The following is a 72,089-nucleotide window of genomic DNA, read 5'->3' on the forward strand; positions in this document are numbered from 1 at the left end:
TTTATTTTTCCCATTGGAGTCAGTGGTGGGCCGGGCTGGCAAGAGCAGGGAGAGGAGTAGTTTGCACTCCTTAAGTGGATCTGACTGCTTGACCCGCCCTCTTGGGCGAGCCAAACAGTCCTACGCATTTTGCATCTTCCTCACCAGGCTGCATTACACACCCTGGCGAGGAACATGCAAAGCTTCCCAGTCCCTGTTTGAGCGCTGAACCATGGTGCTTAGATCAATCAAAAGGCTGCATTGCGGCATTGTGATTGGCTCAGGAAAGCCTGGGTGCCCAGGTGCTTCCTGCTACCAGCCGGAACTGGAGACCAAAAGAAGTAAGAGGACGGAGGAGAGGTGGCGGCCAGCACAGGTAAGTCTTTACTTTTCCTTTGCTTTCCTCTCAACCCCCCAACCCCAGACCAGTAGGAGCCGCTGTGAAAGAACTCTCCTACCCCAGCTCCAACACCAATGACATTCCACCATCACAAGGCCTGTGCGACTCCCTAGCCACCTTCTTTCAGCGCAAGATCACCGACATCCACGACAGCTTCAACTGCGACACCCCCGCACCCATCACCGAGATCACCACCCCCGCGACCTCCACCCACACCAGCCCCCTGACCGCCTGGTCCAACGTCAGCGACGAAGAAACCATCAAAACCATGAACTCCATCCAGTCCGGATCCCCATCCGACCCGTGCCCTCACCACGTCTTCAACCTAGCCAGCACAACCATCGCACCCCACCTCCAGAAAACAATCAACATCTCCTTCGAGACAGCATCATTCCCGGAAAGCTGGAAGCATGCCGAGATCAACACCCTCCTGAAGAAACCCAAGGCGGACCCCAAGGACCTCAAGAACTTCCGGCCCATCTCTCTACTCCCTTTCCCGGCAAAAGTGACAGAGAAGATTGTCAACAAACAGCTACCCTGATACCTCGAAGACAACAACATCCTGGACCCTTCCCAATCCGGCTTCCGCAGCAACCAAAGCACCGAGACAGCCCTCATCGCCGCCACAGACGACATCAGGATCCTGATGGACAAAGGAGAAACAGCCACCCTCATCCTCCTAGAGCTGTCAGCACGCCTCCTTGACACCGGAATTCAAGAGAAGGTCCTTGCCTGGACCACATCCTTCCTCTCCGGCAGAACCCAGAGAGTCTGCCTCCCACCCTTCCGTTCTAAAACCATCGAGATCATCTGCGGCGACCCACAGGGATCCTCCCTTAGCCCGACGCTGTTCAACATCTACATGGCACCTCTCGCCCACGTCGCACGACAGCACAACCTCAACATCATCTCCTACGCCGACGACACCCAGCTGATCATATCCCTCACCGAAGACCCCCGCACCGCCAAAGCCAACCTCCACAGAGGAATGAAGGCCGTCGCCGACTGGATGAAGGACAGCAGACTGAAGCTGAACTCGGACAAAACAGAGGTCCTCATCCTCGGACCCACCCCATCAGCCTGGGACGACTCCTGGTGGCCCACATCGCTAGGCACAGCCCCGGAACCCACCTACCACGCATGCAACCTAGGGTTCATCCTCGACTCCACCCTCTCCATGACCAAGCAAGTCTACGCCGTCTACGCGTCCTGCTTCAACACCCTCCGAATGCTCCGCAGGATCTTCAAATGGATCCCTCTCGACACGAGGAAAACCGTCACCCAGGCCCTCATCACCAACAGACTCGATTACGGAAACGCCCTCTACTCAGGATCAACAACCAAGCTCCTGAGACGACTACAACGAATCCAGAACGCCTCGGAACGACTGATCCTCAACGTCCCCCGACGCAGCCACATCACACCCCACCTGATAGGCCTGCACTGGCTCCCGGTCAAAAAGAGAAACACCTTCAAACTCCTCATCCACGCACACAAAGTGCTACACAACACGGACCAACATACCTCAACAACCGACTCAGTTTCCACACCCCCTCCCGCAACCTCCACTCTGCCTCCCTCGCCACAGTTCCTCTCATCCGCAAAACCACCGCCGATGGCAGATCCTTCTACCACTTTGCAGCCAAGACTTGGAACGCTCTCCCAACCGGCCTACGACAGACCCAGGACCTGCTGGCCTTCAGAAGACTTCCCAAGACCTGGCTCTTCGATCAGTGACAGAGGCCCCCCCCCCCCAGCGCCTTGAGACCCTCACGGGTATGTAGCGCGCTTTACAAATGCTTGATTGATTGAAGCTTGATTGATTGACTGGATGACATCAAACATAGAAGAAGGTATTGCCTCTTCCCGGGAGTGCCTAGATTAGAATTCAACTCTGAGATTTAGGTCTGTCGAGGTACCTCTGTCACTAGAAACAGTTGTGCATAGTCTAGTGTAGGTTTCTTCAAAGAGTAGCTTGTGAGTTACCAAAAAGTAGGTCTCCTGAGTGCTGCCCAAGTACTAAATTAGAAGCTTTTACTTGGTTGACTTAATAGATGTATATCAGAATTGAAAACAGAGTATTCGAGATAAAAATGGGCGTATTTGCAGAACTCAGAAGATGATGTCAGAAGAAAAGAAGGTTGAATTACCAAAATATATTTAAAGCTTATATTTGAGTGATAAATCATGAAGCATTGAAGAGAAGTTCCTAATAATATCTTGGTGCCAGTGGCATTGAAGCTATGATTGTTATGTTGCCCTAATGTAATCTTGTTTGATGTGGTCACTATTACATCACAAATAATATTATTAGCTCAGGATGATTTTCAATCAACGTAAGTGGCTCTTGTTAAAGAAAAGGTTGGCGACACCCGGCCTAGTGTCATCATAGGAAGAGTCCCTGGCCTGCAAATGACACAAGTTTCACTGCAATCTTTAAGGGGCAAAGCTTTCTCCTTGACTCAGGGTCCTGAAAGCCATAGAGCTACTGGCAACAAAGACTGCACAAACCCTCGGGCTATTGAAAGGACACACACCTCTTTAACAAACATGTGCTTTTTTTGTTTATAATGGTCACGTGACCAATGGAATAAAAAATATTACCATAAAATCGAGGGGAGACAGCGAATGCTACAGTAACCGGTCCCTCGAAGGCCACTGCGGAGGCAATGTTGGATTCTTCGGGCAGGACGTAAAATTTGGATATATTCATTTTTATAGCATCTTTCTCTTGGTAGGCGCACATCTCAGCCTGCAGGAAGAAATAGAAACAACCTTAGGCGAGCGACCACCATTTTATTTTCTATCGCGGACAGTGAAAGTTAATCACATGAAAAAGTGCTAATGTGCTAATGTGTTAAGAGGTGATTTCCGGTCCAGTCCACAGTTTATTCTATTGCTCACTGCAAACCTCGGTTCCATTATTCTGCTGAGCGAGACAGCTGTTGTGTCCTGCGTGACACATTCTAGTTGATCACAGGAAGTGATCACACACTTTACACCCACCCACCACTGTGTCACGAGTCAAGTGACACAGTCAATAAAAGGAGCCGAGCGCACATGCTCGAGGATCACTAACTCACGAACATCACGGTGTCTGTGTCGCAGTCATTATTACCATGTGGGCCTAGGGCCCCCCAACACAACAATGGCGACGAGGGGTGGTGGCTGAGCCCAGCCTGCCACAGCCATTTTCGTCATGGGTGAAGGGGGAGAGAACAGCAGGGCGACATCGTGCCCCCTCCCCCAAGATCGGCGCCAGCCTGCCGAGTGGCCGGCGGGGCGTGTGCCTTGCCCCGGGCCCAGAGGTCCACATCGAGGTGACCGGGAGCTCACCCCGCACCTAGACCCCCAGCGCAGGAGGAGAAGCGGACCGGGCAGAGCCCACCTGCACCGGCCGCAACTGTGCCCCATGCAGACCGACCGGAGCCCACCCGAGTCGGCCGCAGAAGCAGGGACCCCCACCGGAGCGGAGTGCTGGCCGGGCGGAGCCCACCCGCCACGGCCGCAGCTGGAGAAGGCCCGTCGGCCGGAGGTGAGCCCGGGGTGCTGTGGATGGCCTCGGGGGGGGGGTCGTGCATGCCTGAAGCGCACCCCCCCTTATGAGAGACTGACGCGGTGCCCACCCGCATGGCCATGGTACCTTGCCGCGTGCGATGCGGCGGAAAGTAACTATACAATACAGCAAGGCCAGCGGACCCCACCCGCGGCCTGCCTGCAGCACCGTCGTCTGTCCCCCACCGCACTGCGTTTATGCTCTGAGGCTGCGGCGGCGGGTTGAAAGAACTGTAAAAGAAAGCTGCCGGGCCCCAAAGGAGTGAAGCGATCGCCAGCGGAGCCCACCCACAGTCCAAAGTGCCCGACCAAGCAGCACCGCACAACGGTATATGGCCCCCAGCCCCCCAGTCCCCCCTGCCCACGTGCGAAGGGACTGAGGCTGCCGCGGACAGGGAGCGGGAAAAGGGAATAGAAATGCGGCCAAAAAAAGAAATAGCCGGCGGGTGCCAACCCCGCACGGCTACACATGTGGCCCCAGCCCCCCTGCCTGTGCGATGATTATGTGAAGCTACCGCAGGCAGGGAGGAAGAAGAAAAGCACAGTATGGCTGCCGGCACAAGAGACATGCCCCCACCCCCTGGCCCCGGTAGGAGAAATGGGAAATCTACAAACGGCCAGCACCTTCAAAATTAAAAGAAATAAAAAGAACTGCAAATGCAGCAATGCAAGCTGCTAGCCACGGACACGGATAAAATCCTCCCTCCATCTGCAACTCCCTCGAGGTGTTTTGTGCCCTACTGCCACCATGCTAAAAAAAAAAAAATTGAGACTTACCTGAATCAGCAGTGGCTCCAGCACCCCTCCCCTCCGGCATGTCCACGAAGCAGGTCCTGCAAACTGGGGCAGAAATAGAAAATTCCACGAAGGAAAGAAAGTCACCAAGGAGAGGAGGCTGCTGCTGAAAGAAGACCAACAGCCTACGCTGCCATCTAGTGGACACTGGGGAGCATTGCACCAAAAGAAGCCACAAGAAGCAAACAAGCACAAGACAAGCCAAGGGAACGCCTACAGAGGGACAACAAGCCTGCAGCGACACGGACGGAGACAGAGACCCATCATCACAGGTGAGGTGACGCCTGGGCGCCACAGGTGCTCACCGCAATCGCAGTGAAGAGAACAGCAACAGAAGACACAGCAGTGGGGAGTCAAGACCGTCTACCGCAAGCAGCAAGATTCAAAGGCAACCGACGGAAGCGCACCAGTGTACCCCGGAGGCGGATGGTACATGACAGCACCTAAGAATAAGGAAACCACACCTCAAGTACTAGAAGAAGTACGCAGCAAGTACCCGAGTACGCGAAGAAGCAGAAGTGCAGCACGCATGTGGAGTAAAGCGATGATGCCAGAGAAGCTAAAGAAGAGCAAGGAACAAAGCGACACTGAAGATGTACCACGACGGTACGAAGTGAAGCCCAAACTTGCAACTGCCATGCACAATGATGTGCAATGTAAGAGTGACGCAAGAGCACCACGCCAAGAAGCTAAAGAGCCTCACCGGCAGTCCGCACGAGAAGTGCACCCACGGGAGAAGGTCCATGGAGCGGTGAAGTAACCCTCCGGAAACAGCAGAGCACACGAAGAGGGCAGAAGAAACTGTGCCAACGCAATGGCACTGCAGCAGAACAAATGGCGCTCCCATTGATCGCGGATAGCGAGAAGACTCACGAAGAGGAAGCTGTCCACCCCATCTGGTAGCAAAGAAGATCGCCCAAGAAGAAAAGGATGATCCGACAAGCCAGAGGGGCGCCCAAACAAAAGCCGATCACTCAGATGGTCGCCTGAGATGGAAAAAGAAGAAAACCGACCTGCCAACAGGTCACCGGAATGCTGACCCACCGTAAAGGCGAAGCGAAGGTATTCTGCAGAAAGTCAGGATGAAGATGTCATGTCAGAAGGTCCGATGTGAAGATCAAGAAGAGGTCCGGGGATGGGACCACGAAGACATCTGATGACACCGACCTGAAGAAAAGAAGTAAAACGGAGGCAAGAGAAAAGATCGTAACGACCGGTCCAGTGACAGAAGAGTAGAGAGAAGACAGTGTCCTAAAGCCAGGACAAGACCAGAGGGAAACAGGCGGAGTGCACGCTGCTTGAAGAAGCCTGGTCAGGAAGACAAAGACAGAAAGGTGACAGCACCGTGTCGTGAAAAGGAAAATGAAGAAAGAAGACATGTGGCATAACGCCAAGAACAACATCTGGAAAAGGTGAGGAGAGATGTGATAAGTCTACACACTTACAAGAAGAAGAGGTAACACACCACAACATCGTGTCCAGTGACCCACACGTCCAGGAGAACACTGATAGCACCAAGAACAGAACAGGCACCTATTCACAAGACCCCGACGACCCATGGACGGTAGGAGAGCACAGGCCGGACCATTGGCAACACCCACCTTTGGGATCTAGCGGAAACCTGGATGCAAAGGGAGCTCAGATGGCCTGAATAAGGAGAACTGACCAATCCACACCAGCCCGTGGAGATCCAAGGGGCAAAGGCCTCAGGGACACCGGTGGCAGAGGGTCCCGACACGAGAGATGGATCCATCGCCGTCTCACCTGCACGTCCCAGGGAGAAGAGGAACTTGCGCGCAAAGGCAGGAGTCAACAACTACTCTTCAGGTGGAGCTACGGACTTTGTGAGGTAGTACCCTCATCGTCTCCTACATTCACACGCAGACTGTGGAGTTGGAGCAACGCTGTGGAAGAATACCCGGCCCAGTGGAAACCTGATGAAAAGGGCCTCCGGGACATCTCGTGGCAGGAGAACACCAGAGAGAGGGGCGTCCTAGTGAGAAGAATGTCCTTCAAACACTCCATCCTTTGTAATGTAAAGCCAAGCTGCCTACAGTGAAGAAACCGAAGGACCAGTAGAAGACAACATCCTTCAAGTCTAACATCTGGTCATCCTGTTTGGCGTCACCCTCAAAAGCAAGATCTCAGTGGACTCAACCAACACACTTCCACAGCGCAAGTGCAGAAGAGCACGCCCACCGAGAACCAGGACGTCGAGCCAAGAAGAATTAATATTTCAGCAGCAATGTCCACCGTCGTCATCAAGCAAGCAGCTGAAGAGACTCAATGTAAATTTGTAATTATTATATATTCATGTCTTTCCTCCCACATGTTCGGACTTTTGTCTTTCCTTAATTTTTATCAAATTTTGGGAGGAATGTTGTGTCCTGCATGACACATTCTAGTTCATCACAGGAAGTGATCACACACTTTGCACCCACCCACCACTGTGTCACGAGTCACGTGACACAGTCAATAAAAGGAGCTGAGCGCACGTGCTCTAGGCTCACTAACCCACGAACACCACGGTGTCTGTGTCGCAGTCATTATTACCATGTGGGCCTAGGGCCCCCCAACACAACAACAGCCTGGAAAATCCTGTGTTATTTAGCGCAGCACCCACATGAATGAAATATTATTTTGTTCCCTCTTTTCCAAATGTATACTTATTATATAAAGGTCACAATAATATGTGAGATTGGGCTTTTGTTCGAAAATTGGAAATTTCCCAATGATTTTAATATTGCATACTCAGCTTTTTCGCAATTTTTGCACGCAGGTGTACTTGTGCCTCCCTTTTCCTTGACACTGTAGCTTCACCCACAGAGGGGAGCCACATAAGTTATGCTTTCACATGTAAACACTTCCAGATTAGCATCCTTTGTGCCAAGAGTTGACCTAAGATAATTCCCAGGTATGCACAGTGCCACAACATAGGTTTTCAATTAGAAGACATCCAGAGCAAATTGTGATTGGCTGTTCTAAGTAAATGAATCCTCCAACGCAAAATCAGAACTGATGCAGGAGAACAAGTAATTCGGGCACTTAGGTCTGAGTTTGAAAGTTGATGCACCAATGTAAGTCATTCCAAATTCAACTTACCTTCATCAGACATAATTATGACTGGTTTCAACAGGGGGAGAACTTTCAAAGCACGCCTATAGAAGGAGACCATCCTATGGGGCTACAAGCCATGGGCACTCTCTGGCCAGCTCAGTCGGGGAACAGCCTTTACAACGCGGGCATTACCACTCGCTGCCATTACTACGCTGATTTTACAACGCAAGTCGTTTCAACGACTTGCGCTGGAGGGCGCTGTTGGACAAGGAATAGTTGAATTTTCTATTCCAACACCTTCCCTACTGTAACGTGGGCTGGAGTTGGAATAGAAAATTAAACTATTACACTATCCAGCGCTTACAGCGCAAGTCGTTGTAACGACTTGCGTTGTAAAAACAGCGTTGTAATGGCACGCGTGGTAATAGCCCGCGTTGTACTATCATACAACCGCTCAGTTTTAGGGACAAGCCCTATTAGGAGCCCTTTGACAAGACTATGGGTCTGAATTTGAGTTTGGAGGATGAATTACGAATTACAAATGTGACAGATATCCTGTCTGCCTTATTTCAATTGCATTACATGTCATGGCACTTGCAACAAGGCAGAAGGGATATCTGACACATTTGTGATGGAGCATCCAACCGCCAAACTCTAAAACAGGCCTATGTCATTCATACAAATCCTTTGACTCAAGATACTAAACTGTGAGCCGGCTTTGCTTCAGAGAGCCTTTGTACACCTCTGTCTCTAGGTGCGCTCCCTGCTTGGATACAGTACATTAAAGCCTTGACTCACTTCTTTTGCTGTTCGGTTTGTGACATCGTAATAAGTGGCCTCAGTCCAGAAAATTCAATTAGTTTCCTTCCTTGAGCAAGGAAGTAGCAGATCACAATCACCCCACGTGGCCATACTTCATTACTGCTAGCCGCAGGGTCACCTGCACCTCTAGCACAGACTCATTCTCCACCTGAGCTGTGAGCTATGTGGATGTCATCCCCAGAAGGACATTAGAAGGGGATGGCATCTCAACAAACATCAGCCTGCCCTTTAAAGCTATCCGGCACAAAGGCTTAGATACACAAAGCAACCCATTTGAGATTCTCTATTTCTATTTAGGTGGATGGAAAAACGTGGACAATTTGCAGTGTTATCCCACAACTCAGAGGGGTGACAATGGGATCCTGTTTCTCCCACAGCTATGCGTGTTTACACGTTGGCTGGTGGGAGGAACAACATCAAGTATGGGTAGATGAGAAGATATATATTTTCGTTATATCGATGATATCTTTATTCTCTGGCAGGGCGATGAGGTTGAGGCTTCCATGTTTGTGCAAGAAATTAACAACAACAACCTCAATCTTAACTTTACGTCTCATGTAAACAAAAAAGAAATTGAATTTCTGGATGTTAAAGTATATATCAAGAAAGAATGCCCTGATAGAAACTACTTTGTTCAGGAAACCCACAGCGGGCAATACGACTCTACATGCCACTAGTTTACACCCCAAGCACACAATAAATAGCATCCCGTATGGGAAAGCACTGAGAATATGTAGCACCACTAGTGACTTTGATTTGTGTGTCTATGACATGAAGAATAGACTGAAAAAGAGAGGCTACTCGGATAGCATTTTGAATCCGGCAATAGCTAAAGCCAACTTGCAAACAAGAGAGAGTCTGCTACTTCCAACTTGTTCTGATGTTGAAGCTTCTGAAAACAGTGGGGATAGTGATAATCCCTCTGGTAATCTTCAATGTCCTAGACTAGTTACCACGTTCAGCAAAGAGGAGAACAAGATTAGAACTATCATTAAAAAAACTGGCCCATAATCTTAACGGATACAGTGATTGGGTCAAGACTGCCTAGTTCCCCTCCTATCACTTGCAGAAGGGCTCAAAGTATGGGATCACTTTTAGATAAATCTAGTCCCGAAGTGAATCTGAACTCTATGTGGTTACAGCCTGCACGTGGTATTTATAAATGGCCCATAATCTTAACGGATACAGTGATTGGGTCAAGACTGCCTAGTTCCCCTCCTATCATTTGCAGAAGGGCTCAAAGTATGGGATCACTTTTAGATAAATCTAGTCCCGAAGTGAATCTGAACTCTATGTGGTTACAGCCTTCACGTGGTTTTTATAAATGTTCTACGTGCAGAGCTTGTAAATTTGGAGAAAATAAAACTCATTATCAAACTCCATTCAGCCCTCAGGAAATTGCTATAGCTGGCAACTTTAACTGCAAGACTGATCATGCTGTGTATGCCTTGACATGCACCTGTGGCTTGAATTACATTGGTAGTACCAAGCTACAGGTGCATGTCAGGATCCTACAACATATTAGGGCAATTTTCCACAGCGATCAAGCATATCCAGTAGCACGCCATTTTAAGAGATTTCACAACAACAATTTAGCATGTTTAAAATACTATGTGGTAGGGGCTATTCCGAAATCACGCAGAGGTGGAAAAAGAGAACGAAGACTAAGGCAACTTGAAACCACCATGATTTTGGAGTTTGATAGTAAATGGCCCAACGGGTTGAACAATACAGAAGATATGTACACTTTCTTATGAACATCATTTCCCCGTTTTTAATTCCATAAGTGATCACAGATTAGGGTGCCTAGTATTTTATATTGTCGTGATCTCTATTCTCTTTGTCCATTCTGGTATTTCTGTATTAGTGTATTTTTGTACATTTGAATTTTTTGTACCTTTTGCAATTTTGTATTTGTATTTCTATACTCTATTTATTAGCAACTTTTCACACAGCATTTTTGCACTATTATTAGAATGAGGAAATAATCTTTTGCAGTCGCTGTATTTCATTGTTCGTGTACCAGATTTATTGGTGTTTTCCAGTTACTGATATTTTGAAAGGCTCTCGTCTAAACAGCTAGATTATTATCAATTTTTTCTTCTCTGTATTCAGTAAAGTAGTGGAATATGAGTAACTTTTTTGATAACATAAAGAATCAACTATTTCCTACGTTTTCCCCACTATTGTTTACTGTCTCTTTTCTATTGTATATATTACAGTTCTTTGCACTTTTTAACTGTGATGATGATACTGTGGAATTTATTGATTTTTTTTAACATTTAGTCAGTTGTTATATCTGATGCTAATGTTATTTATGGACATATACAATATTTATCATACAGTTAGCTCTTTATAGCACTTTTTGCTCAACTCTTCCTAAAAATCCGCACTGCACACGCACAATTTAAGTTCCAAACACCTCCCCCAGTGGGCGTGGCGCTACTGCAGCCTTCTGGTGTTCATAGTCCGTGTACTCAGTATTACCAAATAAGTGCGCTTTTACATTCTTTAAGTTCGTGCAGATAATCTTCCCCATGTGGGTTGGTGCCTGCTTCTCATGTTGTGGCTGCCCTGCTTTGTAGATAACCAACTGCACCCGTGCTGACTCCAGCCCTGAAATGGAGCAAGCACACCTTCCTCCCGATGTTCCCAGCTTGTTGCTAAGCCGGGGTCGGGCCCGCAAACCAGCAGTGGACCTCTCCTCAACGGCCGTGCCAGCCGTTTAAAATTCAGTACATTTCAGGAAGCACAAAGTGAGGAAGCCACCGGAAGCCTTCTGAGAGGCTGCAATCCTTTACTGGAGGAGGTGTTTGGAACTTAAATTGTACGTGTGTAGCGCAGATTTTTTACTTCTATTTGCTGCCACTGATGAAAGGACATTTCGTCCTGAAACGCGTCTGGCTGAAGTATGAGATGCCGGTTCTTATGGGGTGACTGCTGGCAAGATTATCAAACAAATAAAGGATTGCACCCTCTCAGAAGGCTTCCGGTGGCTTCCTCGCTTTGTGCTTCCTGAAATTGACTGAATATATATATATATATATATTCACTTTACAAAACCTTTGAAATTCACTGAAAAAACCGTAGGTTTGACACATGTTATAGTTAGCTGGACATTTCACTCATATAAAACCATTGAAATTCCCCTGTTATAGTTAGTTCAGCTAACTATAACTCGCGCGCCCGCAATGCACTGCTGATGACGTCACATATTACATCACTCATGACATGGTCAGTGATATCACTCATGACATCACTGATGACATCTCAAATGACATCACTGATGACATCACTGATGAAATCATCCAGTGAATAGGTGTTTTTCTGAAAATTAAATATGTTTTATATATGTATATCTGAAGGTTGATGGAAGAAGAAATGGGTATATAAGTGTATAAATGGCTGCTTTTTTGGTGAAAAATAGATTGTATAACTGACTGATTAAGTGTATCTTAATGAATACATGGGTTAGTGAGTAATGTTTAAATATATACATTTCTGTATCAGTCTCTCATTTTCTGTATAAGTGGCTGCATGTGTTGGTGAGTAGCTATATGAGTGATACATGAGTGTCTATATAGGTTATTGTTTGTTTGATTATCAGTAGGAGTGTCTGAGTGTTTGAGTGTCTGTATGCTTCGTTGGGAGGTCTTACGTAGTGCATAGATGCATGAATGAGTGACTTACTGCTTGTATGTCTTGAAGGCAGCATATGTGCAGGACTGTATGGGTGGATGAGTGTGTGTGGTGAGTAGCTATATAGGTAATTATTATTTTTTTTCTGTATGGGTGGATGAGTGTATATATGGGTGTGTTAGGTAGGTCTTCGGTACGGAGCATGACACGGCATTGCTGACAGGATTGCCGTAAGGATTGCAGAGTGGCCGCACCCCCCTAGCGTGGCTACCAGGCCTTTCGGGTAGGCGTGGCGACGCAGTGAGGGAGAGGCCGTCGGCGGTGGCGGCTCGGTGTGCGGGGGTTGCCGTGCTGTGAGCCGGCGAGAAGCTGGGAACAAGCAGCGGCTTGGCGAAAGGCCAAAGGCGAGGGTCGCAGTGAGGCAGAGGCGGTGAGGCTGACCGGAGAGATCCGCGCGAGACTCAAGGTAAGACACCTGGAGCGCGCGAAGGGGGGGGCGCAGGATTGACGGGTCTGACGACAGAGAGGCAACATTCTGCACCTTTACTGCTGTTCACTCTGGTGAGCGGCCGGCCTCTCTCACGTCTCTCCCGCCTGCCCCGACGCGCTGACAGCCCGGTGTTTGCTCGGTGTTTGAGCTTGCACAAGCACGGAGAGCTCTAGAGCCCTGGAGCTCCTGAGTTCTTCTCTCGGTTCACCACTCTGCCTGCTCCGGAAGCCTTCGTGCCTCACGGCTTGCGGTGCCCCTGTTGATCTTGTTGGGGTTCTGGCCGGTGCCCCAGCCTTCTACCGCCCACGCCCCTTGGTCACCCCTCACTCGCTGCTCACTATCTGGCTGGCCACGGGAACCCACCAGCTCTGGGGCTGCTCCCCTTGCCCCCCGACCCGGAATCCAGCCCAGGCCCTGACAGTCCCGCCCAGACCCTGCTGGCTCTGCGTCACCCAGTACACTGCCCAAGCTGCCTCGGACCCCGGTGGTAGTGGAGAGGTGGTGGAGTCAGCGGGTGGTGGTGGGGCAGGGGGTTCTAGTGCAGGAGGGACGGGGTGAGCAGGGGGGTGCCACAATTGAAGACAGCCATACAACGCACAGCCTATGCACAGTTCAGTACAGTTCATACAGCTCCAGAACTCAGAAAATTCCGAAAAGCCCATTGCTGTAAAAGAGCTGCAAAACAAAGTCCCACCGGTGCTGGACTCGTGAGCAACTAGAAGTCCTCAGGCCTTGGGAAATAATGAGATCAGGAAAAGTGAGGAAGTATACAGCGCCCAAAAGAAGGACAGCTACACGACCTGACACCGCAGAGGCCTCGGCCAACGCCAACCAGAGCCCAAAAATACAAAAACCCCCAAGCATACGGGACTTCTTTAAAAAAACTTCGTCAAAGCCCGCGGAATCACCACAACCACAAGCGCAACCTCCGGAGGCAACAACTACTTTCACTCCCTTGGCCCAACCAGGGACGTTTAATCTGGTCTCGGCGCAACATTGGGCACCTGCAACAACGAGGGCAACTGAGCCATCAGAGGTCTATATTTTTGGATCCCCCTGCATCGACCACAACAATAAAAACGCTCAACCAACCCTCCTCTTATCGGATAAGTCCCCAGCTTCCCCAACAGAGAACCACTGGTCTTATCAAACTCCTCAAAACCAGCCGGAGAACACTATATCCCCAACAGAGGTCCAACTAATGTCGCCCCAAACTATTGCAACCTGTGTAGCGACCTCGCTCAACCCTCGTGCGGCCTCTTTTCACCAAACAACGACAGCACAAATTCACGGGCAAGCCAGCCCCGAGCACTCTAATAGCAGTCAATTATCTTTAACCCCACAAACAATAACCACCACAACAGCACTACCAACAGCACCACCGGCTTTGAGCCCCCCGTACATGTTATTTTCGCCAACTGGCCATACAAAGGCCTCACTGCAAAGCCAGCCAACACTGTCTGTCCACAACGATCAGCTCATGACGGACCTGTCCCTTTTCTTCAAAACTTCTCAAAGTTCCCCAAGGTCCAGCCCGACCCCAAACGAAAAACAAAACACTGAAGAAAACTCTGGGACCAGTGCTTGGCCACAACTATTACAGACCCTGCAGCAAACAGTTAACGCACTCAATTACCACTCGTTAAAACTTGAGGTGCAGGTTGACTTATTAAACACTCTGGCACTATTTACATCTGGGATCGACAGCAAACTAGACAAACTTAATTCCTTAATTTTACGGGCGCAAGCCTCTACGAAGCTTGCTCAACCACCCTGCTGTTGCTCCCCAATTATAGACTCCCTTTCTCTGCTCCCAGAATGCTTAACCACTGTTATAAGGGAAGTAAAGTTGTTGAGGGGAGGAAACGTATTCATCAAACCGCTATCCTCTACACAACAAGAACACCTAAAACCCACTGAGGCCCCTGCCAAGCAGAACATAAATACAAATGAAGGAGAGGCGCCAATCACAGGAACAACTACTGACCCAACGAAGCTGAACGGCCATCCCCAGAGCGCGCAACCACAATCAATCCTGACGGCTGAAAACGGCCCCCCTTCGTCACCAACCGGACAAACAACTAGGCATGACCAACTTGACCCTGTGCAAACAAACAGTCCCGCTTCTCAAAGCGAATCAACAGCGGGTGCCCTCCCAGGGCCAGTCCTACCACGCAGCAAGAGAGAGCGCAAGCGTCAGCGAAAAGCCAGAAACAAACTTAGGGCAAACTCCAACATGGTCCATCAGGATCTCTATCCTATCTTCAAAAAACCCGAAAACAAATAATCCCCCGTCAAAAACAATGCCGTAGAGCAAAGGACTATCCTCAAGGGAGTTACCTTGGAAAAACTCACACAAGAATCTGTGATGAGCCCACAGGACCAAAGCAAACAAACTACGGCCCCGGAAACAACTAAGGGCAGTGCCCCCACAGAAATCACTAGGGAGAGCCCAGTGACGGCAAGCACAACGGGCCCGATTCACAGAACTAACTTAAGACAAATTCCTAACCTTACTACTTTTGGTATTCACAGAAGTTAGGATTTTGTCTTAAGACAGACTTAAGACAGACTTCAGACAGACTTAAGACAGAATACTAACTTAAGTCTGTCTTAAGTCTGTCTTAAGCCTGTCTTAAGACAAAATCCTAACTTCTGTGAATACCAAAAGTAGTAAGGTTAGGATTTTGTCTTAAGTTAGTTCTGTGAATCGGGCCCAACGACACCAGAAAAATCTAGGCCATCAATGGCTCTCACTTCCCCGGGAAAAGAAAACACAAGGGTAAGACTTAATTATTCCAAAACCATCTGCAATGTAGCTCAGATCAGTCATAGTCTACATTTGAAGAAGGCTTCGCAACGACTGTCACAACAGTTATACGAAACCAAACCGGATACGATAGCCGAAAATTCCAATATTAAGCCCATAAGTGTTCCGGAGTCAATCAATAATGATCCACTGCGCCATCAGATCCTTCTGGCTCCAGAATATAAATCTAAAGGGCGGCACGACATTCTTAACAGATCTAATCTGTTAAAACTAGCCGAAGGAATCCCGGGACTAGCTGGCCTGACCTCGAACAACATAGAATTCATCGAATTTCTCTCCCCCCGAGGAAACCAACCCTCCGAGGTCACTGTGGTGACTTTCTCCTCGGCCAGTTGGATAGGAGCCTTTCTTGAACAGAAGCCTATCCTGCGGAATCGGGGAATTAGAGTATACCCCTACTTCACCCCTGGCTATCCCACCTCCCTGCTAACAAGATCGACTTCACCCAGTCATCCGGCAACAACTAACAAAACAAGACGTATGAGACCCTATTCGGTCTTAAAAAACGCCTCAGGGTCCGATGTTGAATCAAAAGGCCCCGAGCAAGCCGGAGACAATTCAGAATCTAACTATAGCTGGGGGTGGTTGCCATCTATCCTGTCATCAAAACACCCAAACTGACCACCAGCCGGTGAAATGCTTGCAGAAATACATAATCCCTTTAAGAAACCTCTCTCAGCGGCGGACAGACAGTACAAAGGAGACATCAACCAAGGGCGGCCTCCATTTTTATTGTGTTCATGGAACATCAGCGGACTTCACCAAAAAACCTCAAATGAGGATACTATGGCTTTCTTGTGTAAACATGCAGCAATCGCTCTACAGGAAACCTGGGCAATGGCGGACCACCCCATAGAAGGATACATTGAATTCCGAAAACCAGCACTCAGGGACAGCCGATTTGGTCACCCCAAAGGCGGACTGTCCATATATATCTCAAACAACTTAAAAGGAGCCTTCAATCAACTCCATTTTGAAGAAGATTGGTTACTTGGGGTCAAAATTAACCCATGGAGGAGGCAGCGCTCACTCCTCCTCGTCAATGTGTACATCAATCCAAGCACCTGTACAAAAAAAGACCATCTGGCCCGACTGTGCGAGATCATGGACGACATGGCCGCTGAACATCCCAACTCGGATCGCATAATCACGGGAGATTTTAACACAAATCTTTTTCAGGGGAACGTTGCAGACATGGAAGGGCCGGACCCTATTAATATCATCGAGGCCATGACTCAATCTAAACCCCTGAAGCAAGCCCCAAATATACTAGGTGAGCTCACTGTGACGAGATTTTACAACGCAGGCTACTTGGTAGTGAATGGCAGGTCAACAAGTGACTCACCTCCAAACTGGACCTGGTCGAACGGAAGAAAAAAGTCTTATCTAGATTATACCATCTGTAATTCAGAACTACTGTTTAAATTGAACAGTTTTTGTATCCATCAACGGTCCGAAAGTGATCACAGGCCGCAGGTCACCACCTTCACCACACACCAGGATCTCCACAAAGTAGCACCTATAACCTACATGGGCATTCACACCGAAAATCTGAAGCGCCTCTAATGGAATGAATCCAACAGCCAGAATGTTTTAAAAACAAGCAAGGACTTCACAATAGGCAGCCTCGACAAAGATGCCGACCCGACATGGAAATGGTCGCAGCTGTGCCTTCACTTGATCAAATCATATCCAGCGACAACGCAGAGATCAAATCGTTCACCACCAGCAGGGGCTGCATTCGCTACTGCCTTAAAACCATTAAAGAGAGCAAGGAACAACGCATTGAGGCTGGCTTCAAAATTCCCGGGGAACAGTGCCTTCCTTGCCACATATCTTTATGCCCAAAAAGCATTCAGGAGGGCAGCCTCCCAAGAGAAACAGGCTCAGGAAAACCAATATTGGGTAACATTGGTGTGGGAAAGCAAACAAAAAAACTCAAGGACATTCTGGTCCCTTGTTAACCACACCAACCTGAACCTAACAAACTCTGGCTCAGCCAACATCCAGGAAGCAGAATGGGTAACATACCTAACAGCTCACTTTCAGGCACAATACCATCACGACTGCACCAGACCACCGAGGGTACGCGGGACTGGAGCCGATGTATCATTGAACATCGCCCTCAGTACAAGCCCAGGCCCCAATCCTGTACTTGTACTAACCGAGGAACGAGTGGTCAAAGCAGTGACAAAAGGAAGACAAGACGTAGCACCAGGCCCGAATGGCCTGCCACGAAGGCTATATAAATCAGACATCTCCTTCTGGTCCACGGTCCTATTAAATCTCTTTAATTACACCCTGAGGACATCGACAATCCCGGACTCATGGAGGGGTGCAATAATTCACCCCATTCATAAAGCTGGATCTCGAGCTACTGGACATAGAGGCAAAACATTTTGCAGGACTAATTCTGGAGGATTTAAGGCAATGGACAAAGGATAACGATTTGATTCCTCTGAATCAAACAGGGTTTGTTGCCAATTCAGGTACCACGACAAACGTATTGGCAGTTTCCACTATCATTGACAATGCTTTATTAACACGCAGGTTGGCCTTTTGCTGCTTTGTCGATTTCAAGGCAGCATTTGATAGAGTACCCAGGGAGGCCCTATGGAAAAAACTGACACAGTGGGGCATTCCAAACAAGATACTGAACCCAATCATTCAACTCTACTCTGACACCTGGGTTCGAGTGAAGTTAGGGTCCGGCTCGCATCTCTCGCGAAAAATCATGACCTCACGTGGTGTCAAACAGGGATGCGTACTGGCCCCCCTTCTCTTTAACCTATTCATAGCCGACCTGTCAAGCACCCTAGACAGGGTAAACAGCCATCCACCCAAAATAGGAGGTGTGGCATTATGCAACCTTTTATATGCCGATGACCTGGCCCTGTTTAGCCTTACTAGAGTAGGGTTACAAAGGCTTCTTGATGCACTATCGCAATACACGCTTGACAACCAACTAGAAATTAATATGGAGAAAACCCTGATAGTCCCTTTTGGTAAGAAACGCTACAGTGGCGGTGGCTAGTCAATCAATAAAACAAGTCTTACGATTGACCAATCGTATAAATATTTAGGCGTCCACTTGGACTCCAGGGGCAGTTTCACAAAGCAAAGCAGTGTGATTGCAGCCAAAACCACGGCTCTAGTGGTATCCTTGGCCAAACTATCAAAGAAACTTTCAGGCCCAACCCTTGCCCCCTTACTAGAAGTCCTTAGAGCAAAGATCGGGCCAACACTCTCATATGGCATAGAGATCTTTAAAGGTAAAATGAACTCTGCCCTAAACAAACACACTACTAAAATCTACAGAAAGGCACTTCACTTGCCGAGCACCGCTTCCCCGGCCCAGATTAGATTAGAGCTGGGACTAACTAACTATGAAGCCTCTAATGTCGGCACCTATCTTAAGCTGTGTCACAAACTAAGACAGACCGAACCAGGTACACTAGAATCTCTAACCTGGAAAGAAATCAACGAGACCAACCCAGGGGGAACATTTGGCCGCCTCTTGAACAACTATATCCACCAAATTTCAGTTGCCGAACTCTGGACTCTTAACCCCAGTCAGACTGTTTTTAAAAATATAATCAAAAAATGTGTAAGAATGAAATCTCTGGCTGCAGACAAAGCTCTTGTCACAAAGCGTAGCCATTCCTGGGCAGTAGTTAATTCCTACAAACGACTAACACCTGCTGCCTACCTCTCCACGACATTTTCACTTCATCTAAAGCGCTGTCTGATTGCCCTAAGAATGGGAGATTGGCGCTTTCTTCAAAATCTACCCACCTGGCGCCGCAAAAAGGAGGCCACAATATGTAGAGGATGCGGGTTAGCAACTGAAACAATTTTGCACGTGCTCTCCATCTGCCCTACATTTAACTCTCAACGCAGGCATCTGCTCAAGCCAGAATGGAACAGGCTGGGGGTTCAGTCCTGTAGGCATGCCATCATTGCTGCTTTGTCTTCGGATAATATTAATTTAAGTATAAATTTGGCCAAATTTATTCAGCAAGCGTACCGCAACCTAGAAAATATGGATACTGCTGAGGTCTCTGCTCATCGCTAAGCCTGAATATGCATTATAATAGAACTTGCAAAGACCAGGAGGGCTAATCCACAAATTGTAATGTTTTAACTGGCATGCTTTCGGCCACATTTTATTGTTTGCTTCTCTTTTAATCATTTTTTAAATTATTTTTATAAAACTGTATACAATGTGATTTGTGCGACTTTTTAAATATATGTTTTATATCTAAATAAAGGAATTATTATTTGGGGTGTGTTAGTGAATGAATGACTGTTTTAATAGTGTATTTGTGAGTAAGTACATATGTTTTAAACTAGTACATATGAGTTATCTGTGAGTAACTCTATGGATGAGTGTCGTGTGTGTAACAGGATGATCAGGATGTATCAGTGTATTAGTACATATGATGAGTGAGTACATGTATGAGTGACTGTATATGTCTGTTGATGAATGAGTGGATGTGTGTATAGATCTTGGAATTACTAAATAGGTGTGTTGTAAGTGGCATTGGTATGTCTATTGTATTGAAAATGTTATTTTCTATTTTTGAATGTGTGTAATAAAAGTTATATTAGGGTGAGAGAAGATCTGCCACTCTTCCACAAAGATGATGTCATCAGTGATGTCATCAGTGATGTCATGTGAGATGTCATCAGTGATGTCATGAGTGATGCCACTGACCATGTCATGAGTGATGTAATATGTGACGTCATCAGCAGTGCATTGCGGGCGGGCGAGTTATAGTTAGCTGAACTAACTATAACGGGGAAATTTCAATGGTTTTATATGAGTGAAATTTCCAGCTAACTATAACATGTGTCAAACCTACGTTTTTTTCAGTGAATTTCAAAGGTTTTGTACATGCTACTTCCTAACTATAACGTGTGTAAAACCTACGTTTTTTTCAGTGAATTTCAAAGGTTTTTTAAATACTAATTCCTAACTATAACGTGTGTAAAACCTACATTTTCTTCAGTGAATTTCAAAGGTTTTTTAATGCTAATTCCTAACTATAACGTGGCTGTAACCTATGGTTTTTTCAGTGAATTTCAATGGTTTTGTAAATGAAATTTTTTTTATGTAATAATTGTTATCTTTTTTATACTGATTTACTATATTATTATACATTTTTTATTTTTAGATATAATATTTTTTAAATTACATTACATATTTTTAATATAAATTGATACAAAATGTTCGTACACCTCTCTGCAACGCAGCCCCTGACGCGTTTGCAGAGGGGGAACTAATTCCCCTTGCATACTGGGGGTCCCTGGGGGCCAACTAGCCCACCAGGAACCTCCAGTATTTCACAGGGGGCTGCATTGCAGAGAGGTGTAATGAGGCCACACCCTTTTTTATACCTCTCTGCAGCGCAGCCCACGGGCATGTTTGCAGAGGGGAAACTAATTCCCTGGGAGGCAACTAGCCCACCAGGAGCCTCCAGTATGCGCCAGGGGGCTGCGTAGCTTTGCCCCGGAGGGCGGCGGTCCCCGGGGCAGTGTGTGGGGGATTGGGCTACCCCCATACTTCTTTATCACTATGCCCCCACAATTTTGTCCCCCTGGGGGGTAATTTTTAAATAAACATACCAGGTTTTAAAAAAAAAACATTTTTGGCCTTGGGGGTCCTTGTGGGACCCCATGAGCAGGCCTAGGGGGGTCAGGGTGCTTCTACCCTGCCCCCTTTTTGTGTTCTACATGTTTGTTTTTCTGCTTTCTTGTGCCTCGGTCTACCGAGCACAAGATGGCTGCCAACACTTCCTGGTTTGAAGTGTTGAAAGCCAATGAGCATGCAGCTCGTGCTCGAGAAGTTTTCAGAACTCAAAAAGGGGGCAGGGTAGAAGCACCCTGACCCCCTAGGCCTGCTCAGGGGTTCCCACCAGGACCCCCAAGGGGGGGGGGGAAATCATGGGGTGCGCGATTTTTCGATTTTTTTTCTTTTTTTTTTTGCCTTGGGGGTCCCTGTGGGAACGTTTTACTCCTACTACTGATTTCAGTGTCTACTGTCACGTTGTCTTTACCTATGCATTCCTAAAAACACGTGTGTGTGTACCTGTTAGTCCCTTGTGCAGTTCTTCCCTGTCACTCAACCCTTCTCTAGTGAAAAAAGGGGGTGGGGGGTTGGCAACGCCTCACGGGAGCAACCACCAAGGAGGATGTGTCAAACTGGTTCTCGCTTGACTCCCCACTATATCATCATCAGCAGTTGCCAACCATAAAAGTAAAGGGGATAAAAAATTGTGCTTTAGAAAAGAAACTCTGTGTAGTAATGTGAATGACCCACCTGCGTGATAGGGCCTACCCTCCTGAATGTGAATTGTAGGACCTATTCGGTTAAAAAGAACTTGGCTCCACTAGCACTTTCCCTTTTATTCTTTGCCGTGTGCCTGTTCTAATAAAAACCAACATGTTTCATCGTCGCTTTATACATTACCGGCGATTTCATCAGGGTTGTGTTGGGGTCAGCGTACTTCCTGCACATATCATCGATTTTCTCCCTTTATTGTACCTGAATGCACATATGGAAATAAAAATGTAACACACACATCTCTGTTGCAATATGGTCATCGTGACTCAAAATGGTGTGCTCTGGCACCATTCCCAAAGAACCTTGTTATACATTACCAGGTAGCCTTGTGTTGTAGTGCGTACCAGGCTCCCGTAGAAGAAATTGCTGTTAAAAGAACCCCCTTTATCCATAAGCGGGTTTGCGTGTTCGCCCTTGGGTCGATATCTAAAAACCGAGTAAGTTGTAATTAGTTGCTCATTATTCTACTCTGAAATTATTTAGCCGGTCATGATATGCTCATCCTGTTTCTCGGTCTAGCTATCATGGTCTCTGTATTTACCGGCTATGATATCCCGTACCTACAGATTCGTCAACTACCCCTGTTGCTCGTAAGTTAACCCGAGCCCTGTCTTGCAACTGCCCTCGACGGTCTGTCCTCTCAATTGTGCCAAAGTTATTACCCAATCGAGCTAGATTTCATTCTAATGCCTCTCATGCTTACGGCGTATATTTCTTCCTTACCGCGTGTGCAAGCTGATGTGACTCTATGTCTAATGTCACTAAGAACTGTTCCTCCGGATTGTAAGTGATGGTTGTCATGAATGATGTAATATGTGACATCATCAGCAGTGGATTGCGGGTGCGCAAAATATAGTTAGTACAACTAACTATATAGTAGCAATTTCAATGGTTTTGTATGAGTGAAATGTCCAGCTAACTATAACACCCCTAAAACTTATAGTTTTTTGAATGAATTTTAAAGGTTTTTTAAATGCTAATTCCTAACTATATAAAGCCTGAAACCTATTGTTTTTTCAGTGAATATATATATATATATATATATACTGGCAGCCCGCCCCGACGTTGTCTGGGGCAGAAGGGGGCTGGGGGCAGCACCGCTGCAGGAGACGAGCAGGAGAGCGTACTTACCAGCTCCCGCGCCGCCGCTCCTCCCCGCATGTCGGGTGTGTGTCCCTTGCTCCTTCCTGCGCCCCCACCAACATCGCCGCTCCTCCCCGCGCTGGGCACTTCAATGTTGTGTGTCGGTCCTGCGCCACCGCTCCACCCCGCATGTCGTATTTTGTTCCATTTCTCCTTCCCGCGCTCCGGTCAGGACAGCGAGCGTCACGTCGTCACGCCCACACGCCATTGCGCCTCTCGCAAGCGTTGTGACGCCGCCGAACGCCGCGTGCAATCACTGTATCCATACGCCCATACGGACTACTTTTCCCCTAACGTCCCCCCCGCCCCCTAATGTATATGGTGTGGTTTTCTATAGCCTATGTCCATCTCCTGGACCTCCCCTTTCCAACGCTGTATTGGGTGTTGTGATTGGTGGTGTACTTTTCGAGTTTACCTGGCTCAAAGGACACAGTTCTCTCTTTATAATAGTAGTATAGATACCGCCCTGCTTGAAATGTGTCCATCAGGGGCAAATGTAATGCTATGTTAAGTGTTGCTTGATGCACACAGTTCTCGTCTGAAATACCATTGTAGTAGGGACACAATATCAAGCAGGTAAGTGCACAGAGGGAGTTAAGGGTTTACTATTCTTAAATCCATGTCTACATACCTTGAAGGTATTTATAAAGCATATGAGGTAGAATTAGGTACACAAAATGTATAAAAATTTTACATACCCTTTCATATTTTGTCCCTTGCTATTCTGGTCACGCTATTGTGGCCATTTTATATTTGTCTTCAATATCCTGACCTACCCCTGAAACACAATTTCAATAAATACATCTGGATGCCTTTGTCTCTAGTGCAGGCTTCTCCAACGAGTACCTCGTGAGCTACTGGTAGCTCTCCAGCTACCAAAAAGCAGGTCTCCCAAGTGCTGCCTAGCCTACTAAATTAGAATATTTTGTTTGGTTGAGTTAATAAATGTATAAAAGAATTCAAAAGAGAGTATTCAAGATAAAAATTGGTGCATTTTCATAGGTAGCTCTTGTTAAAGAAAATATTGGAGACCCCTGCTCTACTGTAATTGAGAGACTTACATGTTCAACATATTTGTAATCTTCTTTCTTCATAATTCCGTGTTCACTGACATATTCGAAGGCGAGCCTTGGCAACCCTCCACAGCAGGCTCTGTTTCGTTAGTCGCAGTCGACAAGTTGCTGCTCACTGAAGTCTAAGAACTGTTTATGTTTAATGCAATAACGGGACTCTAGTACGCCAAACTGTGTAGAAAATACATTATTTTCTGCTTCATAAACAAAAGTAAAATCACACATTGTTGAAAAACAATATCCAATTCATTGAGTATTTGAAAGAACAATGGTGAAGATGTGTGGTGCCACTGTTTGTCTTCCTGGCGAAATCCACCCTAGAATTGTTCTTTTACATTAAACCCGACCGATCCATGCAAGATCCACAAAATTCCAACATATAAACCAGTTTCTAGTCCAAGCATGGGACGGAAACCACATTGCCTGTGGTAAGGAATGAAATCAGTGGAATCAAAGCCTGCATTTCCATACTCCTGATTTCTAAGGATGCATCGCCATTATCATGTGATCAATAGCTGATTCTCCATCCTGATACTTTCAATGGTTGTCTTTCTATTCTCAAGTAAACAACAGTTGCCTCTCCATTGTAAATCTATTAGAGCAGTCAACTGCCTCCAACACTGTTGCTCATGACCATCTAATGAACTAAATTCAGGAAGCCAGCATAGCTTCTAATGACTCCCTGCAAAGATATCAATGTTACCATCGAAACTGACATCAGATGGTGATATGGGACCTCTTCTTCTGTGGCCCAATTCTGGCATTGTAAGCTTTCCACATGCCATGTTTCCCTCTTATTTATTATTTATTTGCTGCATCTCAAAGAATAGTGTTTTGAATGCATGTTGATGAGATGCAGAATTACCATGAAGAAAGAGATTTCCTATTCAAGGTGCCGAATATCTCAGAGAAGAGGATGGATGAAAGTGTCATCAAATGAAACAGGTCAAAAACCCTCCTAGGCGATAACACTTCTGCAATACGCCCTTCCACATCATGTCCCCAAACACTTTCTTTGCTCACACCCCCAACGTTTCAAAATGAGTCACAAACCAAGGTTCTTCAAAGAGAACAAGTTCAGCATATACTTGTAAATGAAGGGGAAACATGGTTCTAATGGATGAGGCTACTTTGGATTGCAGTTCTGCACATCGACCACAACCAGTTTGTAGAAGGTGGTGTAACTAAACCAACGCACATTACATCAGATGAATGGCGAACTAGTAAAAAAAGTACAACTAATTACTAGCTTCAAAATAGAGTCCATCACAACTGTACTAGAGTGCAAGAATGTTGTTAAAGCATCGTGTATAATATTTATTTTTCTTTGATCCGACCTGACATACCATACCGCCAAATGTGATGAATGCTCAGACACCAAACATCCTCTTGAGCCATATGAAAATAGTGCACTCTGCCAAGGGAATAAAGCTGCTGTGCATGCCTCAAAAAATAGAAGGTAAATGCTTACGGTGGCAAATGCCCAGCAAGATCCACAGAAGGAGCCTTGATTTTTGGGTTCTGTGACAAGGTGTTCTTTTCTCCAGTCAACCTCTTTGGGAAGGTTGACATTAGTACTGTATTTTTGGACTTCCATGGGTTTTTCTGCAAATCGTGGAGCGATCAAACATCCTCTTGACTCTCGTTCATGTGCTGTCTGGATATAAGAAATAGAATTAAATATTTATAATGCAATGGGATGTGCACAGTCGAAGGAGTCTGTCTCTTTACCAGAGCAAAAAGTCTACTCTCAGGAAATTGGAAAGGGGGATCTGATCTGCTCTAAATCTGCAATGCACAATTAAATCATCTCTTTACACTGAAAAGCAACTCCCTACGATTGCATGAAGACAACTAATCAAGATTGAACATTTTATGATAATCTAGTTTCAGCCTTCTTCCCAGCTACCATACAATGGAAGTCTCTGCTGCATGACCTTCTACTGATATCTTCTGGTTGGATTATATGGTGCTTAGCATGCTCTTCTCACAGGTGCAGAGGTTCATTATTCAGCACCAAAGCAACACATACCAGAACATTATGATACAATTTAATTAATGTGTACTGTTATAGCTTGGCTCCTGAAATGAGAGAAGGGAAAGATGCACAGCAGACAGACAAGAATTTCAACTTAACAAGAGTCATTTCAATTCAAGGCCTATACTAACTATGCAAGAAAACAACAAAGGAGCGTCACAATTAAAGTGACTACAAGACAAAGGAACAATTTGTCTGCAAGTGGTCTAGTACGCGGTCTATTACATTTACAAGTGAAACCTTAATAGGTTATTAAGAAGGCCCTCACTCACCAACGTGGTTGGTGACATGCTTCATCATTGGGCCCCACCAGGAGTGGCCGAATGCCACACTGGTGTGCTACAACGCCAGAATTACTGCGGAGCTGGTTGTTCGTGAATGTGAAGTGAAGGTTAAAATGTCACAATTAAGTCAAAAAATAATTTATTTGTTTTGCTTATTGGACAGAGTAAAAAACTGTGTAGGATAAAGGACCGAAATTAAAAGTCCAAGATTATCCTTAGGTGTCGTGATCAGGTCAACATGTTTCAGCCTATGTGATGTAATTTATCAGGCATTCATCAGGCCCAATGTGTAAGAATTAAATGTAGTGTAAGAACCCCGGTGGTATGGGCGCACTAAGGCCCACCCTAACCTGGGATTACATATGTGAAAAATAAAATGGTTTCTAAGATTCCAACGTGTTGGAGTGGAACCAAGTTTATTAGGGGGCGCTAAGATTCAGAGCGCCATGGGTCACGGGAGGGGGGTGGTAGCGAAATGGCACACCGCCTCGTTAGCTAGGCACCCGTTATAGCACCTGCATACCCTCAATGCCGGACCCCGAAGAGGTCATCATTGGGCCCCACTCCTGGTGGGGCCCAATGATGAAGCATGTCACCAACCATGTTGGTGAGGGATGACCTTCTTAATAACCTATTAAGGTTTCACTTGTAAATGTCATAGACCGCGTACTAGACCCCTTGCAGACAAATTATTCCTTTGTCTTGTAGTCACTTTAATTGTGACGCTCCTTTGTTGTTTTCTTGTATGACTACCCCAGGGGAATAGGAGCGTTTCCTTTTTCTCCCTTACTCTCTCGTTGTTACAAGTAGACTAAACTAACTATGGTCAACTTTAACATGATAATCACACTCAATATAAGTGTGTGAGTGGTGCCGATTAATGCAGATGTTATGCCAAGCTTAAAATGATGACCTCTGTTCACCAGTAGCTATTCCTAATATTTCACACCTGTCCCTAGAGATTGCAGAAATGTATTCAAGTCAAACTAAAAGTGATGTACATTCACCAAAAGGCATAGTTGGAGTATATGACATCAAATGATATAAGTTAATGATGACATCACAGGAAGTATGTCACATGACTTCACAGGGCTTCACCCTGATGCCATCACAGAAAGTGGTTCATGAAAGCAAAGTAGGGCATATTTGGCACTGCTTTGTAATGCGTTGAAGTGGTTTTCAGACGAGTTGAATATTTTCTGACATCGCTCATGTTCTAATAGACCAGTATTTCTTCCATGCAAATATGTGGACACATTTGCCTAAGAGATTTCATTTCAGGGCATTTAAACACTGCAGCTTGAATCGCCATACTTATGAATCCCCCCTTCCCACTTCAGTGGAGCCAAAATATTTTTAATGTAAATAATATGAACTAAGGGCACAAGGGACAGAATGAATTAGAACTGCATTGTCCCCTGTATACAATGTCTCTTTTCAATCTTTAACTTTTTAAAATGTTTTTCTTCTTGCATTCAGGTACACGAAGTATGACAACACATTCCCGCTAGACTGCAGCATCACAAGTACTTTCTTTTATGCAAAAGTCAACCATAATAGCATTTCAGAAGTTAGACAAATAAGAACAGTAAAGCATTATTAAGGATTCCTTATTTAATTTAATGTATTTATTTATTAATTTTTTAAGCATATAAATACTGAAGAAGTTGACCCAGCGTTGGATCCTGTGAAGCCTGTTTCTAGTACAAATTATTTCAGTTAGCCTGCCAAAATATTCATGAAAAAAGGAAAACTAAGACCTAAATAGCCATGTTGATAGTTGATAACTAGGGAGGTGATTTCAGGTCTTGATGGTATTTTATGCAAAAATAATCTAGCTAGTCGTAGTTTTTTAAATGAAGGAACAGTGAGAAGAAAATCTGTGGAAGATCAGAAATTCCAAGTAGGTTGATGGACGCAAAGGAGATTTCAAGATGAAAGTGTTTCAAAGTAGAGTGCATAATGTTGTGAACAGGATCCTTACACTTGCCCTAGTACAATTCTTTTATCTACACCTTGCAAACCTCCTATCAGCATCCCCCAGTAAAATTTGAACTAACATGAAATGATCAGATGGAAAGCCCAACCTTCATAAATGGTTTACTCTGTGGCCACACACCTGTTCAGCCACCTCCTCAGCTTACAGAAAACCAGATCAGTGGTTTAGAACCACCCCATTCAAGAGATGTCCTAATGGGCAAACATCAGATCTAAAGTGCAGAGAAGTCACTTGCATCTGGACATGACTATTTCAAGATTTATTCTCAAACGTACCATGTAATATGTCAGTATGCTATCTATCTGCATGACTGTCATCAATCAATTGGTGGTTAAAATCTCCTGTTGGATATTGAGGCTGTTGGGAAGATTTTCGAACCTCCTGCCATGCGAAGCCCAAAAAACTGTAGTCCAGGTATAAATCCTTTCCAGACTTGACAACGGGAACATACTGTAACTCGGGACCCTGGACTACCTAATTCATCAAGTGCAAATGGTGCAGAATATGTCAATTCCCCTTTTGTTTAAACTTCTCAACCATGCCTCCATTTCCCACTACCATGATCAATTGCACTGGTTACCAAATATAAAGAGTATCAGGTTCAAAGCACCGATGGTGGCCCATGCCACCTTTTATAAGATGGGACCCAAATACCTGTCCAATAGGATGGTTGAATACTGTCTCAAAAGAACTCCACGTTCACAGTCTGCAAGGTTGCTAACTATCCCCATCACCGAACGGAAGAAATGGGGTGGATCAGCCTACTCGGTTCTTGCGGCAAAGTACTGGAATGAGTTCCCTCTTCCTCTCAGATGCATTCCTGAGAAGAAATCATTTCACAAGCATGTTCAAACTCATCTGTTTAATCTGTAGGGTCTGAGATACAATCTATTAGCCGTCTGTGTTAGCGCCGGGACACTCTTGCAGTAACTGTTATGCTTTAGAAATCCCCTCATTCATTCAGAAGGTTTCTCCCCCAAGAATAGTTGATTACAATACAGTCCTTAATTGTATGATAAGTGGTGCATTTGTCCCTGTTGGAAAGCACACAACCTATGAACTCCATGCAACCATGTTTGACCTGCAGAAGTATGCCTCCTGTAAAAGTTTAAGGTATATGGGTCTGAAATTAGGTTATACAACCACCCATCAGCACCTCCTTCGCTAAGGCAGAGAAGCGCCGTCCCACTGCTCTGTGAGCAGTGGAAAAAGGAAAAATAAAATGATAATAACACAACGTAATTATCATTTTATTTTTCTATACTGGGGAGGTTTACAGCGCTGGCTGTGATGTCATCATAGCCAGAAGGGGAGAAGGGGCTAGGGCGCTTAAGTGCGCACATCTTTGTGGTTGTTCCCTCAGCATTACTCCTCATATCCATCAAGATGTCTCTTTGTGGTTACTCAACCATGCTATCATTTTCCTAGCCTTATTTCAATGTTTGTATATTTTCTTCTAAACTCCCATTTAGTGCGCCCCAGCAACATCCGTAAGTTTTCCTCTATTTGTTCTTCAGTCTATACAATATACATTGTCCCTTTTCGGTCTTAGTGGATGCTTCCATTTCTGCTGCCAAAAATTAGCTTCAAGATCTCTGATGCTCTCAATGTTCCTGGGGGCATTGCAGGACATCTCAAAAAAGGAGGCTGATGAAGACCACTGGGCAACCAGGGTATGGCTGTTCAGGTCTCATGCGTTTAACCTTTGTACATCCCTACTTCACCTATGTGCTCTACGACAGCTTTGTAATATTGATGACTGGGAGACCCAAAAGTACATTTGAACTCAAATGAAATTGAGATAACTATGATGAAAGCTCTAGAAAGTGTGGGAATTGAAATTACAATGTTTTGAAAGTAAAGTGTAGGCAGTTAGGGAGAACTAGAGAAATGAGCCTAACCCTAGCACACTACATTATGATTTGCCTTAATGGGCGGGTCAAATGAACAGGCCAGCTCAGGCTTCATCAGGAAAAGCAAATTCAATATCCCACCCACAACTCATAAATCACTTCCTCTCCTCCTGTAACCTTGTTTTATTTGCTCCCTCTGCTTTCATTCTGTACAGATCTCTGGTACCTTATTGTTGGGTTTGAACTATATAAATCAAACACATACATACTTCAAAAGGAAAATGGTAAAAATTCGAACAAAAATGCAGAAGCATGCAATGCAGAGTTTACAAAGGTTGCCATGAAATATGTTTTCAAAACTCCCAAAGCAAAGGGAAGCTTGTTTAGGGATGCACAAATGAGAGTCAACCGCAGTCAGTAAATCAGATCTGTATTTTCAATGATATCACTTACATTGATCTGTCTGGCACATGTCCTATCTACCTAAATGTGTAAATCTTGAACGTTTAAACATTAAATAGACAGTAATGTTGAGTTTATATTGTAAATCTGACAGGAAAGATAAGCACATACCAATTCTGCAAAATGGTTCATTTCCAATCGGTAGCTCTTGTTGCCACGGTCAGCCAGAAGGTTGTGATCCCTCACTTTTTGCCACGTGGCCTCCCATGCATTCCTTCGGACCTTCTCCATATCAGCATTTAAGTATTTCCTTCCTGAAAAGAAGAAATGCAAATATAAAGAGCCCTCTGTGCATAGATTGTACTGATCTCTGACAAATGTTTTCTGTGTGATCCCTTTAGTGAAATAATTTTTGAGTCACCAAAATTGCTACTTTTTAAGAATGAATACAATTTAGGGATAAGAAGTGCTTCCCAAGTCCCATCCTCCCTGACCTCCATGTGTCATTGAAGTGCTATCTTGCAGGACCAGTGCTGTGTGGCTCTGAACAGTATAGCTGTCTACACCACAATTACCCTCGCCACTAGAACAGACTCCCTTTGGATCTGGTTTTCTGTTTGGCTACAAGAACCCGTGCCAATGATATAGAAGTTTAGGTTACTTCTAGCCAGGCATTTCTCATGCACTTGGTCCTACCTCTGAAAGCAAAGGGTTTGTTGCCTAGTTGAGAGAGGGGAAGGCAGGAAAGTTGGATCAGTGGAGCATTTACCTGCCTATTTGTCAGATCATTCGGCAGTTAGCCTGAGCCTGCCAGGCCCCCTTCAAGAGCAGATTCTCACTCCTCACAGAAAGTGTCTTCCTTAGAGCACTGCTTGTCTGATAGAGGAAGAGGCTGCAAAGAACGTATTGGGGCAGAGATAAGGTTGCTACCATTAATTGCTAAGAGACACATATAGCCATCTGTTCACAATTTTACTTTCTGTGAAAAGGCCCCAATATGGTTCTGAAATTGAACTTTATAAGAAATCATTGTTATTCCTTTGAATATGGCCTTTCTGTCTTTGTCAGCCAGGGTCACCAGGGCAGCTGTGGAGCACATTTAAAGTGTTTTCTTCTTACGTTGCCTGTTTAAACTATGAACTAATAAGGGGGAAAAAAATCTGATTTTTCTAATTGTTGTACTGGCCGGTACATTAAAATACAGCTCATGCCCATAAAAAACCAGTTAGGTGGCAACCATAGGAAGAGGCTGTGTGCAACTGCAGAAACATAACCAGGACTCTACTTAGGAGCAATGGAGGGACAAAATATAGCTGGAATGTTGAATGAGTGGTGAAGGATGTGGAGGGGTGATTGCATATGAGTGATTGTGGTAGGTGAGCTTAAGAAAGTTGCCCCCCTCTCCCAAAAGGTTCTCCTACAACACCAGCCTTTTTTTCTCAATGACAAACACAGTTGTGCCTTGCACAGGGATCTTGTTTTGTTAATGGTCTGCTGTAAGGGGACAGGGATATCATTTTTTAAAATAGTTAAATGCAGGCATTGTGTCCTCTGCACCCAAGGGGAGTTGTTGTGTGCAGTGCTTAATTTGTAAAATATTAAGTGCCAGGGCCCTGACAAGGAGGCCACTGCAACTTGCGCCAACCATGGTTCCTGTCATTGCTGCCAAAACCACTAATAGCCATCTCTCTCGCCAGCATGTGCTATAGTTCAGATTATTCGAGGTCCCCAGAGGTAAAGGAATGACTATGGTGGCAAACATAAGTAATTTTTAATGTATATTGTATTTATAAATAACCGTTGTTCTTCTCATCTCTAAATTAGATGAGCAGCGCCACCATGTGGCAGACTGTCCTAAGTTTGGTGTTAACAATTAAGTGCCGGTGCGGAGCACCGTGAACAAATTAAGATCCAGTGTTGAGCACCGGAAACCAACGGCTCAAATTAAGCACTGGTTGTGTGGGGATGTAATATATTTTAATCCAAGCAGGTAAATTGAAAAGGTAATTCAATAACAAGTATTTTAAATGCATTACCCAAATCAGCAAATACCCATGCCTGCGTGGACAATCACAGACATCTGCACTATTTTCTCTATGCGTTTTTTATTGTATGCGTTGTCTAGAACAGTGATACTCAAAGTACAGCCTGGGGGCCACTTGCGGCCCTCTTGACCTTTCCATGCGCCCCCCCCCTTTGAACAGCAGCACTAGCTGCTGTTTAGTTGCTGGGAACTAATATTCAGAAACAAATGTTAAATAAACAGGCAAGCATGTATTAACCTGCAAATACATGTTTGGCCTTTTATTTAACATGTTTTTAGACCTCCTTACCCAATCCCTGACCCACACTGACCCCGACCACCAGCCTGCTGGCATCAGTGCGGCCCTCAGTCATGCCACAGACAGTACTTTGTGGCCCTAGGGCAAATGTTTGTGAGTACCCATGGTCTAGAATATCACTAGTGGAACTATCTGTAGTGTCCTTAGAAGCACATTGTAGGGCGGTCTCCATTAGGACATAGTTAAACTGGTTGCTGTACTTTATGAGATAAAGCAGCCCCTGCCATACATTTTAAGGATATTGCAACTCACTGAGGAGTTTCATGACCATATAGCGGAATGAGGCCGAAGGTGACTTACAATATCTTTATCATCTACGGCAGCAGGTACTTTATTCCATGTAATACAAGGGCACGCCATCACCTTTCCCACAAGCCACTTAAATCCTTGGTGTATAGCTAGTGGTGTAACAATAGCCCCTGCTGCACCCATTGTATGGAGGGCCCCTTGCTCCAGGGTGCCCCCTCCTGCACTGTGCATGGGCAGTGAGGTCCCTGTCCTTAAATCTCCTCACTGGGTTGAGGGAATGGGGGGCCCCCCTCTGTGAAATTTGCAGGGTGGCCCCCTTAGGTTTCGTTACGCCACTGACAGAAACAAGACAAGGCATGAAAGATACCTGTTTACGTGCACACTTTAACCAGACTTATCTAAGTTTCAATGTCACAGTGCATTAAATATTGTTACATTTTGATTGACTAACAAGGGCTGCCTTGGTGTTCTTTAGTTTCCAATTTTAGATGTAAAGGCAATCACGTTTTAATCTGTAAGGCCATAAGGGTTTGGGTCTAGATACAGTCGAACATAGAGAATAACAAGAATTAAAGACATAGAGAAACACTTCTTCAGATTTACTACCTCACCTGGTCCCAATGTATCACCTTTTTAAAATGTATACATTTTTTCCAGGTTATACTTACAAATTGTGCTCAAAACAGCTACCTACTCATAGTCCTGAAAAATAATAGTGTATTTGATTTGTAAAAGAAATAATATATCCATGGGTATTTTGGAAAGAAAACAAAAAATAGCAAATTATAATGCACTTCTGAGGTTTTTCTTCTTTTCAGAGAGAGAAAGGGTCACACAATGGTTTCTTAATAATACAATTCTTGTGAAATTGTGGGTGGTGACAAAATTCAGGGCATTTCCACCCAGGCATGCCCACCAGCCACTGCCAGGAGCAGATTTATTCACTTTGACTAATTCCATTTACAAGTGTAAAAGCGTGTTTTCTCCATTGTAAACCAACCTATTTATGCAAGTAAGAATGATTTACATGACCAAAAACCCAAGAATGAGGCATTTAATGCCTGCAATGCCTTGGAAGGATAGTCTTTATTTACAGAAAATAATAAATGATGTAATATGATATGATATGGTATGATATGATATGATTTGAATGATATTTGTAGAGCGTTGCAAATGCCGAATGCGTCAAGGTAATAACATGATATTTGTCAAATAAAAAAAGAGCCTGGCTGGCACGCTCAGGGCCTGGAATACAATCCAAAGTGTTTGAAAGCTGTGAGGCACAGACCTGACAACTGCTCTGTGTGTATGACTGTTTCCTCATTTCATTCCCAACTCCAGGCCCCAATCACATCCCCTCCCAAGAAGTAATTTCAACATCGTCCCCAACTAGACCCAGGCACACTCTCAACTCAAGGCCTGCTCTTGAACCCCAGTCTCTTTCTGCCCTATCCCTTGTGCATCTCAGCCCAGTTTACAATCTTTCTAAGATTTGTTCTTACCTGTCCTCAGCTGTTACTCATACTTATGGCTTCTTTTCTCTGACTATTCGACCTCTTAATTTAACATACATCATACCTTATTTGTCTTGTGGGCTTCGAAGATTTAAGTCTTCTGTTTTGTAATTTGTGTTCGTATACTTGCGGTGCCCTAGATGAGCATCTGACACCTGTTTTGAATAAAAAATAAAAAAAAAGTAATATAACAATAAATGTTATTAAATATTTAAATCATTGTTATTACTAATTAATAATGTTTATTATTACAATATTTCTAAGTTTGAAATAGGTGATTAAATAATACATACTATTTGGGTATATTTGTCACATTAAGTATATATTTATAACTATTTCTTTTCATTCAATTTAATTTTACAGTATTTCTTATGGGGTTTTATTTTGAGTCCCAACCTCCATTATTTTCTACTGGACAGTGTTGCAGTACCAGTGGTAGGCCATGTGTAGTGCCGGACTTACTACAAAAATGTAAGTTAATGCAAAAGTGTAAGTCGCTACAAAAGTGCTGTGTGTAAATATCAAAAAGTAGTAAACTTACTTAAAAAGTGTAACCTTAATCAAAAGTGCAAGCTACCTTTGTGAATCAGACCCATAGTTACTACTAGGGCTAATAGGTGTTGCATCAGTCAGAGAACTGGGGAGGAGCTGTGAATGGTTGCAAAACAGCAGTGCAGAGCATCTCTGTGGCTTGTGTACAGTGGATTACAGAATTACAACATATATGTGTATATCTTCAAGAAAACAGGAGGGATTTGTCACACACATCAAAATACTTATGACAATAAACCAAACGCATGTTGCAAGCATTTGTTAGTTAATAATAAATATAGGAGAGTAACATTACAATATCTCACATGAGTGTGAAGTTATAATTTGTAATGGTTATCCTGTGAATTGCAATGATACTAAATACATTGCTCAGCCCCAAGCATAACTATGGGATTGTAAAGTTTGAGGGAAATGCAGGGAGAGCACACTTAAAAGCTGGCGGTGAGGTAGGATGAGCTGTGTTAATGGGGACATCTAGTGAAGAAAATCCTGTTCAGTATAGAAATCACTAAAACAGTGGGTAATGGAATTTTCTCTCTTATAATGACGTCTGGTGGAATTTGGAGTTTAAATCTGTTGGAACATAATACACCAAATGGGTCCTTTAAGAGGCATTGTGGTTAAAGTCTTAAGCACTTTTGATTCTGTTTTTCTGATACTATTTCCCATAATCAATCCAGTTAAACACATAAATGTGGTAATTATTAATAATACCAAGAGTAATATTTCCCCTGTTCCTTATATAACAGAAGTACCACTTTTTCTCGTAAGCATTGGCCAGGTCAACAGGTCTGCCATATCGTTTCAGGAAGTGTTTGTTAATAGTTAGCCGATCTTGTGTGTGTTATTTATAGGAGTCCTAGAAAGAAAGGGGCATATTACCAACCAATAGAGATAATTTTTGTCTCTAACTTGTTTAGAGACAAAAATTATCGCCGCACATCGGCGATTTTTATCGCAGATTAGCAAGGTTTATCGCAAATGCGATAAAAAACGGCCGCAATGCATGAATATCGCTGAAAAGTCAGCGATATTCATGCATTATCGAGCAAATGCTCTTAGCCATGTTATCCACCTCCCATTGGTTAACATGGCTAAGAACTGCTCAGGGCAGGTGTTAGCTTTTGGAGATATTCGCGCTTAGCGCGAATATCTCCAAAAGTTGGTAATAGGAGATAGCGATGTTAGCGACTGTTTCCAGTCGCTAACATCTTGGCACGCCCACTTTGCATGTCATTAGTGATAAATATCACTGACATGCAAAGTGGGGCCCAAGATGGTCGCTATCTCCTACTAGCTGTCACTAACTGGTGTTAGCGACAGCTTGGTAATAGGGAGATAATTTTATCTCCGCTTTCTTGGCTTTTAAAGCCAAAAAAGCGGAGATAAACCCCCTTGATAATATGCCCCAAAGGGGCATATTACCAAGCAATAGCGATAATTATCGCTATTGCTTGGTTAGAGACAAAAATTTACCGCTGAGCTGCGGCGATTTTTATCGCAAATAAACCTTGGTATTACCAAGGTTTATCGCAAATGCAATAAAAATCGTCCGCAATGCATGAATATCGCTGAAAAGTCAGCGATATTCATGCATTACCGAGCTAATGCTCTTAGCCATGTTATCCACCTCCCATTGGATAACATGGCTAAGAACTGCTCAGGGCAGGTGTTAGCTTTTGGAGATATTCGCGCTTAGAGCGAATATCTCCATAAGTTGGTAATAGGAGATAGCGATGTTAGCGACTGTTTCCAGTCGCTAACATCTTGGCACGCCCACTTTGCATGTCATTAGTGATAAATATCACTGACATGCAAAGTGGGGCCCAAGATGGTCGCTATCTCCTACTAGCTGTCGCTAACTGGTGTTAGCGACAGCTAGGTAATAGGGAGATAATTTTATCTCTGCTTTCTTGGCTTTGAAAGCCAAAAAAGCGGAGATAAACCCCCTTGATAATATGCCCCAAAGTTTCTTAATGAAGCACCAATTTAGGCTGTAAATACATGGAGGCTGGAAGTATGGTTCATCTGCTGAACAGACTTAATTAGGAATGTCAGGGAGCTCCGCACTTCGAGGGATGAACTTTAGAGGCACACACAACTAAATATTGCACATGGTAGTATTGTTTCATCATTAATAAATCCTACACGCATCTCAATTTTGGACAAATAACGCTGTAAACAGCATCCAAACAACATGTCCTTCTAAAAACAAATAATCTATTTACTAGCAATTAAAAACTCACTATGTCAATTACACAAATATTTCAAAGAGCATACACTATCATGTTGCACATGCAGTCTAACACAAAAATACTCGATGTCCTGTAACCAATTGCCAACGGGAACACAAAATAGCTTTATTTACCATTTTACTGTGTTGACTGTATAGAGCTGATTAACTTTACTTGCTTGCTTCCCTACAGACTTAGAAAGCGAGAATGTAGGTTTGCTTTATTTTGTATAATACACTCACAAGTTGCCTTAAATGCTATCCCTCACTCCCAGGCTCACTGACATGTCCTCTGATTTACACTATCTTGCTTGCTTAGTTCTTAGTTCATTCAAAATTAAACCCTCAAATCTGGTAAAGAGAGGCACGTTCAAATAATAGCATTCAGTGAAATTTGTCCCACACAATTATCTACTACCATCATTGTTATAAAACATTTAAGTAAAGTAATATATTTACAATTTGCATGTTATGAGTCTTCAGCTGAGCCTTCTAGTAAGTTACCTGACTGGTAGGCCTTGCAGGTTTTCTTCGATCTCGAGATGCGCACTCCAGTGGTACCTCTTGGAGAAGGATACCCAAGTCTTTTGCGCTGGGCATTTTATGGAGCCCTTAGAATCTGACAAGAGCCCTGATTTTCCTGTCTCATTTCCTCTGCTGGTGGGTGGGCTTGGGTAAGATGATCCCCAAGAGAGATGTGGCCTTATCACAACGGTCTCCTCAAACGTCTGTCAATATCCTCAGGCCTACTGCATTCCCATTCATAATCTGCATCAACTGTCAACCACCCAGTGACCACAGCTTTCATGACTGTTGTGGACAAGCACATCACGATGGAGGAATCACAGCATGTCTATTCATCACATTAAGTCTTATATCAAGTAAAATACTAGAAATAAATCACAGGGGGTCGAGGTTACAGTGTTGGGTCTGGGTAAATGGCTAGCTTTTCATAGAGATCAAAACATGTTAGGGACAGGGCAGAGTGGAGATGAGCCAGCAAGATGCAGTCAGACCCCAGCAAAGGACTGTTAAGTGAGAATCTGAAAGCCATTCTTAAGTGCCCAAATCATGGGGAAAGAAGAAGGTGGGCACCAAGCAAAAGACATTCCAAATCTAAAAGAGTTTATAACAAGAATTGATAAAGCCAAAAGGTTTTGCTTTCTTTAGATATATTTTTGTTCTTTTGTAGTGTTGGTGTTTGTACTGTGTTGGGGCTTCAAAGCATTGTGTTGCTGATTGGGGGCAGTGACATTCTACATTTGCAGTTTGTGAATTATTTTTCGTTTTGACATGATTTTGCTAATAGAGAGATTATAAAAGGAACAGATTTTCCAGAATGTGGACATCATTTTTGGCAATAAAATGAAACTAAGATGACAACAAACATTGTCATAAGCCTAGAGGAGTGCCGTCCTTTGGTCCTGGTCTGGGAAGGGCAGGCTTTTAAGTGATATAATCAAATTGGAAACATTTGTACAGGTCACTCTAGCGGACACAGAATCAACTATTCTTAAGGCCAGGCCAGGTCCAGGGCCGGACAGGCCATAGCGTGCACCGAGCAATCCCTCGGTGCACTGCATGGATGGGGGCCGTTTTGGGCCTTGGGGGCCGTTTTTGTTACAGGGCCGTTTTTGCAGCATAGCTGCAAAATCGCCCCTGTACCAAAATCGGACGAAAACCGGCCCGGCAAAGAGCTCGGCGACACCTCCAACCCCCCAAGTGGGGAGGTGCAAGCACTTTTCCAGGGCCGGTTGTGGTTCCCAGTCCGGCCCTGGCCCGGTCACACTTGGACACTCTCTTGACTATTCTCACTCCAGAGAGTGCAACAGTAGGGAAAGCGTTGGATAGCGTAGGGGTAAAAATTACTATTCCCACTCCAGTGAGTGCAACAGTAGAGAAAGCGTTGGATAGCGTAGGGGTAAAAATGACTATTCCCACTCCAGAGTGTGCAACAGTAGGGAAAGCGTTGGATAGCAGGAGGGTACAAATTACTATTCCCACTCCAGTGAGTGCAACAGTAGGGAAATCATTAGATAGCGGGATGGTAAAAACTTACTATTCCTACTCCAGTGAGTGCAACAGTAGGGAAAGCGTTGGCTAGCGGGAGGGTGAAAGTTACTATTCCCACTCCAGTGAGTGCAACAGTAGGGAAAGTGTAGGGGTAAAAACTACTATTCCCACTCCAGAGAGTGCAACAGTAGGGAAAGCGTTGGATAGCGTAGGGGTAAAAATTACTATTCCCACTCCAGTGAGTGCAACAGTAGGGAAAGTAATGATTTAATATTTAAATAAGAACACATTAATTATCAATACCAATAGAAAATAGTAAAAATTAATTACCAATTACAAAATATTTAATAATTAATTAATTATAAATAACAATACATATTATTAATTCAAAATTAATTACCTATTATTAATTAATTAACAACCAATTAATTTTCAATACAAACAATATAATAAGTAATACCAAATTACCAATTAATAATTAATTAACAATACATTAATTATCAATACACAAAAATAATTTAAATAATGACTTAATTACAATTAAATTACTTCCCACCCTATTCCTCGATAAACCCACAACCTGCTCCGAATAATAAATGAATACAATTAACATAATTATCAATTAATCGATCAATAAAAATGAATTCCCAATTAATAAAAATGAATTGCCAATTAATTAATAATTAGCAATAAATTAATTATCAATACAAATAAATAAAAATCAATATTTACTCAATTACAATTAAAATATTTCCCACCATATTCCCCTATAAACCCACAACCTGCTACAGAACTAAAACTCAAAATTAATAAAAAAATATTTTATAATTCCTAAAAATTGATTTTTAATTTACTATAATGAAATTACTTCCCACCCTATTTCCCTATAAACCCACAACCCACTACTTTGGACTTTGGAGAACCCTGCACTACGGAATAAAATTACGCAAATATTAAATAACATAAAATTCATTACTTTAAAAAAATGTATACATACATTACAAAAATAATATACACTTTTAACAAATATACTAAAATACAAAACACTTTAAAAAAATTAATATTATTTAAAATTCGAAATATGTTAATGCCTATATTATGTACTTCGATATTTTGACAGTCGATATTACTTACCTGCATATCGATATTAATAATCACTATATTATGTCCATTCTATATTTGAATTCGATATTCTGTCCATTCTATATTTTTTTCCGATATTTTGTCTAGTAACCCTGTTTAATGTCTAGATGGCATCACTGGCAAAGGAAGTACAGCTGTGGTGTTTTAAATTGTGTCCTAAGCTCATGATAGATAATGCATGCTAGCATTTTAGCAAGATGAGGTTGTGGAGAAAGTCCATGGCTGCCACACGATGGCAGCTTGGTGAATGCAACACAGCAGTCTCAAACTGAACTCAGACAAGACTGAGGATCTGGTTTTTGGGAACTCAGCATCTTTAGACCATGTGAAACTATGGCCCAAAGATCTTGGCAAGCCCCCTGGTCCCTACATCGGTTGATAACATTTTGGAATAACATTTGATTAAGATCTATTGTTGAAGCCGCAGACAACCAGAAAATAGCACACCTACCCCTTTTATTCATAAATCACGCACAAACCAACAAAGACATACAAGGCAAAATGTACATAACACAACAAGCCAAAACACTAGTAAAATCTAAACTAATGTAAAGAGAAAACACAACATAGAGTGAACTGCAACATCAATGACAATAATATATATCTCTCCCAGGAAAGTAGACAGGCATTGAGTTTGATTTCTCTTCTCTTCTATGTGCCAAACTCATCTCATTTCTTCTACTTTGGACAGAATGCACTTGGAAAGTCGTTCAACTTTCCCCAACATATTTCTTGGAATCATCCAAGACTAACTTGACTCTCTTACCCCAGATTGAACTTCAACTGTGTCACTCTCACCAACCTTAATAACCGTTTCATAGTTACACACTGATCATTTGACAATTTGACACCATTACCCTCCTCACTTCCACAACCTTCTGGAGAGAGACAAATATCACCCTCTCTTTCCTCGTCCTGGTTTCAGGGACTTTCATATGGGAAAGGTAATTTGCTTCCAGCTTTTAATTTTAACATTTTCAGTAAATCAAATCTTTCTTTGATATTACTTTTACTAGATCCAAATATATCCTGAACATACTTCATAACATCCATTACACTTTCTTTACCACTCAATTCACCAACCTTTATCTTAGGCAGTCATGCAGGCTGCAGCAAATTTAGTGAAGATCTACCTCTGGGAGCGCTGAATGTTATGATGTCTGTCACACTGTGCAGTAAGCCCACAACATTGTTCTCAGGGCGCCACCATTTTCAGTACCTTCCATAATTGCCCCTTTAAGACATTCACTTATCAAACAATTCACAATTCATTCTGTTTGCCAGACCAATGCTTTGATGTTGGTATGGATGACACCTTTTCTGTTTGATGCCTGCACCTGTTAAAAATTCCTTCTTTTCCATAGAAGTGAACTGGACACCATTATCCAGTAGTAGCTGCAGTGAAGAACAAAATTACACTCTTTTTATCCATCTCCCCTACCAACTCCTCTTCTATCCATTTGGAGAGCCAGGCAAATAAGACAATGGCACCCTGCAAGCAGGTGGTAAAATACTGATGGCCACCCAAAAAGAATGCCTACTCTTTACCATATACTTTCAGGACACCCCACCTCAAGCATGAGTGGAACCCTAATTTTAACCACCTTATTATTCCCCATTCACCTTGCACAATTTCCAACCGTTTTTTCACATCCATAGCCATATCAGGCCACCAATGGAATTTCTAGATAACCACCATGAATGCTTTCAATCAATTTACACCTAATAACTTGTGTGGAATTAACTTATCTTCCCTAACGAGCAACCCCTCTTCAACAGACAGTTACACTTGTATCTTGCTGTGAGCTTGCAAATCATGAGGAAGATTTTACCCATTATACATGATCAATGACTTCTTTTAATAGACAGGTCCCCTCCAGCACATTCCTCCATTTGGTTTCATGAACATATTGCATGGAGTTCCATCTAACATTTCCTACTAAACACTCTTCATTAGTCAAATCTTCCACACTCTCAGTTCCATCCTCACCTTATCCCAGAAGGCAAGAGAAACAATCCACCTTCTTTTTCCTTCTCCCTGGTCCATATACGACCTCTCAGTAGTGTTGCAACAATTTTGAACTTAGTCTGACTTATTGGGCTGTTTTTCTGCTGGACTTCACATTGTTACCTCTTGAAATTCGAAGCCGAGGCTTCCGATCTGTCAGCATCACAAATTTGACTCCCCAAACACAGGATCTCACAGCCCAAGTTCAGGCTAACATTTCACACTCAATAATCAATAAATCAGGGGTTTGTATAGCATGGCTACTCATCTGTGAGGGTCTCAAGGTGCTGAGACGGGTAAAGGGGGGCTGCTGATCCATCTCAGTGCTGGGTTGCAGTCAAAGAGCCAGGTCTTGACATCCTTCCTGAATTGGGTCAGGGACAGGGATTTCCTGAGGTTGAGAGGCAGGGTGTTCCAGGACTTGGTGGTGTGGTAGGAGAAGAATCTTCCTCCGGTTCTGGTCTTGTGGGTTGGTGGCGAGCACCAGTTGGGCGGAACAGAGGTGTCTGGTGGGTACATGGAATGAAAGGCAGTTGTTCAGATATACTGGTTGTGCGTCATGGAGAGCTTTGTAGGCGTGTGTGAGGAGCTTGAAAGTGATTCTTTTCATGACTGGGAGCCAGTGGATTTCTTGTCGGTGTTCAGTGATGTGACTGTGGTCGGAGATGTTGAGGACTAGTCTGGCTGTGGCATTTTGAAAATTTTGCAGTGTCCTGAAGAGTTTCTAGGTGACGCTGGCAAAGAGTGTGTTGCCGTAGTCGATTCTGCTGCTGATGAGTGCATGGGTAACCATTTTTCTGGATTCAGTGGGCATCCATCTGAATGTCTTGTGAAGCAGGCGAAACATGTGGAACCATGATGAGGATACAGTGTTGATCTGGCAGTTCATTGTGAGTGAGGAGTCCAGTATGATACTGAGGTTTTGTGCGTGGTCTGTGGGGATGTGTTCCCAGTGTGGCAGGCCACCGGGTGTCATCCCAAGCTGGGGGGAGGGGTCCCAGGATGATGACTATGGTCTTGTCTGAGTTGAGTTTGAGGCAACTGTCTTTCATCCAGGTGGCGACGGATGTATAATTGCTCCTGTTCATGTAGGATTATGGTGTGAGATACAACAACAATAGGTCTATCATTAATACCCTTTCTCTCCCCTATGCCCATACAGCTGCCAATCACTGTGAACATATGGGCTCAGCAAAGGAGTGTCTAACAATATCCTATTCATCTCTTTAAATGCATGATCCAGTTCGGTTCATCAAACAAAAGTAACATATATTTTTCAAGATCCTGTACAATGGTTCAGCAACCATGGCTGAATTATCTAAGAATATGAATCTATGAACTCACATATTTGCAGAGAAGCCCACAAATAACCAGTTTTCTGGCATTGGTATACACTCTACCAGGTCTGGAAGCAATATAATTCCCAAAGCTAACATGTTAAAGATATTCCACCTACTGCATGCCAAAAACACATGTATCCTTCCGAAATGCCAAACTCTTTCTGCCCTGGGTCTGCAGAACTTGCTCCAACCTTTACACCTAATCTTTGACAAAAATAAGAGTATCATCTTGAAAGGTCATCATACCAGGGAATCCCTTCAAATGAGCTGCTGAGAGACTGCTGTGTTGACTCATGACTGGTTCAAAGTTCCTGCCGAGCACTCAAATTGAAAGTGTCTAAATTCAGAGTTCCAATTAGAAGTCTTCAAAGTTGCAAATCCTTCTTCATACAAGTTCAGTTTGTATTCGGGAGTATCAAAGTACATACGATGGTATCAGTCTTATTTCAAATCAAAATGCCAACGAACGTGAGGTTGGTCCTTTTATTTCCAAATCACAACAAGTTCTGCAGCCAACACGTGTTTCGTCAGGCATCAATCATATGCCCAACTTCCTCAGGGCTGCATGCCAAAGATAATATAAGAAAATTGTATCACAATGCTTGTTCCATAAAAGTAATTTCACTATCAGAAAATAATTTTAAAGATTAAGAACTAACCACCACCTAAGTGAAAGAGTAAAGGCAAAGATCCATAAGTGAATAACAGGTATAACAAACTCACGTGACTCCCGGTGTCATATTTACAACCAACACAAAACATTCCGTTTTATAGCCAAATCCATAAGTATAGGGATAATATTTACCTATATTAAGCAGATCACATTTCCGTATAATCAAAGTTGATGAATGAAGAAAAATAAACGTGGAAATTAAATCTGGAATGACATAAGGTAACCCTCAGTCCAGACGCCAAAACTTGAGCCCAACAAGAAAACCTCTAAAGTCATCCTCTTCTAATAATTAGTGCTACACTACACTAATTCGTTATTCTTGTAATTATAAAAATATTTCAAAAAATATAACTAAAACCATCAACCATCCGTCTTGGTAACACACAAATTGTAACATTTCTGAAGGTGTATTACCTTATATCGTTTTCAGAGTCAGAATACCAAATTGTAGATCCAAACAGGTCGTCATCACAAAATCAAGGTTCTATATCTATAAAATAAGACACCACATCAGTCTATTCCTTCTTAGTTTATATTGCCCAACTATTAATATCTGCAAGCTTTGACTTACCCTATATTCGAGCACAGTCGTAGCTATATCAAGTATCACGTCTCAGTCCTACCGGGTTCAGTAGACTGGCGTCTATTGCGGCCGCCATATTGTTTTAATAAAAGTCGATCGTAACCTGTTAAGGCTATTGATGATAAATAAAGGTATGTAGTCCGACTTTTAATTCGGACCAAACTTACGCAATAGAAGTCTACCTAAATACGAATATATTTCGTAATTTTATTCATGTTTTTCGGACCTTACGCGAGTTTTAAATAAATGTATATTTTAGGCTCTAAATATTATATGAGGTGTAACATATCCTAAATAGACTTAAATTTGCCAAAATTAAGCTTAAAATGATTCATTATTCGTGAAATACGCTATTCATTTCTCAATTGTCAGCGCCATCTTGGATTGGGCAAATATTAAATAACAGATAGATTCAAGATCGTGATAAGCGATCATCATTCATTTCGCTTTATATATATCAAATTAATAATATGAATCTAAGTAAAATTCAGATTTAGTATTTAATCAAAATCTAACAAAATATTTCTAGCCGTTTAGACTATATATTCATAATCATTTGAAAAAGTCTTGTTAACTTATGGGCCACAAGAATCAGCGTCCAGTCATGTGGGTGCCCCCAGTCACGCCATTAATTTCTACTCAGTTAGCACAAATATATATATATATAACTAATTTACATCGTGATGTATAATACATCTAAATCTCAATGAGCAACATCACTAATGTAATTATGGCATCTCAATCCAGACACAAAGGGACACAGCATAGGCATGAGAAGAATCAACAGAGTAATTTTCAAAATTAGCTACTAAACATCTAAGCAGAGAATACACTGTACATTTGAGCAAAGGTTCATTTCAAAAGTAAATAGGGGTCCCAGTTATTAACGTTCCCCTAGGAAATACTGTAGTTCGGTGTCAACATTAAGTCCCTCTTCTACTGCTCGAAGGACCATGATCCATTTAGCCTCTCTACGTCTCAGTTTTAGCAACCTATTTCCTCCACGTTTGTCCATAAACACTTGTTCAATACCGTGATAGGAGAATTTGTGTTTAATAGAATCATTCTTATTTTGAATCAGATGTGAGGCTATAGGATACCTCGTATCTCCATTTTTCAGGGCTCTATAATGTTCCACCATACGTTCTTTCAGCCTCCTCACTGTACTTCCTACATAAATCTTCCCACATGTGCAAGCAATTACATAAATCACATATGTGGATTCACAGTTAATAAAAGAATCTATGTAAAAGGTACCAGTCTCATTGTATTCAAACTTAAGTATTTTTTTCACCGCCCACCAACAAGAACTACAATTATCACAGTGATAGAAGCCTTTATGTTTTAACCATAGCCAGTCACTTTGACTCGTAGGTGTTATAGGTTTGGGGTAACTAGGACTCACGAAGTTAGCAATAGTCATCCCTTTGCGATAAGTCACACTTGGTTTATCAGTAAGAAAGGGTCTCAAATCCTTGTCTGAGCACAACATATGCCAATATTTACGCATGATGTTGTAAAGTTTTTGGCTTCCTTTAGCAAAGTTAGTGATCATTCTTACTTTCTGATTCGATTTACATACAACATTCTTAATTTTTGATTTTAATGTGACATCTCTCTTTAGTTTCAGAACTTTATTAGTTGCTTTCTTAATCACATTTTTAGTGTATCCTCTGTTTGTAAATCTGTTTTCCATATCACGTATATTCATATGAAAGTCAACATCTTTAGAACAATTTCTCCTTGCTCTAATCATTTCTCCATATGGGATAGAGTTAATTTGACTTCTGGGGTGGCAACTATCAGCTCGCAATAAGGCATTACAACTTGTCTCTTTCCGAAACATTCGACTGTGTAATTTATTATCTTCTACAAAGAGTTCGATATCCAAAAAAGTCAATTTCCTTTTGTCATAATGGGTAGTAAATGACATGTTCAAATTGTTAGCGTTTAGATACTCAAAGAAAGATTCCAACTCTTCTGAAGTCCCTCTCCAAAATAATAAACAGTCGTCAATGAATCTACCCCAAAAATAAATATGATCTATCCATTGTTGTCCTTTGGGGCCCCAAATCCACTCCGCCTCCAGTCTCCCCATAAAGAGGTTCGCGAAGGACGGAGCAAATTTGGAACCCATAGCCGTACCAAGTTTTTGTTTGTACCAGGTAGATTCAAATAAAAAGTAGTTATTTTCCAAAACTATTCTTGTCATTTCTAATAGCATTGATGTATGATCCAGATACTCAATAGGTCTACTGTTAAAAAAACTCTCAATTGCTTGAATTCCCAATTCATGGTCAATGTTTGAGTAAAGGGATACTACATCAAGTGAAGCCATAATCATGTCGTCATCCCAAACTATGTCATTCATGATGTTATGCACATGTTTCGTATCATCAATATGTGATGGTAAATTCTGTACATAGGGACTTAAAAACGAATCTATAAATTGTGATAACCTTTCGGTTGGCCCACCTATACCCGAAATTATCGGTCTGCCTGGGGGATTACATCGATTTTTATGTATTTTGGGTAGGCAGTACATACAGGGGGCCCTAGGTGATTGAATTTTAAGGTATAAGTATTCATCAAAGTCAAATAGAGAACTGTCGTACCATTCTTTGAGTCTCTTATTGATTTTGTTCGTAACCATTTCCATAGGATTAGTGTTGATTTTCTCATAGTATTTACCATCTGTCAATTGGGATAATACTTCATGATTGTAATCACTATGATTCATAACAACTGTGTTGCCACCCTTATCCGCGTTGCGTATAATAAGGTCAGGATGATCTATCAGTTCTCGAAGTGCCTCCCTTTCAGCTATTTTCAAATTGTCTGGTAAAATTTTCTTTTTTTGATGTATTTCTTTTTTGATTATATTGTCAATTTCTAGAGTCACAGATTTGTAAAATGCATCTATAACATTACCAGATGACAGTTGTGGTGTCCATTTCGATTTTTCCTTGAATCCACTCTGTACTGATAATCCTGGATTGATCTCTAATTCCCTCAAGAGTGAACTCATCGTGACAGGATCTTCTTCAGACTCAGTTAGTGACAAAAGTAATCTAGTATCATGGATTTCTTGAATTGTTAGATTGCTCAAAACATGTTTATTCGCTGATTTCACCACAACATTGTCTTGTTTAACAAAAAATTTCTTACGTTTCAGTAATCGAACAAATCTGTACAAATCAACTTTAGTAAGATACCAGTCAATGTTCTTAGTAGGACAATACCCAAGACCCTTCTTGAGTACACTATTCATACATTCAGACAATTCTATAGATGAAAGATTAATCACTTCAATTTCTTTGGTACCAGTACTTACTTCCTCCAAGACCTCAATCTCTCTCTCATCCCTGGGATCACTTCTCCTGCGTTTGCCACGGCTCCCTCTCCTTGTCTTCCTGTTTGGGTGTTCCCATATCTCCCTCCTGTTTCTCGATTCCCCTTCCTGATTCTTTGTACTTCTTCTAAAAAATTGGTGTTATCTCCTGTGGGGACAATGGGGCCCTCAACACTATCTCCATTCGTAGATAAGCTGCTAGATGATGTATTCACTGCTGAACTCATAGGAGTCGTAGTTCTCTTATTGCCCTGAGCTTTAGTAAATAGATAATCAAACTTACGGGGAAAAGTAAATACCCTCCCTACTAAATAATCCTGTTCGTCCCTCTTAAGTTTACGTGCTTTCCTTCTTTTGATGTCAACTTGTAAGTTTGATAATATCTCATCTAACATGTTATAGTTCTTAATAGTAGCTTCAGGCAAATTAAGTTGTTTGATCCCCTCTTCACAGGTCTGTATCTCTATCAATAGTTTAGCTATCTTACGTTCAGCATTATCAATGAGTATTCTAATCAGATTACTTGAACTAGTGCTTAACTCGCGCTCCCACTTGTCTAGCAGATCTGGTTCCAAATCCTCATATGTAGGAATAATTGTAGATCTTAAACCCCTGGGGATGCGGTTCAAGGTCAAATACTGTTTAAGCGTTACAGCATCCCACCATTTGTTAAGTTCTTTTATTTTAAGTTTTTCAAGTCTCATGAATTTGGCCCTAAGACCTTCCTGTTTTGTCTGTATGTTAGAGGCTACTGCTACATTAACAGAAGAGCCAGTACTAAGGTTTTTAAACAATTCTAGAGCTTCTTGTTCTCGATTCATTTTCAGAAATCCTCCAAAAGGCCTACTGCGGCAGCCCTACCTTCTAAACAAATATATACAAAGTTAGGTAACAGGTTAACAGGGCGCACTGCAAGAAGTAAGGCCAAAGTACAAATAGAACAATTTACGTTAGGTGCTCTAAAGCAAGAGAGGGAGGTTACCTCACTCCCCCAAGATTCATTGAGCAATGCTCTGAAAGTACAAGTTCAAAGTTCCTGCCGAGCACTCAAATTGAAAGTGTCTAAATTCAGAGTTCCAATTAGAAGTCTTCAAAGTTGCAAATCCTTCTTCATACAAGTTCAGTTTGTATTCAGGAGTATCAAAGTACATACGATGGTATCAGTCTTATTTCAAATCAAAACGCCAACGAACGTGAGGTTGGTCACAACAAGTTCTGCAGCCAACACGTGTTTCGTCAGGCATCAATCATATGCCAAAACAACTGAGGAAGTTGTTTTGGCATATGATTGATGCCTGACGAAACACGTGTTGGCTGCAGAACTTGTTGTGATTTGGAAATAAAAGGACCAACCTCACGTTCGTTGGCGTTTTGATTTGAAATAAGACTGATACCATCGTATGTACTTTGATACTCCCGAATACAAACTGAACTTGTATGAAGAAGGATTTGCAACTTTGAAGACTTCTAATTGGAACTCTGAATTTAGACACTTTCAATTTGAGTGCTCGGCAGGAACTTTGAACTTGTACTTTCAGAGCATTGCTCAATGAATCTTGGGGGAGTGAGGTAACCTCCCTCTCTTGCTTTAGAGCACCTAACGTAAATTGTTCTATTTGTACTTTGGCCTTACTTCTTGCAGTGCGCCCTGTTAACCTGTTACCTAACTTTGTATATAATTGACTCATGACTGAATGGTAACCTGCAAAATTGTAAGACGCTATCATGGGTTGAAAAAGCTATAAGATGCCTGGTCTGTTCAGCCAAAAACAGTGTATGGTATGCAGAATGCATATCCAACTTAGAAAAAATCTATTAAGACTTCTCAGAGCAATACATATTCTATGTGTTCAGTGTTGGGATTAAGTGCCATAACTACTGGAGATAATAATACTCAGTAGGTTCAACCACCTCATCTGCAGAAAGGCAGCTCAATAGTTCAGTTTACCTCTTACACTCAGCTGCACATTTCACAATGTATGCTTCACAAGCACACATCCGTCTTTCATCTTTATAGCATATTCATAACCGTCAAACTTCTGTAGCCTACCCTCAAGAATACTTTAATATTGTGTGCCACTACTTTTCCAAACCCTTGGAGTGCTGTTCTTCATGTAAGTATTCCACCCACAGCACTTGCTGACAACAACCTGGCCTTAGTATAATCCCCAAACATCCTTGATGGAGCCACTCGAGAATATCTGGACCGTCCACACGGACATACACTTTCCCTCACACAATACAACCTCTAAATTCAATCAGATTTTTAAAAATAGCCTTCAAGATAAAATTAGCTATCATGGTACCATCAAGGACAGAAATGCAGTAGGGCAAGCTCCCTGGTTAACTGCCTCCCCTCAAATATCCTCCTTGGAATAATTGTTACTTTGCAACCAAAATCAGTTAACAAGCACTTCCTTATTCCAGCAATCCTAAAGTTCTCAGTAAGATATTTTGCTGTTGAACATAAACTTGCTTAATTTTCCCTACACTTGACGATAGGGGGATTCCATGGTCAGGCAGAGATCCACATTGCAAAGTATAGGGGAAAATATAAATCGTTTATGAAGAGTAAACAAATATTTACCTTTTTTAATATTAAATATTAAAGCAGATTTATGTTATACATTTATTTTAAATATAGGAGAACATTCACATAAATGCTGCAGCACTATTCTTTCTGTTTAGTTTAATCTTTAATTAATGTAAACACATTAAATTCAAATTATTTTTCTGAAATTTAAATAAAAAAATAAATCCCCACCTAAAATATATTTTTATTATACATCAATTATTAAAAGTGAATCACTTAAAAGTTATTTAACTATATTTTGGTAACATTGACTTTTTCAGATTAGCCTACAGATTGCATAAAAGGTTATTAAAATATTTTATAATTAACACAAAAATATGCAAACATTTTATACATTTCTTTCAATTATACATTATATGTATTTATATTTTTAACAAGTTCAGGTGAGCTGGAGCTAGTCTGGTGGCTCAGTGGGCTAATGCATCCACTGCAGGGGCCTGTGTTCAACCTAATGGTCACAGGTTGAGTCCACTCAGCCTTTCATCCATCTGAGGTCGATAAAATGACTCCCAAGGAGTTGGGTAGCAATAAACATCAGTTATTTAGCACCAAGATACCTAGGGGTGAATGTGCACTTTAAAGATGCTTGTGTTATTTAGTTTAACATTGTTTTCCTATCGGGTTTTATTTACGTTCCTAACTTTATTATTTGCAGTGTGATGGTGTTGAAATGCCGATGCTTGGCCATTTATAGTATTGGATATTATTTACACTCTGCGTGGAAGGGGCGTTCCATGGCTGTCACTGTGAGTGTTCCCATGCAACACCCATGGTTTTTGAAAGTACCCCACACAACATAGCGTAAATCTGGGGCAGCGCCAAAACTAACGCCTCCCCAAAGCAGGCATCATGGGGAGAAATGCATTATGCAGCACACATAGAAAAAGGAAAACGCCTCCTTTGATTGTTTTTGTGCAGGAATGTGTCCCTTCCTGCACAAAAACAATCATGCCAACGACACAGACACCGTTCCACCATGGGGAAAAGGGGCCTACGTTGGCGCTCAGCTGCCGTTTGTGCGCCGGCATAAAGGACAGGAGCGCAACGTATCTTGTAGATACGGCACGTTCCTGCCCTTTGCCCATTTCTTTTGTTGTAGGGCAGCATAGCTAGAAGGCTCGCAGCGCTGCCCTATGCTAAAATATTGTAAATATGCCCCTCTGTTGCTAGCACCAAGGTTCATACTTTAGAAATACCAAAACATACCTACATGCTAACATCTTACTTGGCTTACTATCTTTTCTCTGCAGCCCTGTTCTCCCTTCAGCTCCCCTCAGCTCACGCTAACATCCTTCTATGCATGTTTATTCCTAAATATTCCTTACTCCCTCCATGGAGGAGTCTATAGCCCAGATGTCCAGAGCATTCTCTGCGGTTGCAACCCATCAGAAAGGCATTTCTTTATGTACAAAAATCTTTCTGACTTGCAAAAGGTTTTTAGTTTTCCTTCCTCAGTTGTGAGTAAGAATGAAAGGGTTGTCTGCCTCCTATTTCTGATTCAGAGAGGATTGTATAAATGCTTGGTGTACTTGAGGTCGCATACCAATGATAAGCTGCTGACCCCGCAGCTGGGATACTCATTGATTTGCAAAGGGGGAGCGGTCCCCTGGGGATGAATCGTGTTGGCAGTCTTGGGGAGTGGGCAATAGTGCAGGACCTCAAACCTCAATATCTTACAATAGGAATCAACAAATACCATTTTCACGCTGTGAACCTTCAGAGTAGTCATTGAAACCAATGCACTGTACGGAAAATGTCCGGCTGTGAAAGCATTAAGTAGCTCAGTGTAAGGAGTATCATTGCACCTATTAAAGGTTGAAAGACAGGCTTCCTTCCGGAACCGTGCCCTCCTTCCAGCATATTTGAGACTGATGGCTAAAAGAAGGTGGACATGTTTAAAGAGAGTTTGGTCATTGCTTCGAGTTTGACTAGATATTTCCTACTACCACTAAGCTGTTTTGTCACTACACCCTCTGGCACTTCATGTTAATTAGGGCCTGTGGATATAGTTTCTCTCATTTGTTTTCCACTCAAGTCCATTTCCAATCTCAGCATTCCAATACTGATCTTTGATGATCTTTAATTCTAGTAATTCTACCCCTGCTTTTCCATCCACACTCCAAATCGTACTGATGTTTGTTGCTCTTTTTCGACCGTGCACAAAGTTTCTCTGAAGGATAAGTGTAAATCTTCAGCTGTTGCACCTGTCCCTTTAGCTTTCATCAGTCTCAAGTGTACTTGTCTCACCTGCTCCACTCCTCCATCCTGACCCTTGGTGCAGTGTCCTATTGCAAGCAAGTTCCAAATTCCCACAAGAGCTATTTTGCTATCTAGACCACAGTTATGCATCAAATAATAATCCTCAAGGTCATACATGTGAAATCAATAAAATGCCATGGGTAGACAAAGGTGACATCAGGTGGTTCTTTACTAATCATGACATCACCAGGATGACCCTTGTCCTCGCCTTAAGGCCTCCATAGCCTTCTTTGTGATGCTGATGGATTTGTTAAGGGTAAAAACTATGGAATGAAACAGGACTCGTTAGCACTCTCCCTACAGCTTCATTCATGGCCTCTGAGTAAAAAGAGGTCCGGGCTAGTGGCCATGTTCTTAACATAAGAATCGAAACAAACTTTAAAAATATAAACATATAATGCCATGCATTCATCAAATTAGGGGGCATATTATCAAGACGGGGCTTTAAAATTATCGCCTCTTTATCGGCAGGAAACTGCTGCTAAAGTGGCGATAATGGGCTTGATAATATGCCCTAGAGAATTCCCATGGAAGCCCATGTTAGATGTCTAACCTGGGTTTCTATTGGAATTCTATAGAGCATATTGTCAAGTCCATTATCGCCACTTTAGCGGCAGTTTCCTGCCGATAAAGCAGCGATAATTTTATTGCCCCGTCTTGATAATATGGCTCCAAATTCTTCATCCTGGCCTTCTCTAATGCACCTCTAAATATTGCTCCAATAGCCTTGGTTCACGAGGTTTGACAGATGCTCAAGAAACTTTCACTTCTTTTTTACGTCGAGCCAGATATTATCCCATCCAGTCCAGCAATCCAACCAGCCTTCTCATTGTGAGTCCTTGTTGTTAAGAAAAGAAAAAAAAATTGCAAAATATGCAAAAGATTCGAATTAATCGACCTCTTAAAAGATGCGGGAAACACATCTTTGAGACTTACAAAGTGAGCTAGAGTTCTCTACAGTTCATCACATTGATGTTAAATAATATTAAACATTGTCCTGGTTGGGCAGACATTTTAACCCTGGGCTGCCTGTCTGAGATATTTTGCAAAGTCTGCTCTGAAGCTGTTGAAAATCTTGTGATTAGGTTGTCTCACTGCACACAATTTCAATATTCTGAGTAAAGTTTCCCCAAATGAAGCGATTTTCTAGCGGCCAAGTACATTTAGGGCCTCATTTATGAGGCTGTGCGTCACTTTTACGGCGCCGGTGTGTCACTTTTTGTGATGCACCAATGGCGTAAAAAATGCGCCTTGTTGCGCCATATTTACATAGTGACGCATCTAGGTAGATGCGTCACTTTGTAAACCCCTGCGCCACATTATACCTGCGCCAGGTATAATGTATGAAAGGGGGGGCGTATTGACGCAAGAAAGGGTCATGGAAATGGCGCAGTGAAATCTATGAGATTTCACAGCGCCACTTCTAGGACTCAAATGCGTCAAAATCTTAAGCCTGCTGTGAGGCAGGCGTAAGATTTTGACGCAGGCCCTTTCACATGGGGCTTGCCCCACGTGAAAGGACACATTGCTGGAGTTGCGTCACTTTTGTGACACACTCCATCAATGGGTCACTTTTGCGCCTAGAGATACGTCAGAAATACTGACGTATCTGTAACTCCTTGCGACCTGATGCATCATACTGTAAATATGACGCATCATTGGTGTCGCAAGGAGGGCGCAATGAAAAGTGACGCATCGCTGTTTTCACCCAGCGTTGCGTCACTTTTCATAAATGAGGCCCTTAGAATCTAAAAGAACCATAATTTCATAGACTGCTCTGTAATTATACTATTGTTTATTTAAATATCTGATTACCCCCATTTATTTGTGACTTGCAGACACCATAGTTAACATTTTGTGTAAACGGCAGTTTAACTTTCTCCACGATCAACCCACGCAAACGGCAGATTTGCACAAACTAGTTTAAGAGTTTCAGGAAATTCGAAAATGATAATGATCTAACGGTTTCCAGAGACGACTTTAAAAACCAACAACAGCAACTGTAGATGTGAATTGTGAGATTATTAACGTCAGAAAAATTGTTGACACATATATAAAAATATCTGCTTTTAACAAAAGGTGACACGCTTTATTTTTATATACACTTCACTTCAGCAAATGATGCAAGAGGCTAGGTGAATGGTCCCTGCAAACACAAGTTATCTTCTTTTACTCAGGTTTGGCCCTAGAGTTTTGACAATCACAGGGGCAGATTTAGAAGTCCCTTGCGCCACTATTGCGTCATGGGAAAAATGACGCGAACGTGGCGCAACAGGCTTGTAAATCAGCCCCACAGTGCCCAAGAACATTTCATCAGCCACCCCCCGTTTGCAGCAGTTATATACACAGGCACGACAAAGTGAGCAATTTAATTATTTTACTCATATATAGTTCACCCATAACTGGTGCCATTAGCAATAATACATTTTGAAAGGTACATGCAGATTTCATAGCTTTTTTGCATCTGAACACATCTCAGTAGCCCCTCGCTGTGCGATGAAACACATATGACATACATAAAACTCCAAATGACTGGAAATTACGAACTAAGGGGCATATTATCAAGGGATTTATCTCTGCTTTTTTGGCTTTAAAAGCCAAGAAAGCGGAGATAAAATTATCTCCCTATCAGCAACAGGGTGCTAACACGGAAATTCACATGTTAGCACCCTTTTTCTCTACGCTTTCCCTTGCATCTCTAATGAGATGCAAAGGGGGCGTTCCAGAGAAAAATAATAGGAGAAATGTAGTTAAGCGACATTTCTCCTATTATCAAGGATTTCGCTAACCCTGTTAGTGATAAAAAAGCAGCACTAACCGTGGTTAGCGCTGCTTTTTTTACACCTGGTATTTTCCTGACTTAGCCAGGATATCCTATGGAAGGTGGATATCATGGCTAAGTTTGTGAGCCCCTATTATCAAGCTAACGCCAAACTTCGAGAGATTATCATTGGTTTTCCAGCGATAATCTCTCATTTTGCAGTTAGTGCGAGGATTTTTACCACTTCTGAGATAAACCTTGCTAATAGCAAGTTACCTCTGCGATAATTTCCGGCGATGCTTAGTGTTAAAAAATTTGTTGCTAAGCCTCGTTAGCGATAAATATCGCTGATCGTTGGTAATATGCCCCTAAGAAGCTAAGAACTCTTTTTTGCATAGTATTTCTTCATGCCATAACACAACAATGAATTCAGTATCACGCAGTCGTACATTCCCCCTCCCCTCCTCCAGCCTGTTACTACATTCTGTAGTTGTAGGCAGTTGTCTGGTGGACGATTTTCTCCGGGCCCCTACTCTTCAGGTTGCTTGTCTGAACTCACCAAGCAAGGTTGTCAGGATATGGCGGGGCCTTGGCAGTTCTCTGCTCGTAGCCGCAATTCCATCGGGCAATGTTTTAGCCCTCCCCGGCCCATACGTTCCATATTTTGCCGAATTTCTGGGGACAGCCTCTAATTCATCTACCACTTTTCCTCTGGCATAGCATACATCCATTTCACTTTCCCAATCCTATAGTGTGCCCCCCTCCCCCAGCCTAATGTAATTTATCTTTTGGCAAGTAGGAAACCCAGATTAATAAGGGGTTTCTTGTATTTGGTTGCATCTGACTCTCTCCATATTCCCAGCAGTACCAAAGGTGCTTGTCTGTCTAGCCACCTTTCAGTAGTCCTCCAATCATAATTTAACTCCCTTCCAAAAGTTGTGAAGTTGCGGACAGTCCTATATTGTGTGGTAGGATGCTTTTCTGTCCACATTGTCGTTGGTAGTTGTCGTTGGCCTCACTGGTTTTCCTCATCCTTTAGGGGAGGGTTCTTGTGTAATATATACCCTATGCCATATTTTTTATGGAATCCGTCGGTAGCGAGCTTTTATCGCCACCTCTTTAGGGAAACGTAAGCCCTACCTTCAGTGGTCGTCATCTGTTTTGCCCACGTCTGTTTGCCAGCTCACCCTCAGTTGCTCCAATTTCTTTATGTGTGTTTCTCAATAATGAGTTGCATGTGAGGAAAATTGCAGTTGCGCTCACTGATGGAGCAAGGTTTCACACGTAAAGAAAACTTGCTTGGACTCAATCCTCTCAAAATAACATGCAACAAATTAACGAACATGTTTTGTGAAAACTAATAATTGCACCACACCACGACATTTTCTTCATGTAGGGGAAGCTTGTCTGTGTGCTTTACTAACAAGTAATCTGAGTGACTAAAAATGGCTGCTGAAAAACGTGGGAACTCTTCTGCGCATACGTCTACTGCATCTTCGTAGTATGACGTCCTTTGCTTTTGGTGGGAATTCTTTGCAGCTGCGCAGTAGAGCATAAAATGGCCGCTTCAAACCTTACATGCTAATGCATATGCTTCTGCTTAAACTAAACCTCGCATGTCTTGCTAATCTGCTAATGCAAAAGTTAAAATAAAGTAGTGGGATTAGAGTAGGAATAAGTGGTATACAGTGCATTCATTTATTTTCATATTAAAACATGTCCTTCTTTGACTTTACTATTAGCTCATATTTGGGCCTGAAGGGTGACTGGAATCGCCATTTTGAAAACCTTCTGCGCATGTGCTGGGAACACTGCAGGACCTCGCGCGGTGACTTTGAAGGGCTGCCAATTCCCATCTTACCAGTGATGTGCCTGAGAACTTTACCTCTTGACCCGGAGAAGGGAAGAAGATGTGTACAAATATAATACATTGTATTAAAAGTAATATGAATGTTGCTGGGTGGATTAAAAGCTTTGGAAAGTAAATTTAAGGGTGGGAACTTAGAACAATTACACTAAAGAAAAATGACTTCCCTTTAGTATGGTGTGATGACCTCTCTCCATCCTATTCACCAATTAAATGAAGGAAATACACGAATCTTGAAACATTGGGGGTTGGTACATACCCTGGAAATGGTATAACTAAGGTAGGCTTAGAGAGTTAGATTGTCCGACTTGTCACAGACCTGTCACTGACCCAATGTAGGCTGAAGGAGATCGTGGATGTCACGGAGCTCTGAGGGCTGGTCGAGCACTCTTAGAGAAGAATCTGGAGATTGCTGAAGGAGAAGACTCTATCCATCTAGAAGGGGAACAAGAGTAGCTGCAGAGAGTGGTGTAACGCTAGCGTTACACTTAGCAGAGGTTAAATGTCCTGTCCTGCACCTGTCCTGACTTGTTGGCTCCTGACTAGTCGAGAGCCCTTTCTTTCCAGCCCTTGGCCAAGGGTTGGTCCTCGCACCATTCTAGGTAAATATAAATTTGTGTTTGTTTTATCTTTGTACCGTTTCCCTTTCTCACCCTCCCCAGGTATCAATGTCTAGAAAGTTTTCTAAGTCTCTAAAGATTTTTGCTTTGATCATTATTTTCTTTCCTGAAAAGTTGGTGATTGACATGTATTGGTATTTGTCTCATAAAATATTGCATAAAGTTATTTAAAACTCTCCCGAGTCTGTGGTCAGTCAAAGAAATTAAGTAAATGTTATTCTATGCCTATTATTCTAACTACCTGATTCATCATTCAGAGGAAATTAGGTACTAAAGTATTGAAGTTTGTTAAGAAAAGGTGTAGAGGTAAATTAAAAATCAAGTCAGATAAAGCCCTGAACCTACGTGCAGGATTTCCAGCTTATTGTGTGAATGTTTTATGGGCCCAGGTGAGTATGGTGTTTTAGAAATAACCCAAGCTGGTAATCTCGCGCCATCATCACCTGCCCCTCCAGTAATCTGTGTTCAAGGGCAGAGCTCTCCATGTTTTCCTCCTCTGGTAGTACTAAAGCCTGCAGTGCGGGCCTCAACTAGAGGGATTTGAACATTTGGGAGGGTGCCATCCTGTATTCCTCCCTGAGGTGGTCGAATGGAACAGTGCCCTTGCCGTCCCAAACCTCATCTATTGTAGATATTTCAATGGTGTCTCATGTCCAAATTCCCGGTAACCTCGACATTGGGCCATCTTTGGTACTCAACCAAAGAGGGCCCTACGATGTGAGCCGTTAGTCCCATCCCATTTCTTTGTTTAATTTGCACCATATGTACACTAGTGTTGCGGTTGCTGTTGGGGTGTCCGACACTAGTTTGCCCCTGTACAGCACGTTGAGGTATCCTTTTTACTGCAATGCTTCCCTATCCAGCCTGAATACGGGATATTCAAACAGTGCACATGTCCACTCATTGATAGAGCAAGCCAATATGGCTTCGAATATTTCGGAATATACAGCAGTGCAATACCCCTGTTAGAAAAAGGGTCTCTAGTTAACAGAGGTTTCCCCCGTGTCAAAGTAGGGGCCACAATCCTAGTCAGGACTTTAAATACAGACTTTAAATTAACTTGTGCTCACAATATGGTAGGTTGGTACAGAGCAGACAGGATTAATTTAAGAGGCAATGTGTAAAGTGTATGTGCAACACACACAGAGTAACGCAATGAAAATACTACAAAAATACTTCACACAGGATTTGTAAAATAGAGAATATGTATCTGAGTAACAGCAAGATTGCAGGAAGTCTTTTGTGTCCCTGAGACTTCAGAAAACATGAGGCATGCCAGCAAGCCCCTGGAGTCACTCTGCGTTAAAGTGAGATGGTCCAGACCTTGTCCCGCAGTAGGGCAGAGATCATCAGGCAGCAGGGCTGCTCAGCAAAGCAGAGAAGCAGTTAATTAGAGCAGTCAGTCAAGGCAAAGTGGCAATCCTTACAGCATAGCAGTCTTTACTCCAGATGAATTCTTCCCAGGTCCAGTAGTGGACTGATTTGGTAGAGTCAGAGCCCCAGTACTTATACCAAAGTGCCTCTGATGTACGGGTGACTTCAAAGGAGCTCTATGAAGTGCACAAATATCCCTTTCAACCAGTTCTGTCTGCCAGGCTAACTGTGGGGAGTGAATTAGTGCTTTGTGTGTGAACAGGACACTACCTATTGAAGGGTAAGTGTCAGTCCTTCCCATCCCTCCTTGCACAGGAAGATCCATCAGAATGCAGATGAATGCAGATGAGTGCTCTACGAGTTCTCAGAATGCAGATGAGCCTCGCCTTCCTGTTAGAGGAATTCACAAAGTGTAGTTGTCGCCCAGCCCAGATGTGTATTGGAGGCAGGCTGTAGGCACACAGAGCAAAGTTTAGAGCAGAGAAATAAACACTTTCTAAAAGTGACCTTTCTAAAATAGTAATGCCAAATCCAACTGTACCACTAAAGAGGATTCATTATTACCATTCCAAATATATGAAAAATGATTAAGCTACTCCTTTATAATCAGGATTTACAGCTTAAACCTGTTTTAAGAAATTCCCAATGCTGGCCTATGAGAGGAGTAAGCTTCACAGTAGTGAACAACAAATGTAGCTGTTTGTCACTATGAGGACATGGATATCTTAAATGTACATGTCCTACCTTTAAGTTGCACAGCACTCCCCCATAGGGCTACCTCAGACCTATATTAGGGGTGACCTATGAGTAATAAAAGGGGAGTTTAGGCTTTGGCAATTGGGTGTAAATGCCAAGTCGAAGTGGCAGTAAACTGCACACACAGGCCCTGAAATGACAGGTCTGAGATAGATTTGAAAGGCTACTTGTGTGGATGGCACAATCAGTGATGAAGGCCTACTAGTAGCATTTAGATTACAGGCCCAGGGTATATGGTATACAACTTTACAAGGGACTAAACTAACTAAATATGTCAATCAGGTACATACCAATGTCACCATGTTTTAGGGAAAAAGCACATACACTTGAGCACTGGCCAGCAATGGTCTAAGGCCAACACAAGTATACTGCAAAAAGTGGAGGTAAGCAGGCAAAACGTTGGGGGGAGACCACCTTAAGGATGACAGGTAAATGTAAATGTAAATGTATGTGTCTTGTAAAGCGCACTGCTGCCCTGAGGCGTCGTGGCGCTGTAGACCGCTGGGGAACCCGTCCTGGCTATCCCTGTGAGATGGTCCCTACTGGGAATCTCCAAGGTGAAACCAGGCATCCCCGGCGAATGTGGGGGGCTGTTGTAGAGATAAGGCAAGCTAATGCCCAGAGTTGCCAAGTGTGATCCCTGGTTAGAGTAGGCACCGAGGCGAGAATTATCAAGTCCGCTGACCCTGGTCCACGACCCTGCCGCGTCGGGAATTGAACCCTGGTCCCGGCCGTTCTCTGCTTCCAGGTCTGCCGCCTCTAACCAGTGAGCCACACCACTCCAGGTCTAACAGCCCTCTTCATATGTGGACCAGTGGAGTGTGAGTAGCGCTATCCGAGGTGGGCTGTTCATCCACAACGGGGACTGAAGTAATTTATTTATTGTCTGGAAGAATGACTTGGCTATGGTGTAGGGGTTTTTGGGAATTATATACATAAATCTTGGCAGAGTGCTCATATTGAAGATTGCTGCGCAGCCCATCAATTGAAGGGGTAGCGTCCGCGAGTGTTCCACATTTGCCTCTGATCTCTGGGTCAATTGTCTTCACAGTGTGAGCTCTCATCTCTGGAGATCCACAACCCCAGAACCCTTGTCAATCTTCAATGGTATGGGCGGTGGGCGGTCATCACCCGTAAACCCATCAGGAATATCAATGATTTCTCACGGTTTATGATTAGACACAAATAACTCACATAGACCTTAACTATTTCTCCTATTTTCAGCAGGGATTGTTCAGGTTCTGTCAGATATATCAGGACATCATCTGCATTTAATTATATGCACTCTTCCCCAAGTGTGGCCCCATCTAAAACCCTAACCCTCAACTTGGACCTCGACCCATACCCACGCGCCACCGCCTCCATCACCAGCGCAAATAGCATTGGTGATAGTGGGCAGATCTTCCTGTTTCCTTTGTGTATCGGGTAGTCCCGCAAGAGGATGCCATTGGGCCTGATTCACAGAATGAACTTAAGACTCAATCCTAAACTTACTACTATTTTGGTATTCACAGAATGCACTTACTACTTTTGGCATTCACAGAATGAACTTACTACTTTTGGTATTCACAGAAGTTAGGATTTTGTCTTTAGTTTGTCTTAAGACAAACTTAAGACAGACTTAAGACAGACTTAAGACAAAATCCTAACTTCTGTGAATACCAAAAGTAGTAGGTTCCTTCTTTGAATGCCAAAAGTAGTAAGTGCAGTCTGTGAATACCAAAATAGTAGTAAGTTTAAGATTGAGTCTTAAGTTCATTCTGTGAATCGGGCCCATTGACTTTAATCTGTGCCCTAGGGTTAGTATATATATATAGTTCACCAAGCCTGAAACATGGGTCTGAAAACCATTTTCTATGGGAGTTCAGATAGAAAAGGTAATTCTACCATTTCAAAGGCTTTATTCGTATCCAGTGAGACTACTGCCAATGATAATCTCACTTCTTTTGCTGCAATTATATCACTATAGAGTCTATGGAGGTGAAGCATGGTTGACCTGTGGGGGCATAAACACATTTTGGTGTGGGTGGACCAAATCCAAAATTACTCTTCTCAGTCTTTTCGCTAAGGCCTTAGCTTGTATTTTAATGTCTGTGTCCGCATATGTCCCATCTATCCACGGGTCCCTGGCTTGGGTATGGTATCACCATTGCCATGCACAGGTTTCTAAGAAGCTTGCCTTTGTGGTGGGCTTCCAGGAAGAGTAGAAGCAGTGGTGCAATAATAATCTGCAAGGACATTTTTGGACAAATTATCTGAGGTCAGTGCCCTGTGTTGGCACTGGCAGCATCCCCCTATAAACCTGCATATAGTCTGCCATTACCTCCACTATCGCCTCGCTTCTTGTAACCCTCTCTCCATTTCGGTATTGGATTTCACTAATAAGTGTCTTCTCTATGTCTCTGGCCAGGAGCCATGTCAGAAGTTTTCCAGCGGTGTGCCTGCTTTCTTTGTTTGGCTATTTAAGTGTGTTTGACTTCATTGGTTAGGAGGGAGAGATATTCCTCCATTTTGCATACTATCTGTTGAGCAAGGGTTTCTGTAGGATTGTGGGCGTGTATTTCCTCTGATTTCGGGAGTTCTCGTTCTTACTCTCGGCTTACTAGCACCCTCTGTCATTTCCCTCCCATCTCTCCCTCGATTGTCTCTCCCCATATGGTGGCTTTGTAAGCCTCCCAGAGGGCACCCGCATCTTGTGCAGAGTCAGTGTTTTCTGTGAAGCATAAGTCTGTGGCTGTGTTGAGCCACTTCCCCTCTTGGCGATTTATTAATTACATTTTAGCCATTTTCTATTCACTCATCCCTCAAAGATGCGTGTTACAAGTGTGATACTTAAGGGGGAGTGGTCAGATATTCCTCTCGCCTTGTACTCATCATCCTTAAACCAGTGGATCATCGACTGGGTAGTGAAGAAATAATCAAAACAATTATGTGTGTTATGATCTACTGACTAGTAGGCGTACCTTGAGTGTGTCCAGTGCAGCACTCTCCAGTTATTTCCCACTGCGTTGATGCAGCTCTCCAGCTTCTCCATGTGAGCATGTTGTACCTGTCCAGAGCGAGTCCAGTGTAGGTGAGGGTGAAGAATCACCTGCATGTCCATCACCCTATATTTTCCTCTATTGTGTATAAGCATGAGCGCAAAATCCGCTACGCTCGCGGATTTTGCGAATTTGCGGTAAATCCGCGATCCGCGAACTCTCGCGAATTTACCGAAAATTCGCAATCCGCGAGCGGCGGATTCTGGGGGCAAAAGTTCAAGCCTTGCTGGCCTGTTGTAACTAATTTATGATGGCGCCGGCAAGCTGCCAGCGCCATCCTAAGATAGTTACTAAATTAGCTTCAACAGGAAGCTCTAATAGATAAGATAAAGCAGGTCATCGAGCGCCTGCTTTATTTTATCTATTAGAGCTTCCTGTTGAAGCTAATTTAGTAACTATTTTAGGATGGCGCTGGCAGCTTGCCGGCGCCATCGTAAATTAGTTACAACAGGCACAAAACGGTGGCGTCTTCTTGAATAAATATGAAGGGCAGGGTTCATTCTGGCACGACGGTCCTGGCACAAAAATTAAACCTCAACCGCAGGCACTTTCAGATATCGATTAAGCATGTGCCCTAGTTGAAGCTTAAATTCAGTGACTCATTCATCTGCCCAAAAACAATCGTGAGCGCTGTTAAGGCTGGGCAGATGTGCCTTCTTCCTAAATATACCATCGAAAATTAGGTGTGATGCTGGGCAGAGGCCTTTGCATTCTTGACTTTCACGAGCGCAATCCTCGTGCTGTTCCTGTGGCCAGGAGCTTCTGTATCTTTATCTGCTGCTTTGATCGGTCTCTGACGTTTTATACACACAAGAGGGATGTGCACTCGCATGGAAGCGCCGTCCGTTTGGCCCCGCCCACACACTCGCGGTGTGCACTGTCTTCCCGCCATTTACCCACTATGATGGGCAGCTCACTCAAGGGACCCCTGCGCCCTTCGGCGCAATTGCATAGTAACACACACCTGGTCGCTGTAGACAACTCTCTGGCACTTTAGGCAGCTGTAGTGTAGTAAAAGCACTATACATCTACCTAGAGGCCTTTGCATCGTTCATCTGCTGCTCTGATCGGTCTCTGACCTTTTATACACACAAGAGGGATGTGCACTCGCATGGAAGCGCCGTCCGTTTGGCCCCGCCCACACACTCGCGGTGTGCACCGTCTTCCCGCCATTTACCCACTATGATGGGCAGCTCACTCAAGGGACCCCTGCGCCCTTCGGCGCAATTGCATAGTAACACACACCTGGTCGCTGTAGACAACTCTCTGGCACTTTAGGCAGCTGTAGTGTAGTAAAAGCACTATACATCTACCCAGAGGCCTTTGCATCTTTCATCTGCTGCTCTGATCGGTCTCTGACCTTTTATACACACAAGAGGGATGTGCACTCGCATGGAAGCCCCGCCCCAAATCCGCGGATACGCAAATCCGCAAAATCCGCGGATTTTGCGGATCCACGATCCGTGAATACGCAAATCCGCGAATCGTGGATCCGCAAAATCCGCCCATGCTTAATTGTGTACCGGAACATTTGTCTCTTTCTTGTGTCATTGACATTCCATGTCAGTAGCATAAGAGTTTGTACAGCCATTTTTCATATTGATCAGCCCCTGCTTTCAATTGAGGGTTGTCACCCAGCTGTAGGTCCCTTATAACTAAGGCTTGCTCTTTTCAATTTTTACTGATTTTTACAGATAAATACATACAGCAAACATTTATTTTCTTGTCTGTATTTGTATTTTAAATGTGGATAAAAACCGAAATTGAGTTGCTTTTTGAGTAATTCTAAATACTGTCTGCCATGACTGTCAGGCCAGTAGCTGTGTGGATTGATAAGTAAGGGGACTAAAAAAAGAAAGACATTGTAGTAAAGAGGCTCTAAACAGCAGTAGATATGCACTTTGTTGATACTGAAATTTGCATTTTTTCTTATAATCACATTGATCTATCTTTTGTGCGTGTTTATAGCATTGAAACCTGGTGGGCATTCAAGCATGAGTGCATATTTACTGGTTAAATACATGTGGAAACATAATAATGTCAGCTTCATTTTTCCAGAAAACTCAAAATAAATATGGATAAATACTGATAAAATTAGCAAAAAATCAATATGGATAAATGCAGACGGAAATGTCAACAAAAGAAAATACCATAAAACTGGGAGCCATACTTATAACTCAATAACGTTGTAAACTATGTATTCTTCCCCCAACTCCCATCCCTCCCTACCTTACTGTGCCATGGTCTTGGAACTGACTGCCACCCCAATTCATTATATGTCCTTTACAGAATGAATGTAAAACTTGCATGTCCTTTCATTTATATACTTTGCCTTTGTATTCCAGCTGTCGGGGTGGTACACTACTTGCTCAGAGTGCTTCTTATCTGCAGCAAGTTGTTTCATGTATATCTCTTGTGATCTACTGGGGAGGGGACCCTTAGACTTTGGACACTCATAAGTCCTGCAGAGGCTGCCCTCATCTCAGATGATCTCCTCTGTAGTCATTGGCATGACTACTGATGGAAGGTTTCCTTCTCTCATCTCCCAGGTCTCATTTGTTCTCACTAGAGTCATCCAAGCTACCACCTGTTGGTCATGGAGTGGGATTTTTCTTTTTGGAGAACTGCTACCTCACTCGCTCTTCCAGATCCAGCCTGTTCCTTCGAGGTGGCCTGCTGTGTGCATTTCCGTTGCTTACAGCGCTGTTCGCGTACTGTCATCACCGGGACTTTAGCCGTCCTCCATCTACGGGCGGTAAGTATCCCTGTCCCTCAAGCCTCTAAGAGACTGCTTCTGGAGTCAGGAAACAGTAGGAATCGCCTTGTGGCATAATGCGTAACTTGGCAGGGAAAATAGTAAGTTGATTTAAGTGGCGCTTGACCTAAAATAAGATTTCCCCTTTCTCATTGCAGTTCTATGGTGTAGTCTGGGTAAATATTCATTGTTCCCCTTCCACTTGCCAATGCCTGTGCATCCTCACTATTCTCTATCGAGGTAGTTTAATAGTCTGGCTTATAAGGCTCGTGAAGGGGTGCTTGACCCTGTTGAACTTCGGTGGGCTCGCTCAACCGTAAACCTCTCGGGTACTACCAGTAAAACAGTCTAAGAAGCTATGAACTCCTGATGTTGTTATCAATTGCATATCAAACATAGGAACTTGGAATTGGGAATTCATAAGTCATAATGTGTGAGGTTTGTGATCAAGTAATGTTTTTAGGTCTTGCCTAAGACAGCAGAGGCACTAGCTGGTACCAGACTTTTTGTTAGCTTCCAGTGGCCAAGCCAATTATTAAGCATTAGTTGGCCTCACTGTCACTCAAATGTGCTTGTTTCTTATTTAATAACTTGTGTGGCCTTAACATCCCCATTATAAGTTTTTCTCTCCTCTAGAGCATGCATACATGATTGTGTCCGTATACACCTCATTTTTGTGTTGCTACTTTTAACTTTTTAGCTAAGCACTTATTTATTTATTTATTTTACGTAATTTGTATTGCGCAACAAATACCCTAAGGTGTCTCGGCGCATTAAGGTCTTCATGGGACAAGAGCCAACTGGAGGAATCATTGGTCAAATAACCAGGTCTTCAATGATCTGCGGAAGGAAATGAGAGTGGGGCAGGTTTTGATTGATATGGGTAGGGAGTTCCAGAGTCTGGGGGTTGCCACCAAGAAACGTCTGTCTCCCCAGGTGACAGTTCTGGTGCAAGGGACAGGTAGTAGAAAGGTGGAGGCTGATCGCAACGATCTTCTAGGCACATAGATCCGAAAGGCTTTCCTAAGAAAACCAGGTCCAGTCTCGTGTATGGCCTTATAGGCAATACAGAGTGCCTTGAACTTAATCCTGCTTCTGATTCGTAGCCAGTGGAGGTGGCGAATGGCCAAGGAGGTAGAATGATGTTTAGGAATACCGAGCAGGACCCTGGCCGCTGCATTCTGAATAGACTGCAGCTTATTTAGGATTTGTTCTTGTGAGTTGAGGAAGAGGGCATTACTATAATCAATTTTGGAAAAAGACCAGGGTGGTTATCAGTGTTTTACCTGCTGAGGCTGGAAGGTATGGAAGCAGCTTTTTAATTTTTCTCCGCATGAAAAAAGATGACGAGACCACGGTGTTCACGTGCTGTTTAAAAGACAATTTGTTGTCAAACAGGACTCCTAGGTTTCTGACCTTGGTCACCGGGACCGGAGGGGGTCCCATTTGCTTTGGCCACCAAATGGGAGACCAGTCCGGAGAGAGGTTGCCAAAGGTCATCACCTCGGTCTTATCAGAGTTTAGTTTCAAGCAGTTCCTCGACATCCAGGAGCAGATGGCTAGCATCCCCTCCTGGAATCTCGAGGCAACTGCTGGACCATCCCTGTGTACAGCCAGCACCAACTGAGTGTCATCCGCGTAGGTGGTTAGGGACAACCCATGTGCCTTTATGACCCTCGCCAAGTCCGCTACATGTATATTAAATAGTGTAGGGCTTAACAAAGATCCCTTGGGCACCCCGCAGGGTAAGGTGAAGAAGGGTGAGTAAAAATCCCCTAGCCTGACTGCCTGCGTGCGATTGGCCAGGAAAGATGTGAGGAGATTTTTGGCCAGATGGTTAACCCCCGGGGATGTGACACGGTCGATCAAAATAGAGTGATCGACCGCGTCGAAGGCTGCAGACAGATCTAAAAGTATAAGGACTGCCATCCCACCTTGGTCTAAAATGGCCCTAATTTCATCTGAGGCCTTTATCAGGGCGGTTTCTGTGCCGTGGCCCTTCCTGAAACCAAACTGAGTGTCATCCAGTAGTTGATGCGTGTCGATGAACTCAGAAAGCTGCTGGTTCATAACAGACTCAAAGATTTTAGCAGGGAAGGGAAGACAGGCGATGGGTCTGTAGTTAGCTGAATCTCCAGGGTCCAGAGAGGGTTTTTTTAGCAGTGGTTTGATAACTGCTTTTTTCCATATTTCTGGGTAAATCCCTGTTTGAAAGATGGAATTACAGATATCCGTCAGAGGAGGCGTGATGACCTCCGTGATGGAATTGGATATGGAGGATGGGCATGGATCTAAGGGGGAGCCTGACCTGATTGCAGTAGTGAGTTTACTAATTTGTTGTACTGAGACTGCGTGAAAGGAGGAAAAGGTAGGTCTCTGTGGGAGAGCCGGAGGAAGAGGGACTACAGGACCTTTGGGGGAGGGGAAGGTGGAGTATATTTTAGTAACTTTGGTTGCAAAGAAGGTGGCTACGGAATTACAGAGATCTTGAGTTGCCTCAATGGAGGGGCCTGTGGGGGGTCAGCAAGGAGATTAACAACTTGGAATAGTTTCTTGGCTGAGTTCTGAGCAAACTCAATTTGAGATGAGAAATAGGCGCTCTTATGTGTAACGATCGCTCTTTTGTATATCGCCAAGGCACTTTTGTAAGTGAGTTTATCTATGGAGCTATAGTACTTTCGCCAGTGTCTCTCGAGGTTCCTATAGTGTTGTCTGTGCAGTCTCAGCACCTCGGTGAACCATGGCGCAGATGGCGCCACTCTATAGAAGCGTGTGGGTTTTCCAGCTGTCTCTCTCATATGTCGACTCACACCCTTTACAGAATTTTTACTGACAATCCCCATAAAAATTTGAACAGGCTCTACTGCTTACTTGATCCTATCACCCAGCAATGAAGTTCCTTACCACAGTGATAGAGAAAGTGCCTACTTCAACAATACCTCATAAAACTAAAATATTGAACTCTTGGCAAAAAGTGGACCCTGAAAATGAAAAAATTGGCCCTCACTAAAATTAAACCTACCTATACTTAAACTTTAGATTAGACTGTCTATGAATACCACTCATGGTTAGACAATGCAGTAAGTCAGTCCCCGAGAAAAAATCAACTAACCACAGGCTGAAGCCTACTGAACCCTGGTATTTAGACATGCTCAAAACACTAAAACAATTGTGTTCTAAATTAGAACATAGATGGAGGCAACAAAGATAAAGATGTATATACATAAAACAAATCCCTAAAACAATACAAAACCATGATTTTCAAAGAAAATGTATCTTTCTGTACTCATAAAATTGAAACTGCCAAAGGCTCTATTAAAGAGCTCTTCAAAACAGTGAAATCGCTCTCCAACACCTTAGAGAATAAAAACAGCAATTCCTGTCAGTCTTTTTGTAACATACTTGTCACCATCTTCCAAATTAAAGTCTCAGATGTCTGTGCAGCTTTTACAGCTCAATCTACACTGTCATCTAGCTCGTCTAGAGATACATCTCCTTTCACCAGCTCAAAATCTCTGACCTCCTTCTTGCCGCTTACAGTGGCTCAGCAACCCAGACTAACCAAATCCATGAAGTCTGTATCCCCTAATGACCCCTGTTGTCTGAAAATCATCCAAAAAGTACCTGAAATAATCTAAGCCTATCTAAATAATATCTTTAATCATATGTTTAACACAGGTTATCTCCCAAAAGTCTAGAAAAGATCATTTGTCGTACCCCTAGTAAAAAATCTCCTGCTAACAGGCCTGAGTAATTATAGCTAAATATGCCAATTTCAATGCTTTGACTCATGAGGGACATCTAGTAACCACCAGTTGAACTGCAGCTTTTTGTAGAATTATTTTGATATTGGATACTATATAGTATTCACTGCCCACTGCTAATCTCATCCCATAATGCTTTGCAGGGCCTTTGGTTGGGAATGCTTTTTTGCCAATAACTGTGTTTGAGGTGGTCCTAAGAGGATGGGACCACCACCAAATTGTTCAATAAGATGTGCTTTTTTGTTTTCAAGGTATCTGTTTGGTACCAAAATCATCACCTTTCTCACTGCTTGCTAATTTTTCAGATTTACTTTTGTGAAAGTACTATATGCACTTTAGCATATAAATATAGAGATACTTATTTTATCATAAATGATACCGTACTGGATGCCATTGTGAGAAGTTGGCCTGGTATATGATGCTCACATGTTCTAGTGATCACCGTGTACCATGCCAAGCAACCCTTATGATGATTGGTTGTAAGTCAACCTTATAGACCAGCTATCCTAGTAGCGTGGACAAAGCAGTCTTAGGCTAAACTCTGTAAAGGCATGTGAAGCAAGCTGTTTTACCATACACAATCCCCTTGAATACCAAATGAAAGGACACCACACAGATATATATTGAAAATATATAGATATTTATTTACTACAAATATCCCCTATACTCTTTTTGAGCACAGAAGCAAATGCGTTAAAACAAAACACAGTTTAAATATACAAAAGTTGCACAATATGGATGAGCCCTAGGGGCCACTTAAACCATATACTAAAATAGTGGTATAAGAACCACCAATGGGAAAGGAAATAGGCCTAGGGCCTGGGGAATTGCTGGAGCTGTTCGGGACTAACAGTGAAGAAGTCGGGAAAGGCCCGCGGGACTCGGGTGCACGCTTAAAGCACACGCATGCACCAATGCAATGTCAATGGTGCGTAAAAGTTATAAAGTTACTGTTTTAGGACCCTTCCGACTGACCTAGAAGGACAAAACTTTAGATCTGGGCACTCGAGGTGTGTACCAGTGTAGGAACACCGGCGTTGCTGAGTTACCTCACCCACAGGAAGCGGGGGCATAGGTGCCAAGTAGTGTCGGGTTTCGTCACGCAGGTCGATGGTGCCTGGAGATGAAGATGCTGCAGGCGGGTCGCCGAGGAGAGTTCCGGTGGATCCAAGGATGGATCTGAAGATGTGAAGACCTGAAAGCAGAGGGGACAATGTTCAAAGCCACTGGCCAGTGACTACCGTGGAACCAGGATGGAACCAGGCGATGTCGGGTGCAAACAGGCGATGAGGTGCAGCTTGTCTCCGCAGCCACGTAGACACGAAGAGGTCAAGGACGTCCAGGAGTCGATCACAAACTGTCCCACAAGGGCTCAAGCTGATGGCGGTGTCGGCAACTTGATTGGAGCAAACAGGCCTTGGCTAATGCAAGCCACGCAGGAAGTGAAGAAAGCTTATTTCTCGGACCAGCAAGGTCAGAGGGGCTGCTCCTTTTTACAGGAGTGAGGGCCAGTCTGGAGCAACCAGACCAGCATTTAGATTGTAGATTTCGTTGCCAAGATGGCCACCAGCCAACGGGCTAGCGACCGGTAT

At 43.2% G+C, this 72,089-nt stretch overlaps 1 pseudogene across 1 annotated transcript; it reads right to left on the reverse strand.

Moving 5' to 3' along the window:
* Positions 1-2,765: 2,765 nt before the first annotated feature.
* On the reverse strand, positions 2,766-30,993 carry LOC144762108 (uncharacterized; annotated as a pseudogene). The gene is made up of 5 exons (XR_013596053.1): positions 30,877-30,993; positions 25,601-25,786; positions 24,118-24,300; positions 2,984-3,131; positions 2,766-2,785 (listed from the first exon to the last, which is right to left on the reverse strand). The product of XR_013596053.1 is annotated as an uncharacterized LOC144762108 (transcript).
* Positions 30,994-72,089: the final 41,096 nt, after the last annotated feature.

Source organism: Lissotriton helveticus, chromosome 1_1 (assembly GCF_964261635.1).
Source record: "Lissotriton helveticus chromosome 1_1, aLisHel1.1, whole genome shotgun sequence".
NCBI classification, from domain to species: Eukaryota; Metazoa; Chordata; class Amphibia; order Caudata; family Salamandridae; genus Lissotriton; species Lissotriton helveticus.